We start from the raw sequence: 72089 nt of genomic DNA on the forward strand, positions 1-72089 counted from the left end.
CCAAACAAGACTCATAACATTTATCACTCCACGCAGACACAGAGTTTTGTCCCCAGTCAACCCTTGGATTGTGTAACTCCAGCCAAGGGTGACCGAGGACAATGGGAGCCAAAGGGGAGTCCCGGATGAAAAATGAAATGCGTTCAGTGTGGTTGCCGGAAGTGATCAGTGTGAGTGGTTCAGTGGTGAATGAAATGTCAGGGAGAACTTGTCCGTTAAGTGCGTTGACAGAAATGGTGTTCTTGAGTGCAATGGTGGTTATGTTGAGTTTATGAACCAGGGCAGAGTCAATGAAGTTACCTTCCGCTCCCGAGTCGAGAAGGGCAAGGCTGGAATAATCCTGAGCTGCCCACAGCAATCTCACCGGGAGGAGAGTGGAGGATGAGGTCTTTTCCACGGAGATCCCGCCCGACAGTAGCCTTCTTTTTACCGCCGGGCGTGGTCTTTTACCGGGCAGGAGTCTAGCAGGTGTCCGTTCCCGCCGCAGTACAGGCAAAGACCACGGGATCTCCGTCTCGCCTTCTCCTCCCGGGAGAGCCGAGCTCGACCCACCTGCATGGGCTCCGGGTCGAAGGTGTGGCTGACCGCATCCGTAGTGCTGGCCTGAGGGCATTCGACGCTCCCAAGCTGAGGCTCCATCCTGGACCTCAGCCGACTCAGACGAGCGTCCACCCTCAACGCAATATCGATGAGACCGTCAATCTTCTCCGGAAGGTCGATGGTAAAGATCTCCTTCTGGATGCGGTCAGCCAGCCCATGCAGGAACATGTCCCACTGTGCCTCCTCGTTCCACTTGCACTCGGCGGCCAGGGTGCGGAACTCGATGGAATAATCCGAGACCGAGCGGTTACCTTGACGGAGCTCTGCGAGTTGACGTGCCGCTTCTCTTCCGGTCACCGCTCGGTCAAACACCCTTCTCATCTCCGCCGCCAGCGTCTGGAACGAGGAGCAGCAAGGATGTTGATTCTCCCACACCGCCGTTCCCCAAAGTGCGGCTCGTCCGGAGAGCAGGGTGAGGACGAATGCCACCTTGGATCTCTCCGTGTTGAAAGTCTGCGGTTGAAGAGCGAAAAACAAGGAACACTTGGTAAGGAAGGCTCTGCAAAAATTGCTCTCACCGGCATAACTCTCGGGGGTAGGCAGACGTGGTTCCGGTTGCCGCGATGCGGATGGTGTGTGGGGAATCGGCGGTGGGTCGGGCACAGTGGGACCGACGAGTTGTTGCATCTGTTGGGTCAGCTCGGCCACCCGTGCCACCAAGGTGTGTACTGCCTTTCCTGTGGCAGTTAAGTTCGCCTCCTGCTGGTCCAGTCTCTCGTTGCTGCTGGTCAGTAGGGCGTTGATACTCGCTGAATCCATGGTTGGTCAGAGCGTTCTGTAACGGATTCACAGAGGCAGGATTCAATTGCAAGTAACTAGTTTATTGACAGAAGTGTCACAGAAGCCAAAACTCAGAACACAGAAGAAGTCCGGATAAGACGGAGCAGTGAGAGAGACTCTGTTGGCGACATGGGCAGGCTGTGAGCAGCAGTGACTCGGGAGCGCGGTTGAGGTAATCCGGGAAGGGATCCAGCGTTTCACGGAAGGGGGAAACGACAACCAACACGGAGACACAAGGGGAAACATCCAACAACGCTCTGACAAAGACAAGAGAGAAACAGAGAGACTAAATAGGGTGAAGGTGATGAGTTGCAGCTGGTGCAGGTGATCAGCCACAGGTGTGTGATGAGCCAATCCCAGGCTCCGCCCTCACCTACATTCAACACGCACCCAAGAGTGAGACAGGGAATCCATGAACCGTGACAACCTCTTGATGGAAATAACATCACAACATTTATTTATATTATGAAGTTCATCAATTTTGTGTAAAGATCTTGTATCGCCAATGCAAGAGTCAAGAAATCCGAAGTCTACTCCAGCACATTCCAAAAGCTTTCAATGTATCTAAGGTCTGGACTTTAATGGAAAGCTCTGCCAATTCATATCTAAAAAAAAAGATTATGGATGCTCCCTCTCAACTATTCTTTCACAATTTGAGCCTGATGAATCGACATGTCATCCTGGAATGATTTGTCTTTCTACATGGTTGTTTAAGAAGTTAGGTTAGAAGAACTGTTCCCAAACATACAGTTTAAGACGCTAGAAACATAATAATCACTGCAATAATGATTCAATCTTAAACTACGTTCAAACTTTCAGACCAGATCAGATTTTTGTGCATATCCGACTGAAATACGATCAGATTTAGCAAGTGTGAACGGCAAAAAAAGTCACATGAAATCCGTTTTGAGCTACATTCATATACGGTTTGAAGTCCTATTCAAATGACATTTCTAGAAATCGAATCACCTGCACGTCACACCGGTCTCGAATCCTCTCACGGAGGAGCTCGGAAGTATAAAAGAAGGAGCAGCGACAGTCAAGGAAGAGGAAGGACCAGGCCTGGACTTTATATTTTATTTTGTATAAATGTTATTATGTGTGTGCATTTTTAACATTCAGTCCGTGTTTATTTTGGATTAAAGTGTTCGCTGGCTCCTGCCTCCTTCTTCCCTAAACAAAGAACTGTATTATTCAGTCTGACCACAGCGAATATAGCTCGAAATAGATTTGCACTTCATGTGATTATTGGCCGTTCACACTTGCTAAATCTGATTAGATTCAAATTGGATCTGCAAATAATTGTATTTTGACTGACAGTGTGAATGTAGTAGACTCTTAAGCATTGCCTCCAACTTTTATTAAACCCTTTAAACATCTAAACACTTGTACCCATTTTTTCTCTTATTTTTTTAAATTCAATTTACATGTAAGAGTAAATCACGGAATATGTTAAGATTAAATGTGTATATCTAATGTACAGATTAAAAAAGATTTAAGATTAGTGAATGTAAACAGATGAGTCAAAAACAAATATTGAATCTGTGAATAAAACCTTACAGATACAGCTTAAGAGACATCTTTTCCAAAAATCCAGAAATATTGCAATGCAAATTTAAAGCACCCTGGCAATTTGGTAATGAATTGTGAGTATAAAGTAAAAGAACAAATATGACTGTTTACCTAATAAGCATTAAAACAAATCCAGCATGCAAGCTGATGCAACAGAAGGTAAACTCTACGGCTGAAACTGCCTCCTCATACCCTGTAATTCCAGAGCTTTCCACAGAAACTTCTGCTCCCCCTACAGCCATGATTAGTTTGCTGGGCTAACCACCAAGATCACAGTCCAGTCAGTTCCTCACAAACGTAGCCCGTGCTCAAACATCAGGCTGATGTCATAAGAAGCAACGTCCTCTCAAGCAGAGAATGGTCTATGAGCATTTCGATCCATTGTAGCACATCAATTTTGAAATTTGAGCCCAGAAAAACAGAACACTGTTGAAATTTAATTTTCCAGCATTTCATGCTGTTCAAACGCTGAATGCTGTAATCCTGTAGTGGTGCAGTGTAAAATGAATTTTATACGTGCAGTGTAAAATTAATCTAATATTCCTTCCCTCTGTCCAGCACCTTTCAAAAAGATCTGGTTGATAAAAAAATAAAATAAAAAAATAAAAAAATAAATTATATATATATATATATATATATATATATATATATATATATATATATATATATATATATATATATATATATATATATATATATAAATATATTCATGAATAAAGTTAAAGGTGCGATAGGTGGGAAATGCTAACTTTCGCATGCTAGCATTGAAGCACATGATCCCACCCTCCCTGCAACCGTCCAAAGCCACACCTTCTCCAAAACACATACCAGAAGCGAGACAGTCAGAGACAACGTTATTGGATTACACCAAATTGAGTTAAAACTTTACAGTACAGTGAGAAACAGTACTACAATAACAAAAGCAAACAACCGTTTGCTTGCCATTCTCGCTCTCTCTGCACAGCGTATGTGAACACGCTGATGACCTATGATGCCTGCGTGAACAGGCCCCGCGGTGGTATGCAAACACACGTTAACTGACAGGGAACACGTGCTATCATTTCATTTGGACCGAATGCAATGCTTGAACAATGCTACGCCTTCCACAGAAATATATCAAAATACATTTAGACTGCTTAACATGGAGATTGCTGTCGTATGAGGAGACTTTCAACCAGCATAAAAATATTTTCTGTAGAAAATCACCTGGATCTTTAAAATCAGCATGAAAAAGAAGTTGTGATGGTTTTTGCTTCCCTGTTAATGTGTAAGTGGCCCTGTACCAAATGGCACACTTCGTAAGCACTTGTGGATTGACTGTAAACTTGAATAAGTTGACAAAAAAAAAAATTGTAGGCAATCAGTTACATACATTATTTAAGTTAAGAAATGTAAAGTTTAAGTATGCAGAACTTGCAGATTTTTATTTTGTACTCATTCATTTTAATTGCTCTTAAAGGGATATAGTTAACTCAAAAATGAAAATTAGCCCATGATTTACTCACCCTCAAGTCTTCCTAGGTGTATATGACATTCTTCTTTCAGACTAATACCATCAGAGTGTTATTAAAACATTCCTGGCTAATCCAAGCTTTATAATGGCAGGGATTGTAGCTCTGTTTTTGAAGTCCATAAAATGCACCTGTCCATCAAATAACACGGCTCTGGGAGGTTAATAAAGGCCTTCTGAAACAAATTGTTGCGTTTGTGTAAGAAAAATATCCATATTTAAAACTTTTTAAATTCAATTCCAGCCAATCACCTTTAGTGGAAAAGTATTGAAAGTGCCTTCTCAGAGTTCAAGATGCGTACACGACGGAAGGCGATCGGCCGAAACGCTACTTTATAAAGTTTTAAATCTGGATATTTTTCTTACACAAATGCATTTATTCCCTTCTAAAGGCATTTATTAACCTCCCAGAGCCATATGGAGCACATATTTGACAGATGCAATTTTATGGAGTTCATAAACAGAGCAACAATCCCAACCATTATAAAGCTTGGATTAGCCAGGATTTTTTAAAATTAAACTCAACTTTTAAAGTTGTTAACTTTATTATTATGTTAACGATTGTGAACTTTTATTCGTCCAAAAGAAGAATGTCATATACACCTATGACTAGAGGGTTAGTAAATCATGAGCTAATTTTTATTTCTGGGTGAAGTATCCCTTTAACTTCAAATATTTGAGTAAGCTAATTCATACATTTGGCTAGCTTTAACTAGCTAATTCAATAAATGCTTTGCCAATTTTTGACACACTGCATTGACAGCATTAGCATAGCATAGCATTTGCTGATTGAGTAGCCTACAGCAATAGAGAACATTTAACAATCTGTATATCTGTTCTCAAACTAACCTAATGCTCCACTCGTCACCGTGATGGTAACCATTAAAAACCAACATAACAGAAACTCTTCTAAACCAACGTAGCAAAACATTAAACACTACTAAATCTCCTACTTAACATTAATCTTGCACAAAAAAACAACATTATAAATCGTAAAACCCACAAGACTGTAGGGTGTCCCATTTCTTATTTTAGGTTTCAGAAGTGTGCTTGCGAGCACCCCCTTTGCGGATGTTATACGCCCTCGAGGATGTTGCGGATGTTATGCGCCTGCCGAGCCCCCATTGAGACTCCACACAGACTTCTAACCGAAAGTCAAAGCAGCTCATGGACTTATTGGAAGACTGTGAGGATTCAGGCTGCCATTTGGGAGAGGGCCAGTGAAACAGCTTTTTAAACAAGAAAAACTGCAGGCCGGGACTTGATTTTGTTCTTCGGCAAGTGATTGCATGGTTGTGGTTTGCCATGTGATTGACAGGTGCCGCTGTAAGAGGGAAGGGAAGTTATTCTGATTAAAGATTATGTTTTTTTTTTTTTTTTTATTTTTTTTTTATAATGTGGTGCACAGATAAACCATTTATAATAAATACTGCAATATTCCATAAAAAAAAAAAAAAAGGATTGTCAATTTTGATTTCATGATGACTTTAATTCTAGGATTTGCTGAGAAATAGTTGGGTTATGATTTATGTACAATAACTTAGATTTAACATTGGCTGTGTCTAAAATCCCCCCCCCCCCATACTGTCATTCCCTATTCCCTACATTACTCCACTATAGTCCACATGAAGGAGTAATTGAAAAAGAGTAAGTCAGTTCGGCTGTCACTTTTGCGTAGTTGGTTCCTGCTGTTTTATACCTGTATGATTTATGCTGTATCCACATTAGACCAGCGGTTCGAAAAATGAATGGATGAATGATTCAGCAGCGGGTGCCATCTTCTGGTCAGACGTATGAATTCATATGGCATGAACCTCACAGTGCATTATGGGTATTCTCTAGCTGTTGAGTGTACATTGGTTGTACACTCGTAAGTGCAGTGCATTGTGGGACTGAATGAGCGCACTGAATAATGTCCACTATTTTTTTGGACACCACTACAAATGGATTATCCCTCAAATAGCGCCCTATTGAAGGGTGTAGGGGCAATTTTGGACACAGCATTTATCTGGAGGCTGTAAATGTGTTTGAGGTTTCTTATGCCGGCTGGTATTCTGGAGTTAATAATGTCAACATTCATTCAAAAGGGATCGCATTCCCTTTCTGAATATATATTTCTTGTCATATTTTAAAGGGGTGTTGCATGCCATTTCACTTTTTTAACTTTAGTTAGTGTGTAATGTTGCTGCTTGAGCATAAACAGTATCTGCAAAGTTACAGCGCTGAAAGTTCAATGCTAATGGAGATATTGTCTTTTAAAGGTGCACTATGCAACTTTCCATCCACTAGAGGGCGCCTATTCAAAACAAATGCGTGGTTTGATGACGCAAAGTTTGAGCGAAATATATTGGGACGTGTGGTCTTCACATCCCAGCCAGTGGAAAATAGGACTCGGGCAGAAATCATGTTCATGGATGCGGTTATTAACGTTACTGTAGTGTAAAGGAGAGCAGGACCGAGTGTTGTGGAGCTGAGCACGGTCGCTGGAGAGATTGTTAAACAAATACCTGCCTCGCAAATACCGGGACTTTTATTATGACGGGATGGGACACATTCGCCGGGCGCCTGCACTGATCCGCTCTTCCGGTTATGATTATGAGGTAATGGAGCTCTGTTTATCATATTAGATACTATTAGACAGGGTGCGAACTACGGGGGAGCTAGGGGCAGCTCGGCTCCCCTGAATAAGACATGGGCTCCACTGAAAACGTGATTTGAGAAATTTTGGGGGGTCTCAAAATTATTGACACTGTGCTATTTTGAGGTGCAATTTCAGTTTTCTGTAATGTGATCATCGTGGATTATTATATGTAAAATTGCTAAAAATATATAATTAATTCATGCATGACGGCAATTGAAATCTAATTCACTTCAATAAAGATAACTATACATGCTGTTCTTGTCATGACCATCAAAGTTTGGTGGCGCTGCGGTGCAAATTGCACTCATGTTTAGTACATGTCAACGCAAAGATTCGTAGAAAAAACAAAAACGAATATTCACTTCTTGATCTTGGATTTCTGGAAGAACAGCAAAGGAAGCTGACCCTAAGCCTCTGTGGTCGATTCTGTGTTAAGGCATGTTATTCCTAATTATGTGTTGCGGCTGGGTTGATATAGGTCTGCGCAACTATCGATGTCCTAATAAGACTAACGTTAGTTGAACGGAGGAATTATGGTATTCTTCTGTAGCCTGACGAGTAACTTCAGCCGTTCATGTGAACTCAAAGACAGCCGGATGCTTTGTTTATAGACTATTTGTGGCCTTTTTGACCTATCAATTCTTGTTTTTTTTCTTCCTTCATTAAAATCAAAGATGTTCTTGTAAATTGTATATTAAGAGTCTCCGCAATGCATTAAGCAATAGATTGACCCGTTCGTCTGTGTGTGAAGGAATATACACGTCTCTTCCACGGGCACCCCCGCCCCCCCCGTCCGAAAAGTGGGCTCCCCAAAGGCACGGTATAGTTCGAACACTGCTATTAGATATCATATTTTGATTCCGATCGCGGTTGTTTCCCTGTTGAGGGTGGTGGTGGTAGGTTTCTCTTGCCAAGGGCTTCGGCCATCCTTCCGCTCTCTTCCCTGAACTGAAATAAGGTAGTGGGCTGTACTTTCCACACGATTGATATCAGGTTCAAGTACGCCCACAAGCCATGCCAGTTATTCGTGTATCGCGGGTTGGCTGGTGGTTATGTTGCCCGCATACCGCCTCCCATGGCCGAGACTGGTATTACGACACCTGTCGGGCAGGGGCTAGTAATGCTACTGCTAATTAAAGTTGCTATCTCTGCAGCACTATAACTTGACATTTTTTTAATGACATCATCACCCTTATTTCTTCTCGTTCTTTTGATGCGTGTAGGTCATTTTTTGAATATTTTTACCTCAATTTTTACACATGGCACCTTTAAAGTTATGACAGTTTATTGCCTACAAAAACGGCCGATTTGGACTACAACAAGCTTTTTTTCCGGGTTTATGACATCATAAACCCTTGCTAGTCACAGCAGATGTTACTTCTGCCCGTAATGGTAAGAGCCGTGGCGTTTCCGGACAACCTGTGCTTGGCACTTCAGCCAATAAAAATACATGAATATGGCCATTTAACCAATCTAAGACCATTGCGTTTTTCGGAGGGAAGCAGGAAGCAAACGAGCCGTACAAAGGATAGTGGAGACAGCGGTGTGGAATAAAAATAAAATATAAGAAAGAAAAAAAGTATTAAGACATGTTATACTGCGCCCCATAAACACAACCAAGCCCAGAACCCCCCCCCCCCCCCCCAAAAAAAAAAAACACGGAACCACCCCTTTAAGACATTCACGCTAGTCCAGAAAAATGGTATACCACATAATCTTGCATACTGCTTCTGAAAACTTTCATTTTCGGCTGTTGTCACTTTCAACACTCCCAACACTCCAACAAGCATTCATAGAGAGACTTTATGACTTTTTACAATCTAATAAACTCTTACGGTAGGAACATTCCATATTATAAAATTTGCATATGGATGCAATAAGCAGGATTGTGTAAATTTTTAATTGCATTACTTTTTTATTAGACCTTTTTTAGAATTAATCACACTAAATGATCAAATTCAAATCACTAGCTCAAGCTTGACATTTCCATATATTTTTGGTTGGACATCTTGACTGGAAATGTGTACACTTTAAACAAGCCGTATATTTGATTTGTAGATTAAACAAATGCTAAGTACCCACAGACGTAACCAGACAGTAGCTTTAATTTCAGTCAAGACTGGATGAGAGCAGAAACAAAACTGGCGAATATAGAGATCAATGTTCTGCTTGGTATTCATTGCCCTCAGGACCGCGACTCCCTGTCCTCGCCTGTGAAACCCCTCTGATAGTTATCCACAAAGTGTCACCGAGGACAAAAAAAGAAGACATTTAATAATTAACAAGAGTATACAAGAACAGCAAAGAAAATAAATGATAGCGGTGAAAAGGAGGACAATGAGTCGACATTAACAATCAGGTCTGCGGGTGACTAACGAGCCAGCCCCACAACGTTTTAATTAGCAGCCTACTGGACGGCAGAGTGATTAATGAACACAATTTTATTTAAGCTTTGCTCTGAATTAATACCAAATTGACATTTAATGAAAATTACTTACCACCATCAGAATTAAAGCTGTTTTCAGCCTTGAAAACAATACCCTGCGAGGTAAACGATCTCGCCATCATTAAAACGGGTAAAGAAATATACTAATGCATGTTAACCATGACAAACGTTTTCCGGCTGCTTCTTATTCACGTTACCTAGCTTTTTGTTATTAGAGCTATTTTTTTTTCCCCTCGCTGCTAATGCATATGCATGATGTTTGAGATATGTAAATGCCTAGTAAATGCCTGCATAATTTTAATTGACATTGCACACATTTTGTTGCATGTGGTTCATAGAGTAATCACACTGCAATTTCAGAGAGGTAGGACAGACTAGAATGAGATTTAGATATTCAGATGGTGCCGTCGTGTCCTGCTTTTCCCGTTTCATCTTGCGCTTATTATTCATACTAGAGACCGTTTGAAGATAAAACACTTGATTTGTCTTGGTGGGGGTGCTGGCGCCCCACAGCGCGTGCGGGGCCGAGCTATACTTCAACACACCTGGGCCACCTGTTGCTTTCACTGCACTCTCAGGGAATTTTCCCTGCAGTTCTGAGGGTCCATACGAACTGATGCCTTACGGCCCATGCTTATTATGAATCACATTCTCTAGGGTTTTGCTCTAATCAGTAGCTTGATTACTCTTCCTAACTGTAGTGTTAAAACTGCTGTGTGCAATTTTTGGATGTTAAAATATGTTCTTCTATCCCATCTTAATATGCAGAGACAACTATAAGTAAGCCACCCGTAGGCTGATTTCCCAGAAGAATCTAACACTCTGCCTCTGTGGCACTGACAAAAATATTGCTGTTTGTTTGCAATATCAAAAATATTGAGTCAGACCTCCCTAACCTCCTCAATCCAAGCCTTTTCATTTTCTTTTACAACTATATATATATATATATATATATATATATATATATATATATATATATATATATATATTTATATATATATATATATATATATATATATATATATATATATATATATATATATATATATATAGCCAAAAGTATTGGGACACCCCTTCAAATCACTGAATCCAATCACTTTCATGGCCAAAGGTGAATAAAATCAAACACCTAGGCATACAGACTGCTTCTATAAACATTTGTGAAAGAATGGGTCACTCTCAGGAGCTCAGTGAATTCAAGCATGGTACCATGATAGGTTGCCACCTGTGCAGTTAGTTCATTCGTGAAATTTCCTCACTACTGAATATTCCACAGTCAACTGTTATAACAAAGTGGAAGCAATTGGGAACAGCAACTCAGCCATGAAGTGGAAGGCCACGTAAAATCACAGAGCGGGGTCAGCGCATGCTGAGGCACACAGTGCGCAGGAGTCGCCAACTTTTTTGCAGAGTTAATAGCTACAGACCTCCAAACTTTGTGCAGCCTTCAGATTAGCTCAAGAACAGTGCGTGGGGAGCTTCATGGAGTGGGTTTCCATGGCCAAGCAGCTGCATCCAAGCCTTACATCACCAAATGCAATGGAAAGCATTGGATGCAGTGGTGTAAAGCACACCGCCACTGGACTCTAGAGCAGTAGAGACGTGTTCTCTGGAGTGATGAATCACACTTCTCTTTTTGGCAATCTCATGGACAAGTCTGGGTTTGGCAGTTGCCAGGAGAGCAGATCATGGTGCGGGGTTGTTTTTCAGGGTTTGGGCATTGCCCCTTCCTGTTTCAACATGACTGTGCACCAGAGCACAAAGCAAGGTCCATAAGGACATGGATGAGTGAGTTTGGTATAAAGGAACTTGCATGGCCTGGACAGAGTCCTGACCTCAACCCGATAGAACACCTTTGGGATGAATTAGAGCGGAGACTGTGAGCTAGGCCTTCTCGTCCAACATCAGTGCCTTACTTCACAAATGCGATTCTAGAAGAATGGTCAAAAATTCCCATAAACACACTCCTGACCCTTGTGAAAAGCCTTCCCAGAAGAGTTGAAGCTGTTATAGCTGCAATGGGTGGACCAACTCCATATTAAACCCTACAGATTAAGAATGAGGTCCATGTGGATGTAAAGGCAGATGTGCCAAAAGTTTTTGGCAATATAGTGTACATATAGGTGATTGTATAATTGCAAGTACATTTAGTGTTAGTCATATTATTTTCAAATGGTAATATTTTAAAATATTTTAATAATTTCGTACCCATTGTCTTGGATAACAAGATGTTACAGGCCATAACAATGTAACATTTTCTGTAAAAAGAACTTTTTACAGAAATGTATTTTATTTATAAAAAAAATATTTTATTTATACATTTATTTTATTTATAAAAGCCCTAAATAGTAATTTGCCTAACTCTACAACATAATTCAAAAAAACAACAACTTTTAACTTATAAAGATGCGTGTCCATAAATATTGCATCAAGTATGTTACTGTACCATACCTTGTCTTTAAATTTGTGAAATTATCTCCTATATCTATGTAAGATACAGGAAATTATGTCACTTTCCTTCACTGATAAGATCTGAAGCCCTAAAAGGTATGTGTGCGCTCTCTGGGAAAACATTCCCCCCCCCACTTTATATTAGGTGGCCTTAAGTACTATGTACTTACATCAAAAAAATAAGTACAGTGTACTTACTGGGTTCAAATTGTATTGCAATTGTAAAAACACCTTTGCTGATATTGAGGTGGGATACGGGTAGAGTTAGGGACAGGTGTGGTGGTAAGAGTAAGTTTATGGGTAGGGTTATGTGTAAGGGAAATGCCAACTGTGTAATAGTAAATGTAACTACAGGAATGAATTACAGACGTAATTACATGCAGGTATTTAAAAAAAAAAAAAGTACAATAAAAACATGTATGTACACAGTAAGTGAATTGTATCGAATGATTCATTAAAATGTTTCTACATAGTAGTTAAGGCCACTTAATATAAAGTGGGTCCAATATTTTAATCCAAAAGTTCTTATACCAAGTTATTTTGTAAAACGATTATTACCACAATATTAAAAGGAAAACAGAATTTACCACAGATCACACAATGAAGGTTTTTTTATTTTTATTTTTAAAGTCTTCTAATAGTGACTGAGTAATTCAGTCATTATATTGAAATGACTTAATATTTTTAATGTGCTCCTAGCATTTATGCTAACAAGTTGAGTTTTTGGCAAAAAAAGAGTTTAAAATGATCAATCCTGTTGCCGTCAAACTCTTTTACCAATGTTATTTCTACACATTGCCTAATTTGTCTGTAACAGAGTTGACAAACAATACTATAAAGAAATTACTTTTTTTTTTAAAGTAAAAAAAGGAAGTAACTTGTGTTGGATGAGCACTGAATTATTAATGTATTATGTTTTTGAATACTAAAAATAATTTCTGTTAGTGGACAGTTTTTTCCCCTTAACTTTTTGAAATGCAATGTATCTCTTATTACAGAATCACACATTAATGTCTAAAGTAACTGCTCTGAAAAACCAACTAAATGCCTTGAAACACTTGATAGCGGGAATTTCATTATGTACCCATTAAAATCAAACTTGCACTGAGGTCTTTTTCTCTCTTATTCTGATAAGGCAGTTTAAACATTTCAGACAGTTTCTTGTTGTTAAATCTCCCCAAACTGTCCTGTCAGTAGTGCAGAAAGAGTGAATATTTTAGTGTGGGTTTAACCATCCTGTTTATGACCACATTACACCCATTACACGCCGATGACAACACCAGGAGCACCACTTAGCCCTCACATGTGCTTATCACTGCTCTCTCTGTAATCAATAGAGAACTGTGGGGCAGAGTGGATGGAGGGAGAGGGCATCAAGTGATGGAAGCAACAAATCACGAGTATTTATTCAGCTGCTATTGTATGTGTGAGTGTGTGCATGTGATAAAGCCTCTTGAGATGGCCGTTGATGACTGTGACCACTGGGTCATCCACACGCTCGGCTAAAGGATTGAAGGATTGTAAACGCTCATCATATTTGTGCTGGGAACTCTATTTGTGAGACTGACTGACAATATGAGCACATCAAGCACCGGCTGGCTCATGATTTGGTTTCACACATTTTAGACATAATAAGCTTGAGGTTATAAACCAACATTAAGATGATACATATAATATAATATATACACACACACACACACACACACCCTCCCTGTAAACAACATATTTATTGTGTGTGTGTGTGTGTGTGTGTGTGTGTGTGTGTGTGAGTGAGTGAGTGTGTGTGTGTGTGTGTGTGTGTGTGTGTGCGTGCGTGCGTGCGTGCGTGCGTGCGTGCGTGTGTGTGTGTGTGTGTTTACTTATGTAAATGTTCTTGATCACTAAGGTGAACTTTAAAATATACCTTATGAATATACGGAATACACAGCGGCAATGCATCTCGAACCTGCATAAGGCCTGGGTCTGTGGTTGCTCTCTAGCCTTTGGAAAGGCAAACCGGTTCTTAAAAGGCTCGTCAGTCAAACCCACTCCACTGGCTCTGAACTAGCACCCGGTTCATGCTGGTGAAAGGGGTAGTCTCCTGGTTTAGTCGGGGAAAGGATTAAAAAAGCACATTAAAATACAGTGTATTTCCCGAGAATAACATAACTTGTTGAATATACTTAAAAAGCAACATCAAGTGGTTCCACTCAACTATATAGAGTAATTTTTACAAATAATTTATCTATATGCACAAAAGAAATTCAAGCATTTCCAATCAAATTAAATAACAAACATATTTTTTGAAACAAAATGCAAAAATAACTCATTGGACAAACTCAACTTGATTGAGGGTGGGAATTCCGTCCAATAAATATGTGTATGAGTGCCCAGACCCTGAACACAGGCACCACCCTTCTGCTTAATGGTAACCACAAAATTACAGAAACTCCTCTAAATGTTCAACATAACCGAGCATTAAACACTAACATAAACTAACAACATTTTTCCCTTTACTGAAAAACACATAAAATAACACTTTAATCTCTAAATTTATTCTCCCAGTCCCTTGCAAAGCATGCTGGGAGATCCACTACCCAGTTTGTTCGTTTTACTCAGCGATATTAAAGCTACACTGTGTAATATTTCCCCCCATCTAGCGGTGTAAAGGTATATGACCATCCAGTGAATATTAGTTTCAGTTCCTCTCAATTCCGATTTCGTTTTAACTCCTACAGTGGCCGATTTAGTCCAAGATTAACATGGCTTCCAGTTCGACTTCGTTCATGACTGCAATCGAGTGTTAAAATGCGAAAAGCGAAGCTTGAATTTATGGGTATGTCCCTCTTAGCTAATGTACTTTCAAGATGGAGGGGCAACATGGCGACCGGCATTTGAACCCCTCACCCGTATGTATTTTCAATGGCATATTATAAACTTACGAGAATACTTTATTACTTGAAAGAAGTAAATATACATTAATTGTCACATATATTTTTGAAAGAACTAAGTGTTTTTACCTAAGAATAAACTAAAAAAAAGTTACACAGTGTAGCTTTAAGTTTATTGAACAAACACTTGTTAAGTAAAGCTGTCAAAACTAATTTTTAGTAGAAACAGCTCAGTCAATTTAAGTTCATGTAGTTATATGAGTTTTTTAAGTAATGTGAACAAGGATGATTTGAGTGCAACTAACAACAGTGAAAGTTATTTTTTTAGGTGTATAAAAATTGTGTGTATACATATATTGCAAGCTTTTAAAAACTAAAAAAAATAAACCTTCTAATTAAAAAAAACAAAACTCTAAGAAACAAACAAACTGGTCACTGAAGAATAATAAACAATTAAATGTTTGCAATTTATTTGCTGGCACGTGACCCTCCTGAAGTACGCAACCTGCTTGCTGCCATTTATTTAATTGTTTTTATTCCAGGAGATTAACGAAACTGCTACTCCAGGGGGAACTCATTATGGTTTGCTAAAAAAAAAAAAAAAAAAAAAAAAAAAAAATCTTCAAAAGGTTGAGAAAAGGAAGTAGCAGTAGCTATAACCAAAGTGTATCCAGACTTGAGCTCCACCATTACAAAATGTTCCAGTCGAGTAATTTCACTGAACCTATTTAGGCTCCAAGCTATTCTTTTTATTCCTTAATAAAAACACAAACAAAGGCTTTAATTAATTCCCAGTGAGGAAATGAAAAAGAGAGGACAGCTGGGATGCTACCTACTCCCGTAAAATATCTTGAGACGTGATGACTCGAAGTTAGCATGTTGAATGTAGCTCTCTTCCTGCCTGTCAAACCGAACCGCCTTCCTTTGAACTACAAATCTCTCTATTTTTATTAATCACTGGTGTCTTTTCGTCTCACATTGTAAGCTTCACCACTTCCACTGTCATTTGTGACAAAGCCTTGCTACTTTTTTTTTGCGATATGCCATTTACCAATCAGGCCGCCATATGCAAAAGCGCCACTATCAGCAGTGGCCCTGGGGAGAGATGTTCCACAGAATAACAAATTAGCCATTGAAATAAGACAACTCAATAATACCACAGACTAATTGCATACGCCGGGCAATGCCCATTAATTCCCTCACTGTAGAATCTTTAGCTTCATTGATCATCTCCTCCATTTGTTTAAATAAATGTGAATGGAAACTGAGAAGCGATGGTGGCTAGGCATTAGGCTAGGCTAGCGCTGCCGCATACAAATCAGTGGAAATGAGATAAACTACTGTGCAACAGCCTATGTTGAATTCGTGCTTTTACAGAGAGTAACAGCTGAATTATGCAAGCCATGTCTGATCAATATGGGCAGAGTTTACACGTGTTAATCGTGATCCACGTATGTGTACATCCATAAAATCAGATACTTAATTAGAATCTGTACCACTAGAAGGAGAGTCATGCTATATAAAGAAATCTAACTGGCTCAGAGCAAATTAAGCTTTGTTCGTGCTGTCTACACAGGCAGCACCCTAACCAGTAATGTACCACAAATCATTAACCACAGAACAAGTGATTTAGAACACTCTACATAGGCAGAAAATATATAAATGTGACAGTTTTCCACAATAGGCATACAAATAAACATGAGCAAAGTATATTTTTCATTGCACTGAACTACTTTTAATCGATACTTATTATGAAATCTAATACATAAGTGACAGATCTTGAACACAAAAAGCCATACAAAAGTTCTCTACACCAGAAGCACCTGAGAATTGCTTTCACTATAGACGTTGATGATACGCAAATGCTACTAAACTCAAATAGGCAACTCAGAAATAAGTATAATAATTTTTTCATTACACTAAACTATTTTCTAATCAATACCTATCAGTACTGAATGAAATATAATTAAAAGGTAAATGATTTTGAACACACTATATAGGCATTAACATTAATAATACACAAATATGGTCCACATGAGAAACGCATGTCACAACTGATTTCAATAGAGTTTGATTTCAAATTTGAGCTTTGTACATATAAAGAGCAACTGTGTGTGCCACACAAATAGTATAATATGCGATACTCTAATATGCATACAAATTAGAAAAACTGAGTAGAAAAATCCATTTTTCATTACACTAAAATATTTTCAAATCAATGCTTCTAATTTGCATCTGTGCATTTGGCAGAAGTTGCATTCAGGAATACATGTTATTATTAAGGTGTAATTAAGGTGTACTTTTGAATTGGACCCATAACCCCGGCATAGCTAGCGCTATGCTGTACTGTTTGAGCGATCAGCATGAAATGAAATAATTCATAAGTGAATGATTTCGAATGCACTACACTGGCAGCATATCTACACAAATAGACTCCACATGAGCGACATACCTCATGACTGATTTCAAAAGAATTTGACGGTACAAAGTGAATGATTCTGAGCTTACAAAGATGGCAACCATGCATGCCACACAAATAGTGCTAGAAAAAGACGGGCCTCACAGTTCATTGAATAGTTTGATGATGGTATGTTGCACTAAGCATAAGAAAATCCATTACTCAAACAAATAATGAGTAGAATAATCAATTTTTCACTTGAATAAGCAGCGTTTTTAACATATTAGTATTGACTGAAATATGTATAGGTTGAAATATACAGAAACAATTTGTTGTAATTTGCACTATTTGTAGTGAATTCTGTGCTCAGAAAAATGGGCAAAACCAATTATGGGATTGTCTTTTTCAGTTTGGGTAAAAGAGTTTATCTGAAATTATTTTTAATCAATGCCATTTCAAAAATGAAGGTTCCAAAAGGGGGTTTTCACAGAGATGCTGTCACAATTCCAGTTTCGTTTCCCCTGTTAACTTTCAGTCGGTCACGTTCGACGTACGTCAGAACTAGACCGACGAATGGGGATTCCCATTCGTCGGTCTAGTTCTGACGTACGTCTCCGTTCCCTCCTTCAGGGAACGAGGGTTACCATACGTAACAGAGACGTTCCCTTTCAGTCGGTCACGTTCGACGGAGGTCAGAACTAGACCGACGAATGGGGATCTCCATTCGTCGGTCTAGTTCTGACGTGCGTCTCTGTTTCCTCCTTCAGGGAACGAGGGTTTCCATACGTAACCGAGACGTTTTGTGTTCAAGGACTCTTATTTTAAAATGTATTTTCTTTTTCTATTTTTCTGCCATTTCACTTTAAAGATACTTGAAAGCAAGCCTGCAATCGTAGCCAAAAAAGTAGGGAAGGAGAGTTTTTTTTTTATGGATATGTCAACGGAGGAGAGGCTTCACTACGTAGAATACACTAGTGATGGCGAAGTGAAGCTTTCAGCACAATTGAATCAGAAAAAGGTTCATTACTCGAAGCTTTTCAAATCAGAACTCGAATTAGGACCTCTTCTGTTGAAAGTGAGGGAAAGTGCTGTGTCGCAAAATGTTTTGAAATCATTGTCTTATAAGTAAAAATAAAATAAAAAATTAATGAATAGATGTATAAATGAATTAATCAATATGTTAAATACATGACAACAATGTGTTTCATTGCATACTCCAAAAATCAAAATTTTGTAAAACTTGAAACTTGAATAAAGCAAGCAGACTAACACACACACACACACACACACACACACACACACACACACACACACACACACACACACACACACACACACACACACACAATTAACTAGCACAATACAAGTTCTAACCACCTGTGTCGCGCTTTTTGAATCTGAGTACGAAGCAGTCATGTTCGGACGTCATAGGTCATGTGATTTTGATAGAACGAATCAAGCATCGATACAAAGCTTCAGTGAAAATCGTTTCATTTTTTTGACACAAGCTTCGGAGCTTTGGTATCACTGTTAACATCACTAGAATACACTGCTTTTGTGAGGAAATAGCTTACCATTTAATGAATCAACAGCTCATCGGCTAAACTTCAACATGTGAGTTCTTAAACATTAGTTTTAGGTCCAGCATTTTTGACTGTCTATTTCAAAAAATCCTTTTATAAAAGAAGTCACGGACAGTTGCTCGACAAGTATAATTCAGTTTATGGCATTTCTATTTCCGCAAACAGTGACTGCATGCCACACAACACTAGATTTCAAGGCTTTAATGTGATTGGTTATCCAGGCACACATGATCCAAGTGAGCCGTTACACTTTCCCTAATGGTAGATACATGGACTATCTTCTAATAATAAGACAATGGCCTTGTCCCAAATGGCACTCTAAACCCTTACGGTCTTCCTACGAGTCTGCACATTCATGACGTACCAGCGTTTTTACTGTCGGGGAGAAGTCTGCCATCAGTGCGCATATCGACTGACAATAGGGGCGCTCGCGAGCACCCTTCTGAAACAAATAGGACAACCTAAGGACTTGTGTACTTAAGACACGTGCAGCCATTGTAAGTCCACAAGACCGAAAGTGCATAAGAAGTGTGCCATTTGGGACAGGGACCATCTCTCTTGTTCACTTCTTGTGTTAAGTTCCATTTTGCCTTATGCTGCATCCCAATTCGCCTACTTGTACTACGTCCTAAAAGTATGTACTCTTTTTGTGAAGAAAAAGTACATACTTTTGAGTGTGTCGCAGACAAGTATGCAAGCTTCGGGACATAGACCTTCGTCATCTTTAACAGACTCTGTCGCTTAGTTACGTGTATCCCGTCACCATTTAACTGCCGTCAATCATCGTCACAGTTCAAATCCTCCACGTTCAGATTAATTCCCTACCGTATCGGAGAGAAATATAGCCGCATGTTGATCTGCCATTCGTGGGTCTTTAATTTAAAGACTCTCCTCGTGTGTTTGCAGTTTAAATATAATGAAGCATTTAAAAGTGAATAGCCAAACGTGTCATTACCAAAGTTCACAATGCTGCTGCAGGTGAAATATAATGTGGATAGCACTGAATAAATATATTTTTGTCAGGTTAAATACTGATAGTTGGTCACTCAAACCCCTTTATCTAAACCTCTCATCTTAACCGTCGGACTCGCACATTCGTGATTGTAATACAGTTCGTAGATGGGAAGGAAGGAGGCGGGAATCGGCGAACGTTTCAAACACATTTATTCAAAATAAATAAACAAAATGAAAGTAAAACCGCGGACAGCCCCTCACGGACGACTGCCCGCAAACACACAAAATAAAACGTGGGCAGCCCCTCACGGACTGCCCACTAACACATAAACAAAACTAAACATAAAATCCAGGCCTGGTCCTCTCTCGTCTTCCGCTGCCATGTTCCTCCTCTTATGCTCCCGTCACATGGCCGCGAGACGAGACCGGTGTGCCACGCAGCTGGCACTCGTTGACATTAATCACCGGCCCGCTCTCGCAGTCCCTCGCCCCGCTGCTTGCCACACCACAGTGATGTTTGTAGTTTTTAACGCTTTTTATCCAGGTTTGTAGTTCTAAACGAATCCTCGTCCAACTCGCAATGGGCAGTGGGCAACATCAGGCGTAAGAGTGCGCATCGAACCGCACTTCGAATTCTGACCGGAAATAGTAAACCATCCGGGTATCTTTGGAATACTCTTTTCAACATACTACGATTTGGGACATATTAATTCTATTTTCGAGTTCTATTTAGTATGGATAGTATGCGAATTGGGACGCATGGGTTTCCATTGCTGCCTTATTTGTTGCCATAGCGATTCATTACTGACACCTGTGCCTTGTTTAGCCTCTTGTTATCCTGTGTACGGTGCATTCATGCCATTTTGTGATTACCGCGAGATTTCAATTTTTACAAAGTGTTCACTCGTAATTACAGTTTGTAAGATAGGAGTTTTCTGAGAGCTCCTGCTTGTACCATGTGACCACTGTACAACATGACTGCCACAAATTAATTTAGGCATTGATATAGATCGATATAATTGCTATAGAAATGCATAATTCCCAATCCGAGAAGTGAACAGTTATGAGTTGTCATCTCGAGACTATGGTACTTATGACATGATGTGAACGCAGAATATATATTATTAGTGTGAAGAAGATTTTTAAAAATGTAAAGACATTTTTAGACTATAAAGAACCTTCTGTGTTATGTAAAGGCTCCATGGATGTTAAACGTTTCTACTAGGAACCATAGAGAACTTTTGTTTTTAAGAATGTATTGAACAAATTAAGGTTTATTTTTTTCACTTTTTCTCCCATCTTTAGTATTTGCACCATGGTAATGTCTTATTTAATTTGCTCAAAAATTGTTTAATTATAACGTTTTATCCTAAATTTATTTAATTTAATTTTCAGTATTAAATGAATTAGCGACATTGAGCATATAATTAACATTTCTCTGCACTGGATAGCCCCGCCCACAAGTAAATCCCAATGGCCCAAAGTCCCACTTCGCATAGCTGTACACTGAACATCAAATATCTTCTGATTGGCTGTGAATATGTCGCATCGCATAGCCGATTCGCTTTCAGAGTGAGAAACAAATTGCTTGTCGCCGGAACAGTCGCATCATGCCTGGTTAGGACACGGTGAAAGTCTGCTGCATTTTGTGTACATGAGTGAGAGAGAGAGAGCGAGAGGGGGAGAGAGCAACACCTCTGACAGTAATTTATTTGGAGCGAGATCTGCCAGCGGCAGTAACGCCCCCCTCTGCATGCCTGGCATCTGTGCTGCCACCCAAAATGTCAGCACACAGAAGCGGGCACTCACGGGTCATTAGGGAAAGCTGTCACAGCCCACTGTCACCCCGTCCCTGCAGAGAGACAGAGAGAGCCACACTTGTTAGAGCAAGCAGCGCCCAAAACAGCCTCCTTCACCTCAACTACTCATAATGGAAACAAACTCAGGGGAAACTGCGCCTACTAAACGCATACTTGTCATAAAACATAAGATGTGCTCAAAGTGAAACTTGCATGGTGTTTTTTTTTGCCTGCTGAGATCAATTCAGATAATGTATATATTTTAAGATGATTTCAGTACTTAAAGTAACTGTATGTAACAAATGTATTTGAATTAATCATAAAATGGCTCTGATATGTCGCTAGACATTAAAGGGGAGGTTCCGTGTTTTTTTTTTTTTTCTTGGCTTGGTTGTGTTTATGGGGCGCAGTATAAAATGTCTTAATACTTTTTTTTTTAAACGCCGTATTTTTCTTATATTTTACCTTTATTCCACACCGCTGTCTCCACTGTCCTTTGAACGGCTCGTTTGCTTCCTGCTTCTCTGAAGCCCATCCCTCTGAAAAACGCAATGGTCTTAGATTGCCAAATGTAGTTTCATGTGTTTTTATTGGCTGAAGTGCTAAGCACAGGTTGTCCGGAAACGCCACGGCCCTTACCATTACGGGCAGAAGTCACATCTGGGGCAGTGTTTATGTTAATAGCAAGGGTTTATGATGTCACCAACCCGAGAAGAAGCTCATTGTAGTCCAAACCGGCCGTTTTTGTATAGGCAATAATCTGCCATAACTTTAAAAGACAATATCTCTGTTTGAATTGAACTTTCAGCGCTGTAACTTTGCAGATACTGTTTATGCTCAAGCAGCAACATTACACACTAGCTAAAGTTAAAAAAGTAAAATCGCATTTAACACCCCGTTAAGAAATCATGTTAATTTCAAATACTTGTATCACTGACAACAGTAGTCCAGCCAGGATATTGTCATTTAAAAGTTGTTTTTGCAGCCCTCAACTGATGTTGATGTTGACATGTTGTGTTTTGGCCTGAAGCTCCACCCTCCACCTATCTACCAATCATGAAGTCAGTAGTGTTTCGGCATTCGGGTTGCCAGATCTGCTCTAGTTACCGCAGCTGCAACTACAAATGTTCCTGTGGATCGTGCAGACTATCTGGCAACCTCGAGTCAGGGGGAGGGGGAGAGGGGATACACCGCTCTACAGTCATTTGAAAGTGATTGCAGTACCAGTTTTGGCCACAATCTTACAGACACTTCCTGCAAGCATACTCTGAATTCTTGGTTTAAATGTTTTTTTTTACACTTTATTACACTTTATTACACTTAGTGTAATACAGTTTATTACACTTTTTGATCACTGATTTTCATTAAATTAAAGTGAAATTTAAATGTTTGATTTATTGATTTATTTTATTGTTGGACTGCATGGGATTTTCAGTCTATAAAAAGTATGTATTTATTGTGACATCATATTGTGGGTCTGCCCTCTTCAATTTGGCAATATTAAATAAAAACAATAACAAGAATGGCAAAATAACTTTTAAATTGTATGAAACTTCTAGGAAACTGTAGGAAACTTTTCTTTAACGATACACTTGAGTAATTTTGTAATCAACATTTATATCGTATTGTCCACTTTTATTAATTGAGAGTGCACTATGATTGTCTTCTTCGATTTGGCCAAAATACATTTTTGGTTAAAATAGCGTAATTATATATATTGTATAAAATTAATTTAGGATATTTACATACAATCAACCATTCATTGTTGCAGTGCATTGTGAGATTTTCTTCCTCAAGTTGGCCAACTGAACTTTTGGGTAAAATAGTTTGTAATCAATACTATTTGAATACTCAACGAATTGAGGATTTGTTTGTTCTCTCGCATTGTCCACCATATCAGATTTATTTATTAATTGTTGCAGTGCATTATGAGCTAGTTTTCTGCAATTTGGCTACAAGGATACATCTCAGGAATAATAATAATTAGCATGCAACCTTTTGAAACAGCCATCACGTAATGAGCATGCCAATGCATTAAAATGTTGCCTAAAGAGACAGCTCAGTTGGGTTTTGGAATAGAGCTTATGTGCTTTTTTTTTTTTTTTTTTGTGAATCCATGTGAAAACGCAGATAAAGATATACAGTACCAGAGGTAGAGAGAACATCTGCAGAGCACGAGAGAGAGAGAGAGAGAGAGAGAGAGAGAGAGAGAGAGAGAGAGAGAGAGAGAGAGAGAGAGAGAGAGAGAGAGAGAGAGAGAGAGAGAGAGAGAGAGCGCTATGGTGCCTGCCTGGTATCCGACATGCGTGCTGACGGCCGATTTGTCGCTTCAAACGCATAGGGCTGACCTGGGGGCGGAGACACACACAGCGCACAGTGAGACAGCAACTGAGTCTGAAAAGCTGTGACACTTCAAAGAGAAACTCTCACACGCACGCACATACACCCACAAACAAGCTGTCATCTCCTGAGAAAAGATACACACCACGCTAACCTGTTTACTGTGTGTGAGAGAAGGAGGCAAACAACACATAGGTGCTATGCTAAGGGTGCAACAGAAATCAAACTCTATCAAATCACCCAGGTGAAACGTGAATGCGCGGCCTAAAATCTTTCAGCTTGCACACACTCACAGTTACTGCTGCGAAAATGTTTGTGCTTCAATATCAATTAACGCGTCACTTGCTCAACCTCCACAGTTGGTTGAATTGCACATGCAAGTCTAGTTTTAAAGGGATAGTTCACTTTGAAATTAATTTTTGATATGTTTTAGCTTACTTCATGTGGAGTATTAGTAGTTTCAATTTTGATCATTTTAGGTCAAACCTTTCTTGTCTGTGCCTCACATGTTGCAGGTCTATGGTCACCACCTCAAAGAGCATACACAGAGAAGTCCAAATTAAACAATCCTCCATCGTAAGTACACACTGATGGCTAAAAAGCCAGACTAAAGCCAGAACGCGCGAATGTCACAACAGGAAACACACATGCGCGCCCTCGGATCAGTCGGACGTAGTGGTGTACAAGAGGTAAAAACGATATAAATACTGTTCGTTTTCTCACACAAACCGCTTGTTTTGTGTCTTAGGCCATCAGTGTGTACTTAAGATGGAGGATTGTTTAATTTGGACTTCTCTGTGTATGCTCTTTGAGGTGGTGACCATAGACCTGCATTATGTGAGGCACAGACAAGAACGGTTTGACCTAAAATTATCAAAATTGAAACTACTGGGGAAACGAATACTCCTACATCTCGGATGCCCATGAGGTAAGCTAAAACATATCTAAATTTAATTTCAAAGTGAACTATCCCTTTAACCCCTCCTGTTCGAACCGCCGGCTCCAAGCGGGACTCGAACCGAGGTCCGCCGGCATGAGAGTCGAAAGCTCTAACAAGGAGGCTAAAGGCTGCAACCTCTAGCGTCAGTCACTAGAGCATCTCTTGAGGTCAGAGGAGTGAGGTTTTCTCGCACAGTGACTACTAGCTGGCCTCTGTTATGCCTGCATGCATCAAAAATCGCATACTTCTCTGTATCCAAAACTGGGTTATTACTTACAAATTGTAATTGGTTATTTATTACAAATTACATGACAAAAGTTGTAGCAAGTGACCTTATCCATTATATTACATTACATATTTAAGGTATCTGACTACTTTTGGATTACTTTTGACCTATTTTGTTTATCCTATTGATTTGAGTAGAATAATCTTGCACCATTTTGATATGAAAATACAAAGAGGAAGAAAACATATGCCATTTCTTTGTTATCAACAACATGAAGTAAATTAAATATTGTGACAAGATTTTGTAATGGAACTACAGGGGTTTGTGAGTTTAATGAAAAACTATTAAGTAATTCAATCATAAAATAGATTTTTAAAAAGATTTAAACAAATATGTTATTCGTTGCCTGCATGTCATGTGACCATTAACTGACATCAGAGAACCGTAAGCGTAATCATTTTATTTAATATTATTGACAATTTTATTATTGACCTAACTTGCAAACTAAAAAATTAGGTCAAAGAAATTCCAGCTGACAAAGTAAAAAATAATCAAACCCTACATTGCATGTAAATATGAGATGACAAAATGAACATTTTATTGTGTTTGAAAGATAAAAGCCTTCCAAAGACATGGTTGGTTAAGCAACTTACTGAAACTGAGTGATAATTCAAATAATAATTAATGTGTTAATCAGAAGTTGATTAGATATGCAATGATTAGATATGCAATGTTGATAAAACACTTGTGACATGATATCTATAAATCTAGTAATGAAATGCTGTTTTGCTCAATTTGCAGTGAAAAGGCTCATGACTAGTGGCTGCTCTCTGTGTGCAATTCCATAAACCCAAGACCCTCTGAATGTATACAGTCAGTAGGTGTTTTTAGAAATGAAAATGTAAAAGATAAAAAAAATTATTAGTGGGGGGAATCTATGAATTATGAATATTTGACTGTCATTGTTATAATATCATTATCATGCAATCAATAAAAAAGTAAATTTGGTCTGAATACAAGTATTTAAAAATGTAATATAATATAATAATAATATAATATGTACTTAATTTTTGGAATCTTATTACATAAGAATCCAGATTGCATGTTATCAGTTACCCAGCTCTGAACATATAGTAAGCAAAAACAAAGTCCAAATTCATATTCATTAAAGTGGATGACCTACTTCCAACGAGATTCTTAAGTGCACATCCAGTGGACACTTTACTATCCCATGAGGCCACCGGAGAGGTTTTGTGAATAGCAGTGAAGTGACACAGTCACATGATAATGACAACATACACCAATCAGGCATAACATTATGACTTATATTGTGTTGGTCCCTCTTTTGCTGCCAAAACACTCCTGCCCCGTAGAGTCATGGACTCCACTAGACCCCTGAAGGTGTGCTGTGGTATCTGCCACCAAAATGTTAGCAGCAGATCCTTTAAGTCCTTTAAGTTGCAAAGTGGGGCCTCCATTGATCAGACTTGTTTGTTCAGCACATCCCACAGATGCTTGATTGGATTGAGATTTGGTGAATTTGGAGGCCAAGTCAACACCTCAAACTCGTTGTTGTTCTCCTTAAACCATTCCTGCATCATTTTTGCTTTGTGGCAGGGCGCATTATCCTGCTGAAGGGGCCACAGCCACCAGGGAATACCGTTTCCATGGAAAGGCTGTACTTTGGTCTGCAACAATGCTTAGGTTGGTGGTATGTGTCAAAGTGACATTCATGGATGGCAGGTTTCCCAGCAGAACATTGCCCAAAGCATCACACTGCCCCTGCCGGCTTGTCTTCTTACTATAGTGCATCCTGGTGCCATGTGTTCCCTAGGTAAGTGACACACATGCAACCAGCCATCTATGTTATGTAAAAGAAAACATGATTCATCAGTTTGGCCTACCTTCTTCCATTGCCCTGTGGTCCAGTTCTGATGCTCAAGTGGCCACTGTTAGTGCTTTCGGTGCTGGACAGGGGTCAGCATGCGTACCTTACTGGTCTGCAGCTATGCAGCTCCATACGTAACAAACTGCAATGCACTATATATTCTGACACAGTGCTTTCAGCTTTTTATCAGAACCAGCATTAACTTCTTGAGCAATTTGAGCAACAGTAGCTAGTCTGTTTGATGGGACCACACAGGCCAGCCTTCGCTCCCCATGTGCATCAATGAGCCTTGGCCACCTATGACCCTGTCTCCGGTTCACCCCTGTTCCTTCCTTGGACCACTTTTGATAGATACTGACCACTGCAGACCGGGAACAACCGACAAGAGCTGCAGTTTAGGAGATGCTCTGACCCAGTTTTCCTCGTTAACATGCAGACCAGTAAACTGACAGCGTAAGTAAACCGCGTTTACATGACTTTATTAATAAACTGGGTTTTTCCATATAGTGACGTCAAAAACTATAATTTCCGCACCTAACTCAGAGTATTCCAAATGTTGTGTCAGTTGTGATGTTAAATAAAGCTTGCAACGTGTCAGCGGGAAATTTCTCGACTTATATTATCCCTCATGCAGTTCCAGATGCAGTGTTTTGACTGAACCTCTTCTACTTCTGCTGCATGAGAAGTGAACACATCTTTACAATTTTCTGGGTCTTAAAGTAGTCTGCATTTGTGATATATTTACTTATTTCATGCAAAACACTTGCTGGATGCATTTAAATCTGCTCGAAGTATGCGTTTTTTTGTCAACTATCACAGATGCATACCTCAATGAGCCGACAGAAAGCAGGTTTACATGCCACACAAAATCGGGGTAAGAGGAAAAAAACTACCTGTTCCGGCTGGTTTATGCTTAAGCCATTCATGACCTTACTCTGATAAAAGAAAACGGGTTACCGCGTTTACATGACCATGTTCGTTGTCGGTTTATTGGGCATAATCGGCTTAAGAATGTGCATGTAAACACACTCATTGTTATTCACTTCATCGGTCATAATGATATGCCTGATTGGTGTATACGTCATTTATTTTTATTTTTTTCTTGTATATTTATTCATTTACACTAGAGAATTGTTTACATTTTTTATAAAATAGTTTGATAATTTGTCATCTTTTTTATATGATTTTTATGTCTCTTTTTTTAATTGGGCCAAATGAAACTGAAGGTAAAATATTTCATATTAAACTATTTGGATCAAAACAATTTCACGTTAAGTAGGAACAGGATTTATTCATACATTGTAACTGCATTGTGTGACTGCCCTCTTCAATTTGTCAACAAAAATGTATAAATAAAAACTAATGGGAGAAAGTGAAATGCCCAACATGGCAAATAAGCTCCGCCTACTAAATCAAAGAGCCAATCGTTGATTAGTAAAGTCATTTTGTCACTGCAGCTGCCATTAAATGCTCTGGTTGCTATAGAAATAGACAGCACAGGGCTACACTTGCAAGTCTGAGAGGTGTTTCAAAGATGGCCGCCGAGTGAAATCATGCACTCTCTTAAAGAGACTTTGACTATTATCTCTGTCTCCATAGATAACTGAGTTTAGAAAACACCACTAATCCTGTTTAAACTTCCGTCCTCCAAATGAGAGCCACAGCTCAACGCGTCAGAAAATATGAAACTTCTAGGCCACAGCTCCAACACGAATTAGCGATAAAGATTCTGTTCTTCCACTGCTGGGATTTAATGGCACTGTTGAACACTGCATGTAACATTTAGACATGCTTCTTTGAATGTGACCCTTCTTGGGGTGTGTGTGTGTGTGTGTGTGTGTGTGTGTGTGTGTGTGTGTGTGTGTGTGTGTGTGTGTGTGTGTGTGTGTGTGTGTGTGTGTGTGTGTGTGTGTGTGTGTGTGTGTGTGTGTGTGTGTGTGTGTGTGTGTGTGTGTGTGTGTGTGTGTGTGTGTGTGTGTGTGTGTGTGTGTGTGTGAGGTCAGCGTTATGTTCCACTAGCGTCTCCATTGCCTCAGGGCTTACCTGTGACTCAGTCTACTGCTGTAATCACGCTGCTCGCTGCCTGCTTTCTTAACTTGATTTCCAGATTGCCTGTGTGTATATGTGTGTGTGTGTGTGTGTGTGTGTGTTTCCTGGACTAATGTCAGCTGATTGATGGAGTTTGTTTGGGTTTAATTACACTGTAGGTGACTGACTATGCCTGTGCACTTCACTGAAGCAGAAAACTCAACTTGGTTAGGCCAGAAATTGGATTTCCGAAAAAGAAACAACATCGAATGGGAGGTTCTCTGGACAATATCAATGTCTCTCTCCCCATAGTTCCGCAATGAAAACAGACTTGTAACATAATTACTATGATATAATGATCAATTCCCACCATAGAACAAAAGATGTGCTCGACCGAAAAGACGGAATCTATATTGTTGAGACAATAATTGTGATGCGCTCATCTTCCACATGATAAGAGAAAGATGATAACAAGTCATCTACCCTTCCTCTATAGATTTGGGTATCGATGTCACGCAGACTCAATAAAACAGCCAACAATGCATGCAAATGTATTGCCGTTCCAATACGCCCTCTTTGTAGGTGTCAATCATTAATATGAGCAAAATAACCAGAACCGGAATAAAAATGAAATTTAGAGCACTTAACATCCGAGAAAGACTTGGAGAGTAAGATATATATATGTGAGGGTCAGTTCTGTGGAGAGGTTTAATAATACAGGGCAAATTCTGCAGGGAATAAGCGTTCAATTGAAGCACGCGGCTGCTGGACTGCTGGAGTTCTCTCATCTGTCAGCTTTCCTAAATCAATTTAATTTCTTTGCCTATTTCCACAGGGGAAAATTGCAGTGCTTAATGTACACAGTGTCCACAACTTCAAGAGTCATCGAAGATCGGCCTTTAACACTGCAGGGTTTTTTGCATATACGGTATATCACTAGTGGTCGGTGCTATACTGGTTAAACCGATAAACCTGTAAAAATTTGTCAATTGGAATAAAACATTGCGTGGTAGATAATGGGCATTCCAATCATTTTATATTGAGCCAACACACATAAAAGAGGAAGAAGGCGGAGCAAATACAGTATAAGTAACCTTCCTCTCGTCTAAGCTATAACTCCAGTCGTTACATGTGCTGATTCTTTAGAGCTTTCACATTAATGCTTTGTTTTGTTGCCAGAAAACTACAGAGAAAATGTTCCAATTTAACTAATCATGTCAGAAATTACTTAATATTTCCAGGATCAAGGAAATCATTATGGGAGAAAACCAGGAACATTGTCCTGAATAGATACTCAAAAAAATGCACACAAATTAACGGAGGAATGCCTGTCAATCATGGGCGTCGGAAGCAAATAAAAAGTGGGTGGGTCAGTAGCGGATAAGGCAATTGATTTTATAGATGTGATTTCCTGCATGGTGCGTTTTAGGCCATATCCCCCTATACCAAAAAAGACCTCAAACCAGTCAATACCAATAGTCTAATAAAAAGGCTATATTCATTTAACTGCCATAGAAATCAACAGTTTCACAGATAAATGATAATGAATAAGTTGCATGTTTTTTATGCTTCGTGTACAGACAGAAAACTGCCGTTTACTAAACGATTGATTGGGCCAGACAAAACTACAGAAATCACTTAATTATTTACCATGGCTATAGAGTAGGGGTAAGACGCATGGCACTAAATTTGGACGCATGTCGCAAGCATAGGTTTGAATCCGCCTTTTGCCACACTCGCTCTACTCCCTTTCCCCATCACATATCAGATCGGAAAGGTATTTATTTTCAATAAAAAAATAGAAAATATTAGAAAAGGGGAAATAAAGCGTTTAACATGTGTTTCTTAATACGTTTCTCGGTTAAGGGGTAGTCAATGTAAGCAGACGTGCTGAATTAGAGACGATAAAAGTGAGTGGGTCCAATATCATTGGTATTAAAAAGTTGGTGGGTCTTGTCCCACCCACACACAATGGTTCTGACGCCCATGCTGTCAATAACGCATTGGACATCTGATTTGGTAATAACAAAACACAACAAACAAAACAAACAAAATAGTAAGTTTCATGGTCAAAAACTATTAAATAAAATAATTTTTAAATTAAATGTTAAAATTAGATTAGTTAAACTGTTCAGAATAACAATTGCCTATATCCAAAAGAAATTACAAAACAATGAAATTTAAGACATATTTCACTGTCCAAATGTGTCAAAATACATTGCACTACAAAATACTACCTTCTGCCTGCCTGCTTGCCAGAGTAAGTAAGTAAGAATTCAAAAATAAAATAAATAATTGCAAATACAATAAAGAAAATAAATACTTATGGTTCTACATGGCACCATTTGACAAAAGTTCTGCATAGCCCCTTTAAAGATAGGGGCTATAGCACTTAAAGTGTTTCCCCTACAAGCCGATTAACCACTTTTAGTGCTATTTAATGCCAGTTTTATTAAACATTTTTTTTGTAATTATTATTATTTAACTATAAAAAAAAAACAAAAAAAACTGTAAAGAATGTAAAACAAAAAGAAAATATTAAAGGGTTACTTCAGTGATTTGGCATTAAGCTTTGTATTTACACTGGGTCATTAATGTAGTAGAAATGTGAAATTATTTTTGAATTTGGTGCCTTCTAGACTGAGAAAAGACAGAACATGTATTTTTGTCTCATGGGGATGAAAGACTACAATTCCCAGAATGCTTCGCTGCCCTACGAGGCCACTCCCAAAGCCACCGCTACTGAATTACTGGATCACTTTCATTTTCCCACCGCAACCGCGTTCATTTTCATAAAATCAGTTCAGTTAGAGAACAATTAAAAACTGAACGATTAAAAAGTAAAAACTAAACCACAATTAAAAACTGAATGTGTCTGTTCTGTAACGTGTGAGTGAGCCGAACGAGAGTCACGGCCAGGACTGGACTGGTAATCTGGCATACCGGGCATTTTCCCGGTGGGCCGACGCACTTTGGGGCCGATATATAGTTATATATATATATATTTTTTTTTTTGTGCCACTGACAACATGCAGTGACAGCGGCCCATTGGTTTGTCTTCTGAATTTACAGGCCAAAACGAGAGAGACCTCCCCTTCATATTAAGCGCTTTTTCTATGTATTTATTTATTATTTGAGCACATGGCGCAGCCGCTGATGAACGTACGCTGCGTTTAAATACTGCTCTATGAGAGGCACTTTGACTTATTTTGTTTTATACAATTGTGCGATATGGGAACATTACAGATTCTTTGGTGAATCAGCTAAAAAACAGCCGCAAGCATGTATTCATGACGAGGTAAAGTGGAAAACGGCAATACACACAAACGTTTCAATTTACCACAACCACAATTTACAGTTTTTACAGTCTATGTTTTTTACCCTGTGACTACCATGATCTTACATTTAAATGAAACTGGCCTACGGTTAAACTACAGTCTATAAAACAGCTTTAAAGTCTAGATCTCATTAATTAAAGACAAAGCTTTTTTCCTCTTTTAAAGTTTTATTAACTTTTTTAATAGATCTAATGAAATTTAATTAAATTATATTTCAATGATAGCCTTGTGAAAGATAGATATCATACTTACGAAAAATATGATTGTTTTTAAAGGGGTAGTTCAACCCAAAAATGTGATAATCTACTCACCCTAATGTCATTCCAAACCTAAATTAATTTATTTCTGTGTAGCATAAAATAAAATAATTTGAGTCTGGTTTTTTTATTCATACAATATTCAAATGGTAGCCTAACCAAAATGGCTTGGTTGAACATTCTTCAAAATATCTAGGCCTATTTTTGTGTTTCACGGAAGTCATGCAGGTTTGGAATGACACGAGAGTGAGTAAATGATGACAGCATTTAAAAGCAGCAAAATTTACTTTACTGCATCCCAGCTCAAAATCATCAGTGCTTTACTGTCATGTGCATTAGTCTGTGACAAAAAAAAAGCAATATTATGCTTATCTGCATTTGCAGCAAATTCGATAATATCTATCATTATTTGTCCTTGTTTTATTTATTTACTCCAATTTAAGCCCCCAACCCCAGCAAAAACATTCACAGGGAACTCATGGGCTGGTTGGGCTGGGTTTGCCAGGGCCGAATATTAGCCCCAGTCCAGCCCTGGTCACGGCACAAACGCTGCAGGAGTCCAATTACGATCAGGAGAGCTGAGGTAATCGCGACCGCGGCATACATTCACAGCCCGTGTTCATTCTGCCGCGTTTTCAGTTTATGCCTTTGAAAGCTTAACTTTCATAGGAATTAATTTGTAAAGCTGAAACCCTCACTTTGCTCCGCAGACCGCTGCCCCGTTTACACGAATGCCCGAGCCGAGTGCTGTGAGTGCGTTCCCCCCGCCCACGAGCGTGTTGAAAACATGCGGAAATAGCTTTTTCCAGAAATAAAATACATAAATCTCTCGTCTCAGGGGGATATGAGGGAGGTAGGCACGATCATTTGAATATACTACTGGGTTTCTACTGATACAAAGCCATATGCTAAATCGCTAAAGCAACCTTTTAAGATTCGTCACTATTTCTTGGTCACAAATCAAAATATCAAATTTTGTTACACTAATCGTGTACAAATGTTAAAATGTTCTTGCTTCTTCTGAAGCAGAAATAATGCTGGAAAACACAATCATCGGGTTTTAGATGGTTTGTGTAAGTTCATGCAGCTTGAGTGCGCTCTAACTGTCATGCAGATACAGGAAAACTATCATTTGTAATGAAAGAAAACCCATTAAATTAGAAAAATGCAAAGTAGTTATGCAAGATTTTTGGATCCCACTGTAAGCCTGTCTGCCAAAATGGAGAATATTGCGATTGAGAAAATTTCTGCTTGTATCACCCACCCCATGTCACTCATTAGCTGTAGATTGTGAGTGTTCAGCTCTTGTACTGGGTGGGCGAATTATTGCAGTTGTGTCTCCATGGCAGGGCTGGACTTTATGGAGTGCTGAGACGTGCCAGTCTGCTGGCGTGGTATAGTGTGGTGCGGTCCGATGCGGGGGAGGTGATGAGCTCTGCAGAAAGGAAACAGGCTTTTCCAGATGGCAGGACTGTGATGATCAGCTCAACTGCCACAGAACTGGTCCAGCTACAGCATTAGTCCGGCCCGCCAACCTGTCATTACCTTATCTCTGCCTCTCTGCTATGCCATCCCTGACCCACCCGCTGTCTCTGGACTCATCTCCCGCTCTCTTTCTCTCTGTCTCATTCCCTCACTTTCTCTGCTTGCCAAACCCATCTTTCTGTATTCAGTTACCCACTCCTCTGCTTACAAGAATACTATGGGGGTACTTTGTTACCATGACAATGTATTGTTACCGTATTCATTTACCATAGTTACATCTGGATTATGTCCCATTCAAAACTGAAAAAGGAATGCTTTTTTATTCCTACACTGTATTTTTTTGTTGGTTTAACTTAAACAAGTAAGTAACCTGGTTGTCTTAATTTTTAGTTTGTTGAAATTAAAAATGAGAATTGATACAATCAAGGAAATTGGTTTAATACATAGAAACTCAAAATATTATTGTATCTGAACCACATAAAACTTTTGATAAATCATGAAAATAGCACAATGTGGCATGTTTTACTGTCATCACAAATAAAACACAATTACCCAATATGCTTACACAATCTTTTAATATTTGAATAAAGGTTGTCAATATTTAAAAATGTTCATTGTATTAACTTAGATATTTATTTTCAATGAACTAAAAAATTGAAGGTAACCAGGTAACTTATTTTTTATGCAGTGTATATACTTAATGTAAAGGATATCAAAATAATTTAATCAATATATTCTATAATCAGTTAATTTAGAAAATATAATGTATTTGTCTATTTTGTAATTCAAATCCAATCCAATCAAAATATCATCCAATTCAAATTCTCAGGAACTGAAAGAGAGCTGAATGTAAAATTCGAATAGCACCCGTCTCCGGAAAACATCGTAACAGGATGGTACTTTTTGTAAGCCAGTCTCCACCACTCTTTCACATCACCGATCCTTTTCTCACCTCTCTTTCTCACTTTCTCTTTCTTTCCAGATCTACATTTCCTTGGGTCAGCGATAGAGACTGTAAATGAATTCTGAAGCCGTGTCCAGCTGACTGGCTTTGCTGTGCAGTGAGAGGTGTTGGGAAGGGGGGAGCTGCCAATACAAGTGACAGCCCTTAATGCTTACCCTGCCTGGTGTGCTTCATTATGTCCTAGCCGCTGGATCCAGCCTTTCCCCAGCACTCCGGCACTTCTCTCTCTCTCTCTCCCTCTCGTCACCTCCATCCTCCCCTGCCACCCGTGTCGAGACAGCCCCTGCCGCTGATGCATTTACCTCATTCGGTGGGTTTTACCCTGAGCAAAGACAGTCAGGCCAGATTTCTCTAGCTCCTATCAAACCCACATTTCTTTGTCAGCTTTCTTCCCTCAGCCTGTGGCATGTTTGGGGAGGTAAACTACTTGATGAAATTTAAAAGTATAAATGTGGATGTGAATTATCACACCTCTGCTGGGCTTGGGCTGCCACTTCGGCTGGCTTGTGATTTTCTGTGTCCCGGGGTGGGAGTGAGCAACGGGCGTCCATTATTGATGACATCCATCAGGTTGAAGGGGCATCTAGAGAGGGCCGGGGTGGACAGGGGGGGCTTCTGCCATGTGACCGTACTGCCTGTAGTAGAAGAGCAGAGTCAAATGGGTTATAGTCATTTAGCACCAACTAAATACATGCCTACTGTGTCAGTGACCGATGCTAAGTGAATGCTGGGATGTACCCAGGGGCATAGCTATGGCATGAAAAGTTGGGGTGTTGGGGTATTATAAATCTTATTATCAGCTCTTCGACATATGACATGCCTAGTTGCTATGAATACACTATCTGATGATGATGATACAATTATTTGGAAACTACATCGTTAAAAAACCACAGTTGTTTTACAGTTATAAATGGTTTAATACAATTAAACATGACATTTGCTCAAAAGTGGACCTGGTGTGCGTTTTAGACGTTGTGGGCTACGGTTTACTATTTGAACATTCACACAGCCCACTGCTGACAGTAAGCTGGTCTTAAAGGGTACGAAGCGGTTTCAAGTTCTTCGAGAAACCCAACAGTATGCGTGTTATTTTATTTTATTTTTTTACCTCATAGGGTTATCCCAATGCCATTACTTCCGTCATTAAGACCAAAAACCCAGCGCGATCATATATATATATATATATATATATATATATATATATATATATATATATATATATATATATATATATATATATATATATATATATATATATATATATATATATATATATATACTGTAAAAAATTATTTTGTAAGCATACTAGGTATTATGTGTGTTTTATTTTTGATGATGCAGTGAAACATGCAAAATAGTGTTATTTTTATGATTTATTAAATTTTTATATGGTTCAGATACAAAAATATTTTAAGTTTCTATTTATTAAACAAATTTCCTTCATTGTATCAACTCAAATTTTTTATTTCAATAAACTCTCACTCCTGAGAGTAAATAAATTTTAAGGCAACCAGGTTACTTACTTTTTAAGTTAAACCAACAAAAACCAACACAAATTTTTTACAGTGTACACATAGATGCATCATTCGACCGATCCACACCATCTGTGCAGGCACTAAGGCACTAATGAGGAATATTTGTATATATATATATATATATATATATATATATATATATATATATATATATATATATATATATATATATATATATATATTCACGCAGAAACCGATCGTTCTGTGTCTTAAGACTTCAATGTGTTGCTACGAGCCGCAGGGTTTAATATGGATTCGTGTGTCTGTGTGTTTTTTACTCTCATAGAAAGCACCCCATTAACATGCATTATTCGGCAACGGTTGGAGTTAAACATCTTCATTTGTGTTCTTCTGAAGAAACGGACACACCTACATCTTGGATTCCCTGGGGGTAAGCAGATAAATATCACATTTTTATTTTTGTTTGAACTATCCCTTTAAGACAGTCATCATTAGTACACTGAAACTAGTGTGGCCATAATGTCTGCTTGAGTGAGAGAACAGGATCCAGCTAGATAATCCAGATATCAGAAAATAGCTTTAGATGGGATCAAGGAACCAACAAAACAGAAGATGGATGGATGGATGGATGGATGGATGGATGGATGGATGGATGGATGGATGGATGGATGGATGGATGGATGGATGGATGGATGGATGGATGGATGGATGGATGGACAGACGGACAGCTAAATGGGTGGATAGACAGACGGCTAGATAGATGGATAGACAGACAATGCATGAATGATAGAATGGTAGTTCTGTAAAGACAATGCTCTTGTCTTTTTGGCATGGTAATGGATATAACCATGTTTATAATTGGCCATGGCAGAATAGATCTACAGTCCTACTGCTGCTGCAGAGTACAAGACTTGCCACTGCCAATACATACAAGAAACACTGCTGTGAGAAAATAAGACATGCTGCAGCTGTAAAATAACATACATTAATTACCCTTAGCAGATCTATACAGGTGGAGCTGGGGAAGGTGGAGGGTTTCTGAAAGCGCACTGGACTACTAAGGACTACTGAATGCTGACCAAGTACTTGAAAGTTGAGCAGTGATCTCCGTGGCAACTGATTCAGCTGTGCCCTATAGACAATGTTGTGATTGCAAGCAGATTGAGTTATGACCGTTGTCAAACAAAATAAACCTTTTAAAATGCAACAGTTATATAAATGTAAACATATATTTCCATTAATAGAAATCATAATCTGAAATAAAGTTGTAATTGTTTTGAGTACATGCTTGCTGAGCATGTTATCCAGTCTGTTGTGCACAAAAGTTGAGTTTAGCAGCGATTAATCAGTGTCTTTCAAATTGTGAGTGATCAATGCTCGACATTTGTGATCACTTTCTCTCTGTCCCTCCTGCGTCTTTTGGGAATCACGCTGAGTAAACAACACACTCTCAATGATGTTTGATTTATCTTCATTTACACCACTGACAGCTGCTCATCCTTTTCAATTGTTACGCACACACACGCACGTCATGCGTGTCACAGCATGAGCGGAGACATAGCAGCATGGTGCAAGAGCACACAAAAACAAATACACGAGCGCACACGCACTGGCAGTGCTGGAATGATCATGTCTAATTTTTATTAGTGAGTTGATGATCAACCAAAGCAATGTTTTCACATTTAACGGCAGGAGTCGGGTGGCAAGGGATATGTTCACTGTCTCCTGGGTGTTGGAGGAAAGAGAAGGAGGGAGAAAGAGAGAGACACGGAGGCTGGGGTGGTAAGGGTGCCAGGAAATCAATGGCAACACAGTGAAAGATGCGGGCTGGAGGGTAATTATTGGTCATTCTGTGTCTTCAGCACGGGATAGCAGAAATTGTGACAGATAATTAGGAGGTGGTGATATCAGAGTAAGAAAAGCAAGCTCCCGCTACCGGCTACACGCTCAATGGACAGGATAAATAAATCAATGACATAAACAAAGCAGACATGCATGGAGTGCATATGCAGAGCTGAAATGTGGCCCGCACGGAATTGCAGGCGTGCTGAAATGGTTGGCTTCTCTAATCTACATACATGAAAGAGAGAAAAAAAAGAGCTACAGACAAGCCAGTTTCACACTGATCTTCCGGATGCATGGGGTTGGGGGTCTTAATCTTATATAGACAGACATAAATAGCACAATTGTAGCTTATTCTGGCCAAAAAGGTGTGTAGGTATAGGGCTGTTTATTGGAGCCCGATCTCACGAAAATGCGTATTATAGTACAAGTGTGCAATCTCGTGGAATGTATATAGTACTTTATGGCGTATTATACACACGAAATTATGTCGTGCATATGCTACGCGAAAAACTGCGTTGCATATGCACGCCAAAACTCATTTTGATGTATACATTCCACGAGATTGCGTATCAATAGTACGGTGTGCATTCACATGTGATTGTGATTTAAGAATATGGCGATACAATACATATCGCGGTACAGGAACAGCTCCGGGTACGATATATTGCAATGTAGGCAAGGCGGTATATATTGCAATATTTCACTTTTTAGGTAGATGATCTTTTAGAAAAACTGTGATAAATAACAGTGCAGAAATTAATTAAAGATGTAATTACATGCAGGGATTTTTAAGTACAATGTAAAAACATGTACACTGTAAAAAAAAAAAAAAGGCACATTTTGAACTTTTGCAGTACAATCGACTTATGTTAAACTGACTTTAAAAAAATGAGTTACATCTTGTATAACTAATAAAAACAAGTTTAACATTTCTTAACTTATTTTGATGAGTTAAAACTTATTGAACATATAATTGTTTACAGTGTATGTACACAGAAAGTGCATTGTATCAAATGATTAATTCAAATTTTAGAACATAGTAATTAAGGCCACCGAATATAAAGTAGGTCCATCAGCCCTTGTAGCATAATAGCACATGTTTTGTGCTATCTGCATAAAGGAAAAATATTAAAGTGCTTTCAGGTTTCTCTAGGTTAACAGATATAACGCAAACCACAAAAATAAATTTGCATGGAAAAAATATGGTATCTTTTTACCTTTGAATAGAAAATGCTAGAATAAACCAATGAATGGATGGATGGATGGATGGATGGATGGATGGATGGATGGATGGATGGATGGATGGATGGATGGATGGATGGATGGATGGAGGGATGGATGGATGGATGGATGGATCAATCAATCAATCAATCAATCAATCAATCAATCAATCAATCAATCAAATCAATCAAACAATCAAACAATCAAATCAAATCAACAAACGAACCAACCAAACAACCAACCAATCACAGAAAATGTTGTGATTAGAATTTCTGTCTGTTCCAAAAGTAATGAACACAGTAAGTACTGAATATTTTAGAATTAACACAGATGCTCATGGATCTAGAAACTTGTTAATTAACCTGGAAAACTTCTGCGCACGATCACTTCCAGTAAGTGAGGTCAATATGATGTACATTGACCTCACTTACCGGAAATGATCGCGGCTGTTGGACATGCATATAATAAAGACATCAATGAGCCACATGGTTTAATATGGGTTTGTTTTGATGAAATTGAATTCACAGAAATTCAATTTGGCCAACTGAAAAATTTAGATGTGATCAGTCAACAGAACTTCCCTTTCGGGGAACTCGAGCTGCGTCGAAACGCTGTGAGAACGCCTCTGCGTTAATGCGTCATGAAGCGCCTGTAGAACCATTCCATCGGAAAAAAGATCGATCGTCGGCGTGATGACGTCATCGACCGGAAGCTATAAAACGTCCGTGAAAACAAACAGGAACTAGCTTCTGAGCCTTCAGCAAGCGATCTGTGTGAACCTGTCTGTCTATTTGGTGTTTTTGTCTGTCTATTGAAGAGCTTTTCCACCCTTTTTGTTAAATATTTCATATATATTAACAAAACAAAGAGAAAATAAAATAGATAGAGAATTATGGCGAGTGAAAGCAGTTTTAAGAGTTGTGTTCATCCCTGCCCACGTTACATCACGAGTGGGGATACACACTCTCTTTGTGTAGCCTGCTTGGGAGCGCAGCATGCCCAGGCAGCCCTCGAGGGGGCTGCTTGCGAGCACTGTGAGCGTATGCCACTGAGAACGCTGCGCTCCCGCCGGGCACTCTTTGAGGAGGGTGCCTCGGCTCGTGTTCCCCGCGGCTCTGGTCCCGCTGCCGCCGAGGTGGAGCGGAGGCTGCAGTCGTGGGGATCACAATTGGATGTTGCAGAGGGGTTAGAGACGGGCGCTGCCTTATCTCTGCCCTCACCTGCACCATCCAGCGGCTCTTCTCGGGGCATGGAAGCACGCATGGCGGTTTCTTCCCCCCCGAGAGAGTCGCCGGTGCTTCATCTGTCCAGCTCTGAGGAGGTGGACGTTGAAAGCATCGAGACTGAAGACTCGCCACTTCAGTCCCCTGCATGCGAGGAGCTCGTTGAGGTTCTGACGCGAGCGGTGGCCAGGCTTAACATCGACTGGCCAACCGAGAGATACGAGGCAGGAAGTAAACGTGCAAGTAAATTAGACGAGAGATTCCTGCCTTCTCGCGCTTCAGAGCCTCAGCGGCGGGGCTTGCCGTTCTTTCACGACTTGCACACTGAGGTGGCAAGATCGTGGAAGAGACCGGCATCATACCGCGTTTTCAGCCCACAGACTTCGGTCTATAGTAACATCGCTGGGCTGAAACAGTATGGGTATGGGGCGATGCCAAAGGTTGAAGAGACGCTCGCGAGCCATCTCTCGCCTTCCTCGGCATCGTCCCTTAAAGCCCCGTCTTTGCCCACCAGACCTCTAAAAACAACGTCGGCGTTGGTGGGCAAAGCGTACTCGGCAGCGGGTCAGGCGGCTGCATGCCTGCACACTATGGCAATCGTGCAGGCATACCAGGCTGATCTGCTGAGGGATCTGGACAGTAGCGATGCAGTGGGGGGAGATATTATTACGGAACTTCGTTCTTCTGCCGATTTAGCTCTCCGGGCCACCAAGGAGACGGCCAGATGTGTGGGCCGCTCTATGGCAGCCCTGGTGGCCACGGAGAGGCACTTATGGTTGAACCCCACTGATATCAAAGAGAGGGAGAAAGCTTTTCTGCTGGATGCGCCGCTTTCTCCTGGAGGCCTCTTCGGTGACGCAGTCCATACTGTCACCGAGAGGTTCCAGGAGTCCAAAAAGCAAGCTGCGGCGCTCAAGCAGTTTCTCCCTCTCAGGGTCCAGGTCCCTGGGGCTGCTGCTGACATCAAGCAGCCCAAGCCGAGTACGAGCGCCTCGCACAGGGCAAAACAAAAACAGAGCGTCGCCACCCGAACTCCCCCTCAGCGCGGGGACGAGGGGCAGCGCTCTCAGACGAGGCCTTCGGGGGGCAGGGCTGATCTGAGGACAGTCCTGATCGCCAAGAAGGCCTCGTCGAAGCGTTCCTGACGCTAGAAGCGCCAGGACGCTGAGGGTGGTTCCCCCCGTAAGGGAAACGGTGTTTACCCCTGCCTACGGTACCCGTTTTCCCTGCGGCACCCTTTGGGGGCCGCGCTGCCAACCCCGCCGCAATGCCGGGGCGCAGTCGGTCTCCGCGGGCCACCTGAGGGTGGGCCGCCCCCTCCTCGGAGGGCAGGAGAAACAAAAGGACGCTGAGGGTAGTCCCCTCCGAAGGGAAACGGTGTTTACCTCTGCCTACGGTACCCGTTGTCCTGCAGCGCCCTCTGGGGGCCGCGCGGCCAACCCCGCCGCAATGACGGGGCGCAGGCGGTCCCCGCGGGCCACTCAAGGGTGGTCCGCTCCCCCTTCGGGGGGCTCCCGAGCAGTCAAGTCAGTCGTTCCCTGCCGGTCCGCCGCTTCAGGGCACTGTGCTTGTTGCTCAAAGTACACCAGAGGCCAGCCTCGAGAGGCTGGTTCCCTTAGTAGATTCTCTAGACGAGTGGAAACGTCAATCGAATATATCTCATTGGGTCCTGCAGCGGTGTCCTACCTACAGAGGTGGGCCCGGAGCAGGCTCTGGTAATGGTACAGGAAGTACAGACACTCCTGCAAAAAGGGGCTATAGAGAGGGTTTCCCCTCCCAGCAGGGAGTCTGGGTTTTACAGCCGTTACTTCATCGTGCCGAAGAAGGATGGGGCTTAGACCCGACATTAGCTTCCTTTCGGTCTAGCACTGTCACCCCGCACATTTACCAAGTTTGTGGATGCAGAACTGGCGCCGTTGCGTCTACAGGGCATCCGCATACTGAGGTATATCGACGACTGGCTGATTCTAGCGAATACAGAGCAGATGGCGGTTCAGCATCGAGATGCTGTTCTCGCGCATATGTCGAAGTTGGGGTTGAGGCTGAACGCCAAGAAGAGTCGGCTTAGAGAACCACTTTTCTAGGTGTGAACTGGGACTCTGTAATAATGCGGGCGCAATTATCGCCAACACGCATAGCATCGATCCTGGCAGCAGTCAAAGAACAGAAGCTAGGCCGGGCCGTCACTGTGAAACAGTTCCAGAAACTGTTAGGTCTCATGGCAGCAGCGTCCAATGTAATACCTCTTGGCCTACTGTACATGAGGCCACTGCAGTGGTGGCTCAAAACAAAGGGATTCTCCCCGAGAGGAAATCCGCTCCGCACGATCACAGTCACGCGGCGATGCCTACGTGCTCTGGTCATGTGGGAAAACCCGGGGTTTCTATCTCAGGGTCCCGTGTTAGGGGCTCAGGTTCGTCGCGTAACGCTAACGACAGATGCCTCTCTCACGGGCTGGGGGGGCGACCATGAGTGGTCGCTCATCCCAGGGTCTATGGCAGTAACAGCGGCACTGGCACGTAAATCGGCTAGAGATGCTCGCAGTGTTTCTTGCATTGAAACAGTTCCTGCCCGACCTCAGGGGCCACCATGTGCAGACAACACATCGGTGGTCGTCTATATAAATCACCAGGGGGGTCTGAGGTCCCGTCCGTTGGACAAATTGGCACATCGGATCCTCCTGTGGGCCCAAGGGAAATTGCTGTCAGTCAGAGCAGTATATATCCCGGGGGTCCTGAATCAGGAAGCAGACAGCCTGTCGAGGCAGGGGCCGAGGCCCGGGGAATGGAGACTCCACCCAGAAGTGGTGGAGCTCCTATGGAAGGTATATGGGAGCTATTTGCTTCGGCGGAGAGTTCTCACTGCCCGCAGTGGTTTCTCTGACCCATCCAGCCCCGCTGGGGTTGGATGCCATGGTACAGGGGTGGCCGAGGCCACCTCTGTACGCCTTCCCCCCGATTGTCTTGCTTCCAGGAGTTCTGGAGAGGGTACGCCGGGACGGGGCCCAGGTACTTCTAGTGGCTCCGTACTGGCCGACCCGAGTATGGTTTTCGGACCTGATATCTTTCCTGGAAGGCTCTCCGATGGAGATTCCGACCAGGAGGGATCTACTCTCTCAGGCGGGCGGGAGTTTCCTGCACCCACGCCCAGAGATGTGGAAACTGTGGGCCTGGCCTCTGAGGGGGCTAGGCTCATAGAGGAAGGTCTCTCGGCCGAGGTCGTAGAGACCATCCTTCACTCCAGAGCTCCGTCTACGAGGAAACTGTACACTCTGAAAGGGAAACTTTTCTCAGCATGGTGCAGAGAACGCCAGTGGGACCCAGTTAACTGCCCGGTTGGTACAGTGCTGGAGTTTCTGCAGGCAAGGTTCTCGGCAGGGTTGACCCCCTCCACAATAAAGGCGTACGTGGCGGCCTTGGGTGCCTTCCACGTCTCTTTGGGTGGAGTGTCTTGGGAAGACACCCTCTGATTACACGTTTCCTCCGTGGCACTTTAAGGTTGAGGCCTGTTATGCACTCGAGGGTCCCAGCATGGGACTTAGCCTGTGTTTTGCGGGGCTTGTCCGAGCCTCCGTTTGAACCCTTGGAGGAGGTGTCGGATAAGTTCCTCACCTCAGGACTATATTCCTTTTGGCTATTTCATCTCTCAAAAGAATAAGAGATATTCAGTCCCTGTCTGTAGGGCCCTCATGTCTAGAGTTTGCGCCGGGGATTTCTACATCCCAGGCCGGGTTATGTCCCCAAGGTTCCTACGAGCCCACGGGGCCCCATTACTCTTCAAGCATTCTGTCCTCCTCCTTTCACGACGTCAGACCAGGAAGGATTAATCTGCTGTGCCCTGTTAGAGCACTAGATACTATGTCCACAGAGCTGCCCTGTGGAGGAAAACTGATCAGCTGTTTGTCTGTTTCGGGCCCCCTAAGAAGGGGCCCCAGTATCTAAGCAGAGGATGAGCAAGTGGGTGGTCGAGGCCATCTCACTTGCTTATGAGGCGGCCGGGCAGCAGTCTCCACTGGCTGTCCGGGCGCATTCAACCAGGGGTATGGCTGCTTCTAAAGCACTTTTGTCGGGGGCTTCCCTCCACGATATTTGTAACGCGGCCGGATGGTCATCTCCTTTAACCTTCGTCAGGTTCTACGAACTAGACCTGGCATCTACTGTTGGGGCACAGGTACTCTCGTAACCGTGTGCGCTTCGGCTTCACACATACGAGACACTTGGTCCTATGGCGTTGTGGGTATAAGCGTTCCCACAGCGTTTCGACGCAGCTCGAGTTCCCCGAAAGGGAACGTCTCAGGTTACGTATGTAACCCTAGTTCCCTGAGGGAACGAGACGCTGCGTCGCTTTGCCATACTCCCGGCGTGTCCGTGATCACTTACTTCAGGCTTTATCAGAAGTTAGTTCCTGTTTGTTTTCACGGACGTTTTATAGCTTCCGGTCGATGACGTCATCACGCCGACGATCAATCTTTTTTCCGATGGAATGGTTCTACAGGCGCTTCACGACGCATTAAAACTACCCGGTGAGGTCTTCTGCTGCTGTAGCCCATCCGCCTCAAGGTTGTGTGTGTTGTGGCTTCAAAATGCTTTGCTGCATACCTTGGTTGTAACGAGTGATTATTTCAGTTAAAGTTGCTCTTCTATCAGCTTAAATCAGTCAGCCAATTCTCCCATGACCTCTAGCATCAACAAGGCATTTTCGCCCACAGGACTGCCACATACTGGATGTTTCTCCCTTTTCACACCATTCTTTGTGAACCCTAGAAATGACTGTGCGTGAAAATCCCTGTAACTGAGCAGATTGTGAAATACTCAGACCGGCCTGTCTGGCACCAACAACCATGCCACGCTCAACATTGTTTAAAATCAATTTTCTTTCCCATTATGACATTCAGTTTGGAGTTCAGGAGATTGTCTTGACCAGGACCACAGCCATAAATGCATTGAAGCAAATGTCATGTGATTGAGTGATTAGATAATTGCATTAAGCTCTCCTTGCATTAGTGTTCCTAATTATCCTTTAGGTGAGTGTACATTATATGACTGACGTACTGCAATGGTTGGAGTTAAAACTCTTCATTTGTGTTCTACTGAAGAAACAAAGTCACCTATATCTTGGATGCCCTAGGAGTAAACAGATAAACATCAAATTTTCATTTTTGGGTGAACAATCCATTTAACTAAATGTGTTGGAGCACCATAACCTGAAATGGCTGCCTTTTCCAGCAGAGAGTGGAGCAAAAGAGAGTGGATAATAGAGAGAAAGTGGATAAAAGAGAGAGAGAGAGAGAGAGAGAGAGAGAGAGAGAGAGAGAGAGAGAGAGAGAGAGAGAGAGAGAACAGGAATAAGTATTCTCGATTCTCGCCATCTCTATAGGATACTGAAGTTCTGTTAACACTCTAACTCGTATATTTCAGCCCTGCAGACTTGATCTACGCTGTAGTCAGGTTAGCGTCACTCTCGAGACCGGCATAGCCTTGCAGCCTTGGACAGATTTACATAATAATTTACACTTCGTGCATCTCACTTCGCCAGCACGTTCGTAAATTCCGCTTTCTGTGAATGAGGATGGCGCGGTAGATCTTACGGAGGTCATACTGCATTTCCCTACACACCGCGTATGCGGTACTTCCATCAGAATTCTGAACAACATTTTTACACAAGAGAACTAAATCTGACCTGGGGCACGTTTTTCTTTAATAATGTAGTTTGCATGGTTATTGTGTTGGGAATAGGGCTGAATGGTCTGTGGTCCATCTGAAGCGCTCTGTCTCTCATATTTACACGTGCCGCTTCTCTTCCAGGTGATTAAGCGAGAACGGGCTGAGAGAGAAATTGATTTGAAGTGGCCTCCAAGTCAATAAAAGATGGATGTTGGGCGCCGAGCGAACCGCCTCCCCTCATACTCGAGATAAAAAGCAGAGAGATTACTGGACATAGTGAGGAGCGTTAGCATGATGGAGCAGGAGAGGTTAGCAGCTAGCAGGGCAGTCGGCGCGAGACAGGTACCTGAGTGGCTTTAGATAAAGATTTGTGTTATATTTTAGAGTCCATATAGCTGCCTAGTCACACACCTATTAGAGAGAGAAGCTATTACAGCGCTGCTCTGACAGACCCCCAGGAGAGAACCGCACTGTTCATGGGTAATTCCAGGCAAATAGAAAAAGCCAACAGCAAAATTATTTAATGGTTGGGTGGTGGGAAGAAGGGAGACTGAATCAGAGAAAGGAAGTGAGAGAAAGAAAGAGAGAGAGAGACAGACAGGGGATGGGGCTGAAATGCTAACATTGTTGCATATCTCTCAAACCGAGCTAGTTTTATCTTATAACACCGACTTACGGTGTCATTATTTTGTGGTTTTACTTCAGATTCACTGTAAAAAATCCTTAGAGATTTTTTCCCTAACCATGAAAAAAACAACATTAAATATGTGTAAAAGGTCTACTACACTTGTAAATGTAGGTGTGATGAAATGAAAGTAGCTACAGGTCTTCCATATTTGTGACACATCGAGTGTAAAGGATTATTTTATTTTTTTTAAAGTAAGATTTTGGTTCTATACATGGTTATGATGCATGAATAAAAAAAAAAATTATAATAATTAAACATGCACGGAGTGAATTTTCAATAATTTCAAAAGCTGGAATAAATTAATACATTGAAAGAAATACTTGCAAAAACGAAATCTTTACCTATAAATAATACTTAAAGGACACAACAAAGGTCGAACGCATTAGCCATCAACATTTACAAAGGCATGCTAACTTATCACTTATTGAGAGAATCAAACTAAAAATGTTTTCGAGATAACAGTCTTGTAAGGGACAGGAGACGGCTTGGTGCGGCATCTTAAGTGAAAATTAATGAGTGGAAATCACAGCAACACAATTGAGCACAATGCAATCAACCCGTCTTTCTGATGACATTTGAGACAAGCCCAACCTTTTCCTCAGCAGTTTTTACCCTGAATGCGCAAATCATCTTGACTTGTTTGGACTGCCATTTCATAGAAGATATCAAATTAGCCCAGTGGAATTTGACTTGGAAATGAAAGGCAAGGGAATAAATAACAACAGGGGTGATATTTCTTACGAGGTTTTTCTGATTGCTCCAATTTGCATCACGGAAAGTGAAATGGGCGCTGGCTAACTCGTCAGCCTCCTATTCATGTTTGAAATGCGCTTTGCCTCATCTTCCCATTAGCAGGGGGTGGTGGTGGAGGGTGGGGGGGCGGAGGAGAAGTCCTTCATTTTAACTTTGAAGATAATTAAACACATAATGGATATCACTGTCACCGAGAAACTCCATAGCTCGTTTATCGGAAGCAGTATTTTGTATGCTAGCCAAATTAAAAGGCTAGAAATGTGCTTGTTACTAATTCATTCGGCCATTTAAAGGATGGGGAGTGATGCGCTGGAGTGGGTGAGCCAATCTGTTAGACAAAAAGTGCTGCATTTCCTCCCTGATTTATGAGCTCTTTTCTCTTTTTCCTTTCTGAATGAGCAAAGCGACTCCCTCTGTGATTCGGAAAAAGTCAGAGGTGCGCCTTATTCGCTCTCGTCGTCTTTATTCTTACATTGTATATCTTAGGAGAGCTTCAGCTTCATAAACGGTCATCACTTACTATTTTGATAATGGCTAAAAAAAACCTCACTACTATGCTAATATTACGCTAATGTTACGCTAATGCACATGCTAGTGATATCTGCAAATTATTCATTTAAAATCTGCATTCCCACATCCTTACAGCAAAACCCTCCCTCTGTATACTGCATTTATGCTTCAATAATAAATGATGTTGTCCATTTTATAGCTTTTACCACAACGACATTAGCCTGTACTTCATGCTACACATTAGCATGCCCTGTTTTTATTTACATGTCAAAATTCTTATAGCTGATTTGTTTAATGTGCTTTTGAACTTGACAGGACAGACCTCCGACACGGTAATGATCTCCATCATGGACTAGTAAAACTTTACTATCCCCATAACATGCCTTTCAGCAGGAGTAAGATAGTGTTCAGCACAGTGGTCTTAATGGTAGCGTAAAAGCTTCACATTTGTCTGTTGATGTATGGGCTTGCCTCCAACTCTCTTTTACTCTAATTTAATGTGTGAAAACTAATGGAAAAGCAGCCTGTTTTTTTTACCCCCCTGCCACTGGTGAAAAAAAAAAAAAAAAAACTCCTTTCAGACTTAACTCACAATATTTGAATAATGAATCACAAAATGTGGGATTAACTAACCTTAAAAATGCATATACGGAAAGCCACAATATATTTTGACACATAAACCACATTTTAATCATTTTATTCCATTATAAAATATATCAAGTGTTAACCCTTAGGGTTAGGTTAACACACACAAGCAAGTAGCATTTATTTTAAAGGATTTTCCAAGTAAGAATGCAAGCAAGCAGGCCACTAAAAATTGCAATATATATATATATATATATCCAAATAATTGTTCTGGGTCACTGTAAAGTAAAGTAAAGTAAAGTATATATATATATATATATATCCAAATAATTGTTCTGGGTCACTGTAAAGTAAAGTAAAGTAAAGTAAAGTAAAGTAAAGTAAAGTAAAGTAAAGTAAAGTAAAGTAAAGTAAAGTAAAGTAAAGTGTAAAAAACAGGTCAAGTAAAGTAAACTATATAACAATTAATTTAAAACAAAATTGAAGATGCATTTAAAATGCTATAGCTAGAATTATTGCGTTAGAATTATTCAATTCTGTTCACTTTATTAAACATATCTAATTTTGTCACAACTTAATTTAATTGTGTTCAATCAACAGAATCTATTTAAAACTGAAGTTTACTTAATTAATTTGTTTTGAAACTACACAAATTATTCTTGTTGACATAACTAACTGGGCAGTGGATCTGTAGTTCCCAGCATGCTTTGCCAGGTTTGCCAGTGCTATTTTATGTGTTTTTCTTTAAAGGGAAAGATGTTGTGAGTTAATGTAAGTGTGTAATTTTCAGTTATGTTGGACATTAAGAGTAGTTTCTGTAATGTTTTTGAATTTTGTGGTTAAAAAAGAGTGATGTCTGTGTTTGCCACACAGTATAATGTCTTGAGTGACACCAGTCTTTTCTTATATTATCATTATATACATATTGTATGATGATGAATGAAACGGCTTCTAATTGATGGGCAAGTATTAAAAAAGTTACGAGTATATAAATATACTTTAAACTGTATTTGATAAAATTGAGTTAGACCAACTCAATTACATTATATTTCATGAATTATTTTTTTTTTAAGAGTTGGGGCTACATATATTTACTGGATGGAAAACCTGCCCTCAATTAAATTAAGTTCGTCCAATGAGTTTTCATGTTCGTCCAATTTTTTTCAAGGATCTGCATTAAGTCTCTGGAGAGGTGGTGCCAAACCATCAAATACAAAATGGCCATTACATTGTCACATGCCAGTGCATTGTGTAGTTATAGCAATGATGTTCATGTCGTCACGTATCGAAGAGAACAATGTATATCATACAGCTAATGTCAGTTGCTCCACTTACCAATTACATGCTATGGTGGTTCACGTGTTTGACTAATATGCATAGTATAGCAAGTTCTTTGTAGAAGGGTTGAAACATCCCCAACTGCACTCTCTTATACACGGAGCTCCATTTTTAGAAAAAAATTGTGCAGGTGTATCAATAACTGCAATTATGATGCTGCCTGTAATTATTCATAATTATTGTGACAAATTGTTATGCAGGCATTTTTGCAGGATAGTTCTGTCGGACTCCCTCTCCCCGTTGTCCTCTTAATTGCACATTGTCATTTACCCTTGACTTCCTCCATAACGTCTGTGGTGGGGTGAAGACTGCCACATGCCTTATTAGATCTGTATGAAATCATCCACTCTGCGTGGGGAAAAAAAGAAAACCTTGAGAAAATTAGAATGTCGATCCTACTTCAGTCATCTGGGCTTTTTTCTTGAATATTATGGGGGGAAACCTACTGCATGCAATACACGTGCGGAGCATTACCTGTCAAATTTGTCCACACTTTATGAGATTGCACTGTAACTTAACTCTGGATTTACTGAGACAGTTAATAATGTTATCAGGAGATGACATGCAATAACATGTCTATGAAACCCCTGTAAATGGAAGGTTAAGAAATTGACTTCGTCTATGTCCTTTATATGGAAGGGGCTTAACATTTCTAATGGTGAAAAGCTTAGCATATCTAATTAATCAGTGTCTTAGCTCCTTGTCTCACAGAAACAGATCCTACATGGCCTTTTAGGCAAAAGGAGCAACATAATGGAAATGTAATCACATCAATCAACTCATTTTCTTTTCATTTCGGCCCTGTTGTAATGGGATTTAAACATTTACATTTCAAAAGTGTTTATCCCTGCTGTCCTTACCTATATTTTACTCTTCACTCAATGTAAAATGCAGGAAAAGTGCAGTGGTTACCTTAAAAACCAGTGAAGATGTATGACAACCACAGACAAAGGAAAAAAGGGCGGGGCGTAAATTTGAAATAAAAGAAGAATAGAAATTCACTAGGCTTTATTTTTCATCACTGTTGTGATGAACACCATTATTGCTTGTTATAAACTGGTATTTAGAGGCAAATTTTCCAGGAACAAATTTTGATTACATTTTTATTGTATTTAATTTCATTCATTCTTTCATTCGTTCGTTTGTTCATTCATTCATTCATTTAAACACTCACCCCACCTCACTCAATCACTCACTCACTCCCACACACTCACTCACTCCCACCCACCACTGACTGACTCACTCACTCACCCACTCACCCCACCTCACTCACCCCACACTGACTGACTGACTGACTGACTCACTCACCCACTCACTCACTCACCCCACACTGACTGACTGACTGACTGACTGACTCAATCACCCACTCACCCCACACTGACTGACTGACTGACTGACTCACTCACCCACTCACTCACTCACCCCACACTGACTGACTGACTGACTGACTGACTGACTGACTGACTCACTCACTCACTCACTCACTCACTCACTCACTCACTCACTCACTCACTCACTCACTCACTCACTCACTCACTCACCCCACACTGACTGACTGACTGACTCACTCACTCACTCACTCACTCACTCACCCCAAATCACTCACCGCACTCACTCACTCACCCCATACTGACTGACTGACTGACTCACTCGCTCGCTCGCTCGCTCGCTCGCTCACTCACTCACTCACTCACTCACTCACTCACTCACTCACTCACTCACTCCACCTCACTCCACCTCACTCCACCTCACTCCACCTCACTCCACCTCACTCCACCTCACTCCACCTCACTCCCCCACCCAACACTGACTGACTGACTGGCTGACTGACTCACTCACCCCACCTCACTCACCGCACTGACTCACTCACTCCACCTCACTCCCCCACCAAACACTGACTGACTGACTCACCCACTCACCCCACCGCACTCACTCACTGCACTCACTCACTGCACTCACTCACCGCACTCACTCACCGCACTCACTCACCGCACTCACTCACCGCACTCACCGCACTCACCGCACTCACTCACTCACTCACTCACTCACTCACTCACTCACCTCACACTGACTGACTGACTGACTGACTGACTGACTGACTGACTGACTGACTGACTGACTGACTGACTGACTGACTGACTGACTGACTGACTGACTGACTGACTGACTGACTGACTGACTGACTGACTGACTCACTCACTCACTCACTCACTCACTCACTCACTCACTCACTCACTCACTCACTCACTCACTCACTCACTCACTCACTCACTCACTCACTCCACCTCACTCACTCCACCTCACTCACTCCACCTCACTCACTCCACCTCACTCCACCTCACTCCCCCACCCAACACTGACTGACTGACTGGCTGACTGACTCACTCACCCACTCACCCCACCTCACTCACCGCACTGACTCACTCACTCCACCTCACTCCCCCACCAAACACTGACTGACTGACTGGCTGACTGACTCACCCACTCACCCCACCTCACTCACTCACTCACTCACTCACTCACTCACTCACTCACTGCACTCACTCACTGCACTCACTCACTGCACTCACTCACTGCACTCACTCACTCACTCACTCACTCACTCACTCACTCACTCACTCACTCACTCACTCACTCACTCACTCACTCACTCACTCACTCACTCACTCACCGCACTGACTCACTCACTCCACCTCACTCCCCCACCAAACACTGACTGACTGACTGGCTGACTGACTCACCCACTCACCCCACCTCACTCACTCACTCACTCACTCACTCACTGCACTCACTCACTCACTGCACTCACTCACTGCACTCACTCACTCACTCACTCACTCACTCACTCACTCACTCACCTCACACTGACTGACTGACTGACTGACTGACTGACTCACTCACCTCACTCATCCACTCATTCACTCATTCACTCACCCACTCACTCACCCACAATACTGACTGACTGACTGACTGACTCACCCACTCAACCCACTCACCGCACTCACTCGCTCTCCCCACCTCACTCACACCACACTTACTGACTGACTGACTCACCCACTCAACCCACTCAACCCACCCACTCACTCACTCACTCACTCACTCACTCACTCACTCACTCACTCACTCACTCACTCACTCACTCACTCACTCACTCACTCACTCACTCACTCACTCACTCACTCACTCACGTTTAGGGTCAGTAAGATTAAAAATTAATACTTAATACAAAAAATTATACATGGTTCTTGAACACTAAAACATATTAATATAGCTTTGCCAGGTATAAATTACAATTGAAATATTAAAATAGAAACAGCTATTTGTAATAATAATTGACTTTATTACCATTTTTTTATTGATCAAATAAAATGATAAACGATTACAAAAATCATACTAACCCCACACCTTTATACCTATATATGAAAACCCATATATAAATACAAATTAAATAGAAAATGTATGTGTGCCTGTGTGTGCAAAGCGTGTAAACACATTTTCTTTTTCTTCCTATTACTGTACATAATACAAATCTTAGTTGCTCGCTCTGTTATTACATTTGTGACTTGCGTGTTTCGCTTGCGTAGATTTGCTTCAAACGCTGGAGGCGTAAGCGACACAAGCCTGCTGATCCGTTCATCATGGCACCAACTGCCGGCACGGAGCATCCAAAAGGTAAATATTGTTTCAGTGGCTCCGTTTTTAATGTGGAAGAAAAAAATCTTAATTATGCTCTGCTCGGATAGACCTATCAACTTCCCACAAAGCTTTCCTCTTCCTTTTCCTCCTGTCTGGTCATTTCTCTCCCTCTCTCTCCGGTCCCTCTCCTCTGCCCCTCCACGCCTGGAGGAGCAGGGAGATGCGAGCCTCAACGTGTCTGACTGATTACTGTAATTCATACACTTTAATTAGCTGCACAAACCATTAGCCACAATTAGACTATTACAGAATGCTTTGTGGCAGGAGCAAGCCTGAGGAGTACGTTTATCTGCTGGAGGGAGAAAATGGAGAGAGATACAGAGGCAGAGAAAGGAAGAGAGGGGGAGGACGAGCTTTCAGAGGAAATTCACACAAGCGTGAAAATATTAGACCGAGCACTGATGCAGGGGTGCTAGCAAATTCAAAAGAGCTAATCATTTGATGGTGCCTTAAATGCAAACAAAGTGTTGGGACAGCCAATCAATTAGTTTTTTGTCTGTGAAGTGAACTTTATTGTTTAAGACAGAGGCTCTGTTCCAAAGCCTATAGTGAGCTGCCTTGCTGTGTAATAGTCAGACAATTTCTAAGGGGCCGTTTACCAGCGGTGCAAAGAGCACTAAAAAAGTTGTACTTTTGAGTACAATTATTTATACTTAAGAAATAATGGTAACACTTTAGTATTGGAACACATATTATTCACTAATAACTATGAGTTTTGCCTCAATAAACTCCTAATTTAATGCATATAAATAGTTAGTAAGGTAGTTCTTGTAGCGTTTAAGGGATGTATGGCCAGTATGCTCTATGGTCCAGTTCTGATGCTCACGTGCAATTATTGGCACTTTCGGTGGTGGATGGGCAACCTGACTAGTCTATGCAGCCCCATACGCAACAAACTGATGTACTGTGTATTCTGACACCTTCCTATCAGAACCAGCATTAACCTCTTGAGCAATTTGAGCTACCACACGAGCCAGCCTGTAAGGTCCATCCTTTAGCCAAAAAATGTAAGCACTCAAAGGTCGAAGGACTTCTGACTTTTCAGCATTTCTGTTAAATTCACTTAATTTAGTGATATCGAATTTCAAATCTGACTCCATTATTACATTTTATCTGACTCCAATTCTATGTGAATTTGTTCAGTTCATTACGTTTGTAACTTAACAGCTGATCTTCATTTTAGTTGTGATTTAATTTAGATCGTTGATTCCTCTTAGTATCTCTTAACTTCAAATATTCGTTCCTCCATGGTACCAGGAGTCGCTCAGAGATAGTGCTCACGATTAATTGCATCACAGACACAAATTAGTCAGTTCTGTTATTATAGAGGATTGCAGAGTGAACTATTTTACCTTTAAGTGAGTCGCACATGCTTACTCATAAAAAAAAAAAGTGTAATTGGAACAATAATCACGGGAACTGCAACTTATTAATAACAGCGACAGTCAGAAATCATATTGCCCCTCATGCTTAGCGCCATGCTCCAGTTCTTGGGTCCCTCCGTATGAATCTGTCCTGACAGAAAGATTTGCGGAAACTCCTACAAACTCCTCATGTGACACTACTAGAATTAATGATTTCAGACTGATACAAGATGAATCAAGATTGACTTTTATTATGGGCCAGACAGAACTTAAATAACATAATGAATCCATGCTACACAACTGTCAGCATAAAAAATTATAAAATGCAATTACAAAGTGATATGAAAATAGTTTCAAAGAGTCATGATATCAGGCACAATACATACCATGTGTGTGAGTGCCACTAGGACACAACATGACATGGCAAGGGGGTTCTGGCAACCCTTCCTTAAATACTCAGACCAGAACAAAGGATTGCAAATATTTTCAACACATCACCTGGTTTGGGGGAGAGGTTTTATATAATAATAATAATAATAATAATAATAATAATAATAATAATAATAATAATAATAATAATAATAATAATAATAATAATAATAGATTTTATTTATAATGCACGTTTCATTCCGAAGAATCTTAAATATCTTTGAAGAGACCTGAGAAGGAGAACCCCAGAATTCTCAAACGTTTCAACCTTTCATCCTACTAGTGACTATAATGAACTTGAGACGGATTTACCCATCGACCTTTAAAAAGACACTAAACATGAAAGGGAAAAACAATAGATTCACAAAATACATCATCTGTAGGTTTTGCATTCTATGACTTGAATCAGGGGAAGGGGAGAGGGAAAGGGGAGATGCAGTGACACTCTTTCTGTGAGATCTTTTCTCCAGATTAGTGAGTTTTATTGCTTTATTGCAGGGCGTTGGATCTTAACTTTTGTCTTAGTAGTAAAACCCATTCTTACAAGCCTTCGCTCCACACGTGCATCAATGAGCCATGACCCTGTCCCTGGTTGACCATTGTTCCTTCCTTGGACCACTTTTGATCATTACTGACCACTGCAGACCGGGAACATCCCACAAGAGCTGCCGTTTTGGAGATGCTCTGACCCAGTCATCTAGCCATCACAATTTGACCCTTGTAGAAGCATTTTTTCGTGATTCTAACACATCTGCTTTGAGGACAAAATGTTTACTTGCTGCCTAATATATCCCACCCACTAACAGGTGCCGATAATTAGTGTTATTCACTTCACCTGTCAAGTTACAAATTAAAAATCACAGTTTTCTATTTATACAGAATAGATAGATTTAGTACCACGTGGTCCTTCAGAAATAATTCTAATATATGCTGATTTACTGCTCAAGATGCATTTCTTATTAATATCAGTGTTGAAAACAGTTGTGCTACTCGTGTGGAAAGCTTGATGCATTGTTTTTTTTTTTTAGGATTCTTTGATTAATAAATGCTGCTCGTCTTGAACTTTCTAGTTGAAACTATTAATAATGCCCTTAAAGAAGGGGGTGAAATACTCAGTTTCAGGCAATCTCATGTCAATCTTAAGTACCTATAGAGTAGTATTACATCCTTCATATCTCCGAAAAGTCTTTAGTTTTATTATATTTATAAAATAAATATAGGCTGTACCGAGTCTTTCCGGAAAAACCCAAGCGCCTGGAGGCGTATCGTGTGGGCGGAGCTAAATAATGACGAGTGCGCACAAAGTGGTGACGTCCTCAAGCGTGGAGAAGAAAACGGCTATCAATCAGATTCAACTAATACAGATATGATCCAGAATCAGATCTGGAGGCTGAAATAAATTGAACAGGAGAAACAGCAACATCAGGACGTCCGTCTCTGTGGTATGTACTGTATTTAGTGGCCTGCCAAAATTTGTGTGTCTTTACTCGCAGTTTATGAGGACATGATTTGGTTTATGGACTATTGTATGCAACTAAACCTTAGCTGTAGCAAGCAAAACGGTTTTGCACGTCAGACTAGTGTAACGTTATACATAGAACAACAATGGAGTAACCGTTAGCGCATTCGAATGACGAAGCACGCTTCGTGAGAACGCTAGGTTTATGTTTGGGTGGTTTTACAATAGTCAAACTGACACCTATAGTGGTCAGCTAAACAAATGTATTGAAACACACACCATAGAGCGCATGCTCCATTGATAAATTAACTAACGTTATACACAAACAGCATTTCACCCCCCCCCCCTTAAAGTCTCTTTTGATCAGTTTAATGTTGCCCAATAAAAGTATAAACTTATTTTAAAAAACAAACAAAAAGACCAAAATTATACTGACCCAAATGTTTTGAACGGTAGCATATCATGTCTTAAAATGGCAACTCACTAGGTTCTAGAACAAACCCAGTGTGTTTCAATATTGTACTTGTAGGAAAATCTACTTTAGGATCAAAAACAAAACTAATGATTGTTTTAACTAAGAATATTTACACAAGAGTATTCGTTTTCACTATAGCTTCTACTAGCTGTCCCTTTACTCTATGGAAAAACAAAAACAAGAACAAAATTAATATGCAACATTTCAAATTCCTCCCTTGGTTCGCTCAAGATCTTTTCCTCCATCGCTCTCTCTATCATGTCCTATTTATGGCTCTGAGCTCATATATGAGAGGTTGTTTACAGTAGAGATAGTGTTGGACCACAAAGGCTTTTACTCAGACAGATATGAGGGGGAGGGGTTGAAGCACTGGGCATTGCACCGTTGTCACTAATAAGCTTCGGCAAGAGGGAGAGGAACATTGAACAGGCGCAGCGCTGCATTCAGAAATCTGAACCTGAGACACGTGCCCCAGTGCTCTTATAAATTTTAAAAACCGATCGAGACCTTTAAAGGGCAGGGCTTGGCCCACTGCGGAAAGAAGCTTTTTCTCTGTTTCAGCCTTGTCAGAGCTAGTGAACTCAGTCATCAAAAGTACCACCATACGTCACCTCACCGTGAAACTATGAGTTTCCACATGTCTCAGTGTTCTTTACAGGTAAAAGAGTTAGGTGACCTAACTTTGAGGAGAAAAGTTGAAGTAAGGTTACCATCAATCACAGAGTTTGTCCAATAAGTCTGTACCTTCTATTTGCTTATGTTCTGATGATTTTTTTTATATGGACTGTTTTTCAGTTATCCCTAATGAGTTACACAAGGGCAACTATTGATGGTAAGTTTGATTTACTTTAACAAATTGATTGGGTAAAAGTACCAGTATAGAAGTATTGTACTATATACACAACTATTTAAAAGTTTGGAGTCAGTGAGACCAAAAAAAAAAAAAAAAAAGTTTTATTCAGAAAATGACAGGCACAAGCATTAATAATGTTACAAAAACCTTCTATTTAATTATATATATATATATATATATATATATATATATATATATATATATATATATATATATATATATATATATATATATATATATATATATATATATATATATATTGTAAGTTTCTATTCATCAAAAACATCCTGATTCTTCACAATAATATTTATCAGAACAACTGGTTTCAATAAGGATAATAAAATGATTCTGGAGCACTAAATCAGCAATTTAGAATGATTCTAAAGCATCATGTGGAACTGAAGACTGGAGTAATTATGTAAAGGAATACAGGTTTTATATATATAATATTTCATAACTTTAATTTTTGGATCAAATAAATGCAGCCTCACCACAACAAATGTATTATTTTTAAAACACTTAACAAACTCAAACTTTTGAACTGTAATGGTACTTGTGCACTGTATTTCCAAGTCTTCGGAAGATAAAACAAGCTTTAAATGAGGAACGGACTGTAATTTAAGAAAGCTCCATTAATGCATTTTATATTGTCATGACACTTCCTCATGCTGTTTACATTTGAATGCAGATGTTTAGAGCTCATCATGTCAATAACAACGCATGGTTTCAGAATCTATAAAGGTCCTTTTACATCGGACGCGTAACGAAAAAGCGTAACGAATAAGCGAATATTTCGCATGCGAATATTTCGCGTCAAAACCATTCACATCAGCCACGACACGAATTTGCGACGTTTCAGAGCTCCAAGATTCCAAAAACATTCGTGACGACAGCTGAGAAAACGCAGGCACTTCATCATTCAGTGAAGACTAGCTTTTTATTTTATTTAAAGGACCGAGAAGAAGGTTTTGGGTGCAGCCAGTCTTATAGAACAGAGAGTCTGAAGGGGAGGATGCTAATCTTGTACAGGAGCTAAAACTTTATCATGGCCGGTTCTGCACTTACTTTCTAAAGTCTGTGGGACAATTTGAGGATCTCATCCAGAGACGGCAGCGGTATCTGACGAGACAAACCGAGCACTTTGGGGAATCAATCGATCCGAGCAAATTTTTCCAGTCGAGTCACAATGTAAACATTTCAGTGCCACAGACGTAGCCTACTGATGGCAACACGTTCACTTTCCATAATCGCGGACACAATGTTTAGAAAAAAATCAACTATTTTAACTGTACTATAAAAGGTTATAAGTTATTGCTGTCTGTAGCATACAGTGGGCAAACACAGCTGCAGCTGTACAGTTTACAGCAGTAATCTCATGAGAAACGCCATGCCTGGCAAAGGTTAAAGTTGATTGAATAGCTCGTGAAATCAACTGGACATTTCGACACCTTTGTTTCCTTTTATGTGATTGGTTGAAGCCATTTTTGTTGCCGCTAGAGTAAAAAAAAAAAAAAAAAAATCGACATTGAAACGAAAAAAATAAATGTCGTTTTTTCACCTCAGCACATTCGCGTTCGGTGTGGAAGCGCTCATTACACAAACAGCTGATCGAAAGAAAAAAACAAACAACGCCCGAATTATTCACACGTCAAAATCACGTCCAGTGTGAAAGGGCCTTAAAACTTCAAAACAGTCTAAACTTTATAAAAAGGAGTTTACAATCCAACATAAAAAGTTAGTCTTTGAACATGTTGCTTTTCTAAGTTAAACCAATTCTGAATGCAACAAACCCCAGTACAATACCACTCTCGTGTTATTCACAAATAACTTACACATGTATTTTAGAGAATAATGAAAAAATATTTGAGATGGAAACAGACAGAACACTATATAAATCTCTGATCCAGCTCACACTTACTATGTTTAATTTTTCATATCGCAATGTGAGTGATGCCTACATACAAGAACAGTTTGAGCTGAAACAGAAGCCTCAAGGAGAGCAGAGTTAAATATTTCAGCAAGACTGAGGTCTGCGAGATGGTTTTGGTTGGTTATTACAGGCAGCAAAGTCAGTTGGTTGATAGTGTCAGTTACCATTAACATCACAACAGGCTATAGATGAGCTCCAGTCTGTTGTTCAGCAGGAACCTTTAGTGCAATCACTGTCAGGCAGGGGTGTGTGTGCAATGATACCGCAAGTTTGCTTGGCGGTTTTAGCTATATGCTGACCCAGCGAGAGCTCCAGGAGATGCATCACATGTGCGGGTCCACGTCAGCCAACCTTTTACCCTCAGCACATCTACAGTACGGGGAGTGGAAGGAGTGGCCCGATTCTCCAACGCTCCATCAAACAAGCACTTCATTCCCTCCACCCTGAAGGACAGAGCTTTAATAACACAGCTAAAGGGCTGAAGCCTGCTATACAGCACAGCAGATTATATGAACGTAAAGATGCTGACGGACCAAAGAGCTGACACAGAGCCTGAGAAGATAAGTAACGTTATCTGTAAGTAAAGATAAGTAAAGGATGCCGTGGAAAAGAAAAGAAGGGGAATTACGAAAAATGCTTCTTGAGCAGTTTTCTAATCTGGGAGAAAAAGAAGAAAAACATTGTAGCACCAGTTCTGGTTGTAGTAAGTCAACATATCCCGAAGTGCTCCTTAAATGGCTCGACGCTAATAATCATTTGCTCTCAGATGTGAATAGGTCTATCCACTATAAAGATGGTTATTTGCACCCTGACTCCCTCCCTTATTCGACCTTGAGTGATGGTAGACGCCGCGAGTGGGTGTATGCTGTAAAGTCATTTCTTTCTGACTGGCTGGTTGTTAGAGATCTTCTACCTTCAAAGCAGAGGCATCTGCAGCGGTGCTTTCTGGAACAACTTCAGTGGCTGAACGTGACTCCATCTTGCCCCGTTCTCACATGGCTACATTGCAATTGTCTGGTTCACTAGAGCCTGTCGCTGTGTGGGAAAGGTCTGCTTTTTGATGGACAGACACTCTTGTGCATCTGGCTGATCTCCCTCCCTGAAGCCTGCAGATCCAGCCCTCAGTTTATCTGAACTCATGAGGCCATCCGCAGCTCCAGGACTAAGCTTGGGCCTAAAGCCCTAATCTGAGACTTCTGGCTTGCTTCTGTCGACGTCAAGGAAAGAAATGGAGTGCATTTGTTTGAATTCATTTAGATGCAGCGCAAGTTTCAGAGTTGCTGGAGTTGGAGAGGGAGGTCAACAGAGTGGGTGCAAGAACAGAGGAAGCCGCAAAATATACTTTCAAAAAGTGATGGTACAGATCTAACTTTGAATAACTTTCCCATTTGATTTTCTGATATCAAATAGCTTTAATAAGTATTATATATATATAGCTAATATAAACTGCCTTGGCAAAAAAAAAACATTAATATTTCGGACCGGCTTTAACTTGAATTACAGCATGTACCCGGCGTAGCATTGTTTCAATATAATTTTGCAATGTCTCTTTTATTTCAGTCCAGAGTTGTAATCATTTTTCAAAGAGCTCCTGTGTTGAGGATGGGAGAGGCGAATGGCAGTGTAAAGTCTTCTCCAGTATATCCTTCAATATAGTTAAGATCGGGACTCTGTGGTTGCTAATTCATGTGTGAAAGTGATCATGCTCCTTGAACCATTCCTTCACAATTAGAGCCCAATGAATCCTGGCTTTATCGTCTTAAAATATGCCCATGCCATCAGGGAAGGGGTAAAAACCCATTGATGGGGAAGCCTGGTCATTCAGTATATTCAGGTAGTCAGCTGACCTTATTTTAGAGGCACACAATGCTCCTGAACCTAGGCCTAACCAAGTGAAGCAAGCCCAGATGAATGAATGAATGAATGAATGAATGAATGAATGAATGAATGAATGAATGAATGAGGAGTTTATATAGCGCTTTCATATGTACTACTGTACACCCAAAGCGCTTTACACTCATGTCAGGGGTCTCTCCTCAACCACCACCAGTGTGCAGCATCCACTTGGATGATGCGACGGCAGCCACAGTACAACGGCGCCAGTGTGCTTACCACACACCAGCAATAGGTGGAGAGGAGAGAGGGTGATAGAGCCAATTCAGTGGATGGGGATTATTAGGAGGCCATGATTGGTAAGGGCCAATCTTTTACGAGAAGTGCCATGGGATATTTAATGACCACAGAGGATCAGGACCTCGGTTTAACATCTCATCCGAAGGACGGTGCTTTTTGTCAGTATAGTGTCCCCATCACTATACTGGGGTGTTAGGACCCACACAGACCACAGGGTGAGCGCCCCCTGCTGGCCTCACTAACACCTCTACCAGCAGCTACCTGGTTTTCCCAGTTGTTCTCCCATTCAGGTTATGACCAGGCTCAGCCCTGCTTAGCTTCAGTGGGAAACCAGTCTTGAGGTACAGGGTGATATGGCTGCAGATCATAACCCTGCCTCCACAAGCTTGTACGGTAGGGGCTATGCATGACGGGTGCATTGCTTCATGCGCCTCTCTTCTTACCCTGATGTGCCCATCACTCTGGAACAGGGTAATTCTGGACTCATCAGACCACATGACCTTTTTCCATGGCTCCAGAGTCCAATATGTATGCTTCCTCGAGCCTTGAACTAGACCCTTTTTTATGATTAGCCTCACTAACAGGTGGCTTTCTTAAGGTCACGCAGCTGTTCATTCCTAATCTTGTGAGTTCTTGTTGCATTGTGTGTGTGGAAATGCTCTTACTCATAAAAATACTTTCAATGAAAAAAAAAAAGTCTCCAATTGAAATTTTTTTTAGTGGCTACCCCCAGACTGGTTTCCCACTGAAGCTAAGCAGGGCTGAGCCTGGTCAGTACCTGAATGGAGACCAACTGGGAAAACCAGGTAGCTGCTGGTAGAGGTGTTAGTGAGGCCAGCAGGGGATGCTCACCCTTCCGCATTCGTCACCGGAACAAACACTACGTCTACATCCTACATCATACTGGAACGCCAGTCTCTCGTGAACGCACGCACGGCAGTACGCCATTCACTGCTATTATAAAGCCAGGACTTTTTTTTATATAACTCAGATTGTATTCATCTGAAAGAAGAATGTCATATACACCTAGGATGACTTGAGGATGAGTAAATCATGAGCTAATTAAAAATTTTGGTTAAAAATATTAAATATTTTTTTATATTCCTTATAGGGAACCCTATACAACAAAGAAAAATGTCTTAAATATGTTTTACAATTATTTCTAATAAAACATATAATTGTATTAATAATAATAATTAATATGATTATATTTATCATAATCAATATTAATTATAGTAATATTTCTAAATAAACTGATGATTTTATATACATTTGGAACCTTAATTGTGGTGTCTTCTTGCACTTCCCAGATATATTCTCTTTATTTTCTGTAGATTTTTTTGTTTTGTTTTTTTGTTTTTTGCAGAAAGAAAAAAAAAACATAAAATGTGTTTAATGGAGTAATTTGTTGAGCACTACAGCAGGGGTTTCCCCTGTATGGACTCTGGTGGAGCCCAAGTATTTTTCAAGCAAAAGGGGGAAAAAAATATCACACAGTCATGGCTTAAATAAAGCAGTATATTATTGGTTACTTTAAAGACTCCTCTGTTTTTCCAATAATGCATTAAGGCTACACTGTACCATACAAGGTTAAGTTTTCTCCCACTGCTGCCACAATTTCACAACTAACATTATACTGCAACAGAATTCTCTTTGAAATGAAGCTGTTCACACCAGTTCGAGGTAAAACACAACACGGCCAGTTCAACATTTGTTTGTGAGTCATAATTCACCATGTTTACTCTCTTTATTCACCCACCCGCCATCCCAGGAGGCTTGAGAACAAAGTCAGGAATTTCATGAATTATATTTTAGCTCTGGGCACTCTCTCGAAATGCTCTGAGCAAATACGGGTTACTTTAATAGAACAGCAGTGTGCCACCTGCATGGTTTGAAATTCAGCTCCAAACCTTGATGGCTAGAGCAGAAGCCCAGGAAGAACCGAAGCTTCACGTTTCCCAAAAGCGGCCCACAGGTGGCCTCAGGCAAGGACAGGCCACACATCCTCTCCGACCCCCTCTGGAGGTGACCTTGTGACATTACCTGCTGTGTAAAAAAGCTTTATGGGATGCCAAGACGGTGTGTATCAGGGCTTCAAAAAGCAACCCGGGGGGAGAAACGTTTTGAGAAAAGCCCAGGTTTAGAGGGCTCTTTGAAACACAGAGATGGCGGAAAGGGTCTGCATTTTGCCTCACAGCTAACAAGCCACCGCTGATTTAATGCTGCGATCACCTTAAAGAAAGTCAGCATTAAAAGACGCAACCTCTCCGTTGGACTTCAGACTTAAGAGCGGAAAAACATGCTTTAGATTTGAGGGGGAAAAAAGGTGATGTCCTCTCAGCATGGTTATCACTTTCTTTACGAGCACAGAAGAAAACATGAACTCAGGAGCATTTATTTATTTATTTATTTATTTACCAGACTGCAGCTCGGCGGTCATTGAGAAGGGCAGATGCTACTAAGGGGAGGATAATTGGTCATGAGCTGTCTGAAATGTGTAATTAGACAAGATGAGATACTCCCAGTTTTTTTCATCCCTCTCTCTCTCTTTTATCACCCCTCCTTTTCCAGTTGGCAGTCTGAGCGTCTTAGTGTCAGCTTTGATCTCTGTTAAGGTTCTCTGAGCCCTTTCAGATAGGATCAATTTGCTGTTACACACATCACTCTTGGCTCTCTCCCCTGGCTACTTGGTTGTTTGTGACAGGCGTACGTGCATACAAATAATTGCGGATCTCAGCTTCGCTGGATAAAAATAAGATGCACAGATGTGAAGTGCATCCTCCCTTCAAAAGAATACAGACAGCTTACAAGAGAGAACTTTCACTGCATATACCAGAGATTTAGTCACAAAGGTGGAATTCAGATTACCAGTGATCCACAAACTCATTTGGTTAACATTAAGCGCATCTAAAAAAATGCTGGGTAGGTTTCTTGTCACCATGATTTTGCCAAGTAAGGCATATTTTGTTGATCCGAGAACAACATCCTGTGTGAAAATGTTGTCCTAAACCATAACTTGGCCCTAAATTCAGGAAATGATAGGTGAATTATACTGATGTAGAAGCACCTAACCCTCAGCCTGGATGCCAGCCGAACTTAGCCCCACCCACTAATTTTTTAGGTCGGGCAATTCGGTTTGGCCTTGCTCCATCGAGGAGTGATTATCTCCGAACAGAAACTGTTCAGACCAATGAAATCATCAGGGCGGGCTTTAGACGATGACGGACAGATGATCAACAGTAACGTAATCATGCACGTCATCAAAGGGGCTTGGATTATATTTATTCAAATCCTAAACGGAGAGCTTGTTCGTATATGCATTCACCTTCACTATTTCTCTCAGATATGATGATCATGTTGGGTAAGTACTCTGTGTATCATTAAATTCTTGTGTTTTTTTATTCTAGCGTGCGTTCAGTCAGGGTTGCCAAGTTTTTACAACAAAACTGCCAACTACTTGCCCTAAACAATAGCTTCTGTGGGGGTTCTCCGGAAAAAAAATGGTGTTTGGGGGGTAAAATGTGTGTTATATTGGCAAGGTTGCCTGCTAAAATTCGCACTCATGGGTCTATATATCCCATAATAGTCACTTCAACCCGCGGACATAGAAAACAACCCGTGGGGGAAAAAAACACGGACTTGGCAACACAGTGCAGTTGAGCTCTGTTGACGTCGCTTCGTTGCTCTGATTGGTTGTTGGTCTATCCAACTGAGCACTTTCCTGGTTGGGTAAAAAAACACGCCCCATAATCAAAGCACAATGGAGCAGTTTCAGACTAATATTCTGACTAGAATTGAGTATGACCACGTCAGGCTAACTAAGCCTGGTTTTAAGCCTAAACTTGACATAAACTGTAAACATCATGGAAACAACTGTGTCTGATTGGTTAATTGGAATGTTTCCAGGACCAGCAAAGATGTTGATACAGGAACATGTTGCACTTGGTGAAATCACGTTCACCATTTTTCTTACCGCTGCTATAAAAGAGGATATTAAAAATACAGTTTTTTTGTTTGTTTGTTTTTTGCCAGAAACTCAAATAATGAAATTGTCTAGCTGAAAGACCAGGGCTGTGTTTCCCAAAAACATTGTCAAGCAAAGTAAGTTGATTGTAGAGACCATTGGTGGCAATGGCACGATCTACATAATTTATTCCCTCTGGTAGAGTTCTAATGACACGAGTGGTGACCGTTGGTGACAGAATGGAGGCATGTCAAGCAACGTGAGACACGTGAGAAAAGTTCAGAAATGTACACTTTATGCAAACGAGAGGAGTGAGTGAATGTGGAGCTCACGTTACCTTCTCGACTGCAGGCAAGGCAGGACAGAGTTCCAGAGCCATTCCAATGTTTTATGACTGTCCACATATAATAAAATGATGCATGGAAAAGAAACTGTCTGCAGTCAATGAGTTTGATTCATACGCTGATAGTTTGTGTCTGATTAATTATATGATGCAGTGAGCAGTTTGGCACGGCTGCAGTTCATATTACAGTTTCCCCTTATTATTAGAGACAACAACATTGATTATTTGTCACATTCAAATGATGTTTTAGTCATTTCTGGGTGTATAAGTGAGTTCAATTTGATTTGTTGATTGACCGACCATTAATTTGGCTAATGATTTAATGCACTGAGCACTAATGTAGTTTATATCACAACTCTCTCCAACAGCAAAATGCTATTTTTAATTGTTTAATTTTAGAGTATATCACTTGTGATTGCATTTTCTAAAGATATTGCCAGACGTGCAGTCTACTAATATAATATTAGAACGACCTTTACAGACTATAGCAACATGCGCTGGCGGTGCGAACAGGGCTTTAGACTTTTGGGAAACGCAGTCCAGTTCAGTTGAGCATGAACTTCCATTCTCAAAATACAATTACAAAAATAACATTCTGGTGCATGTAAGTCATGTACTGATAAGAAGCACATTTGGCAGTAAAACTTAGCTGGTCAACCAATTCAAGCACCATGGTCAAACATGCTTGACCAAAGAAGGCTTACATGCTTGTAAAATTGTTTATCCCAAACCTATATGACTGACTTTTTGTCTGCGGAACACACAAGAAGATATTTTGAAGAACATATATAACAGAGATCAACTACTAGTCACTGTGCAAGTAAACCTCACTCCTCTGCCCTCAAGAGACACTCTAGCGACTGATGCTAGAGGTTGCAGCCTTTATCCTCCTTGGTAGAGTGTCTGACTATAATGCCGGCGGACTCAGGTTCGAGTCCCACTTGGAGCGAGCGGTTCGAACAGGAGGGGTTGCATTGGTGCCATGACCCGGGTGGGAGTGAGGTTTAAGGGGGTGAGTGTAACAGAGATCAGCTAGTAGACACTGTGAAAGTAAACCTCACTCCCCTGGCCTCAAGAGGCGCTCTAGCGACTGACACTAGAGGTTGCAGCCTAGAGCCTTGTTAGAGCGTCCGACTCACATGCCGGCGGAACCAGGTTCAAGTCCCGCTTGGAGCGGGCGGTTCGAACTGGAGGGGTTACACATATACCTCTGGTTTCACAGACAAGGCTTAAACTTATGGTCCCAGACTAAAATGCATGTTTGAGATGTTTTAACTGAAAACAATTTGCACTAGAATAACTTATGTCAGTGTCATTGTTTTGTCTTAAGATGCACAACATTAATGTTTTGTTTTTCAAAGACACATTCATAAAAGCTACTTAAATGCCCTAATTGAACTGTGGCCTAATCCTGGCTTAGTCTAAGCCCTCTAGCCCTCTGTGAAACAGGGCCATAGGGTCCAAACGACGTAGGACACCATTTTGGGAACCTCAGAAACAGATTAATGCACATCTGCATGAATAAGTTGCCAGTGCCCATTAGGGGCTGGCCTGCAGACAGATAAGACTTCCCTTGGTATCAAAAGTCACAGAGAAAATGATCTAAAGGTCTAGCCAGATTTCAACAAGGTACCGGGATGTGTTTCGGGAAGCTGTAGGGACAGGACTAATGCCAAGGGCTCACTGGAGGGATGCTGCCGGGTTCAATGACAACTCTTTAAAGCATGACTTTTGTGTTTACCAGAGTGCTTGTAAACGCTCTACGAGGCTTTTGTTGCAAATATGTGTTTTTAAAAAGCTTTTAAAGTCGAATGCTGATGGAATTCCAGCTTCTTTACTGTTTAATAAGCTTCTACTCACCTTGTGAATGTCTGAGAGAGAATGGCACCCGATAATGCAGTCCACGCATGATTGGTGCCAAATAACGTTAAATGTTATGTAGCTTTGAAGAGTGTGGCCCTCCAGCACGGGTTCACATCAGCAAACGCACATTTTCCGATCGCCCAAAGTGGTCTGCTCTCTCTCCGTTATGGACACACTGCTCCTGTCATATCTCCTCTCTCTTCCGCTCTCTCTCTTCCCCTGCGGCCTCTATCTCTATACCTCTTCCCTTCCTCCATCTGTTTTCATGCTCAGCACAGTCAGGCCGTGAGCTGGAACAAGTCTATCTGCAAAACCAGACTTGGATGTGGGTCTTATGGCCGGAGAAGCTCTTTCCCTGGTCCAGATAATTCCACTTTTTTCCAGCCCCTGCAACAGAATAATACCCTTTTGTCACGCTAGATGACAATCCAAGCTTTGACTCATCAGCATTTATTTTTGACACTCATATTTCCGCCATTGTGATGCAACTGCAACAATGAACCATCTGAGAACACTCTGGAGGCAGCGACGGAGAGAATTCTGCAGTATGCTTATGGAGCGTATTTGCAACTATTGCTTGATAGTTATGATGCCAATATTAAAACGTATTCTCATTACCCAAAACATCAGAAGAAAGGAGAGGTGAGAGGTCGGATGATTACAAGTCTTTGTGCTGCCAGGCAGTGAACTCAACAAGAAGCTAGCCGTCAATCAAAGATTGTTTGCCATGCATTTTGGTCAGTTCATCATCTGCAGCCTTGACCTTATGCAAATGTGTGAGATGAAATCTATTTATGATGATGTGGAACAACTTATTGAGATGCAGAAAGCAAATGCTGTCTGCCTAAAGAATGGCATCGTTCAGCTTCGCACAGATATATTGAACATGGACATGAGAGACATGAGCTCGCTCAGAATTCCCTAAAGATAAATAAAACAATATATATAAAAAAACCTGTGTAAACATTTACTCGAACCAGTATAATAACTTGAACAATTGCACAATTATTGAATATAATAATAATAGTTTTTAATTATCTCTAAACATTATTTAAAAGAAAAACAATAATGCAAGTCACAGACTTTAATCACAATTTAATGCTTCAGAAACGTCAAAAAAAAAAAAAAAAAAAAAATGCGGATATATCCAACACTTAAAGGTGCACTATGTAGTATTTTTGCAGTAAAATATCCAAAAACCACCAGGCCAGTGTTATTATATTTTGTTCAGTCTAGTTCTTACAATATCCCAAGTTTCCAACTATTTGTAAATTGTGAGAAAATTGCCATTTTAACCAAGGAGCCAGGACGTCTGAGGGAGTCTTCTGTCAATTGCTGCAACGTCATATCTGCGTTTCCGGTTTTATTCTGCAGAAGCGCTTTTCTCTTAGCAGTGTGAAAAGTCACAGCAGCCACTGAGCGAACGCACAGAGTAACGTCATAACATCATTTTAAACACACTTAAATGTATCTAATATGATAAACAGAGCTGCGTTACCTCATACTCATGACCAGAAAAGCGGAAATGGCGCCGGTGTCTGTATCCTGTCATATTAAAGCTTGCAAACAGTTTGTTGTGTTCAATCGGTCCAGTGGCATTGCTCAGGTCCACAACACTCGTTCCTGCTCTGCTTCATACTACAGTAATTTTAATAACCACATCCATGAACTTCATTTCTGCCTGAGTCCTATCCCGATTCTTTTCCACCAGCTGTGAGGTGAAGACCTGTCCCAAGATTCTGAACTCAAACTTGGCATCATCAAACTACACCTTTCTTTTGAAAAGGTGTAGTTCTTTTTTCTCAGAAATGCAGAAAAAAAGGTCAGAATTGTGAGATAAAAATTCGCAAGTAGCCAACCTTTTTTATTCTCTGGCGAAAACAATGAAAACTCGTTTGAGCTTTTAATCTCACAATTCAGATTTCATTTCCTCGCAAGTGTCAGTTAACATCTCACAATTCGGTCTATTTCTCAGAATTGTGAGATATAAATTTGCATATGTGAGATATAAAGTAAGAAAAAGTACATTGCTGTCATTGGGGCAGTACCCTAAGGTACAAAAGTGAAAAGGTACCTTTGTTCCTTACTTACCCCTAAATGATACATATCAGTACTTTAAGAGGTGCATATTACTACCGTAAAGGTACATAGTAGTACCTTTTCAGTTTTTTATAAGGTACCACTCCAGTGACAGATGTGTAACTTTTTATCTGAAAGTGTATAAACTCACAATTCTGAGAAAAAATTTTTTTAAAAAGAATTTCCCGAGTTGGAGATTATATCTCAATTCTGAGAAAAGAAGTCAGAATTGCGAGATATAAACTCACAATTGCAAGAAAAAATATATCACGCAATTCTGACTTTATAACACACGTTCCCTTTATCGAGGGAACTCGCACTGCGTCATCGTAGATGACACATCGGGGAACGCCCTCGGCGTGACGCTACTGAAATCATTTGAAAAAGCCCAATCTTGATTGGTGTTGCGTCATGACGTAACGAGTGACGGCATACCCGGAGGTATAAAGGGACGCCGGCACAAGCATACACAGCTTCTGCTCTTCAGCGGTTGCGCTCTGTGTTGATCGTTTGTCTATTTGGTGTTGTTTGTCCAATAAGATTAGGTGGCAGGCTCGTGAGCCTCTTAGTTCTGTCCCGCGTCTGTTGAGGCAGCACGGCGGCAGATCAGCGGGCTCGCAAATGAACTTGTCAGCGGGTCTGGGGCTGCTGAGGCACTTTCTCAGTCCCTGCTGACAGAGTTCGGATGTTCTCCGTCCCCGCGTGGAAGCCCGCGCTGCGGCCTCTTCCCTCGGGGTGGAGAACCCGGTGCTTGAGCCGTCTGATTCTGAGGAGTTAGATGTGCTCAGCATCGAGGCGGGTGACGTAAGCACCAAGCACGCTGCTTCATTCATAAAATAGGGGCGCTCGGGCAGTCCCCGAGGGGGCTGCCTGTAGTAACCCGGTGTTCTCCGTCCCCGTGCGGAAGCCCGCGATGCGGCTCTTCCCCGGAGTGGAGAACCAGATGCTTGAGCGATCTGATTCCGAGGAATTAGATGTGCTTAGCGTCGACGGAGTGAAGTAGAAGAGAGCTCGCCACCTCTTAATGCAGGCTCGATCGCGCGTTGTCGAGGCAGCGCGTGGATGACGGGTCTGCAACAAAAGTGAACACACGCTATCAAGTGAACACG

Source organism: Pseudorasbora parva, chromosome 18 (genome assembly GCF_024679245.1).
Source record: "Pseudorasbora parva isolate DD20220531a chromosome 18, ASM2467924v1, whole genome shotgun sequence".
NCBI lineage: Eukaryota > Metazoa > Chordata > Actinopteri > Cypriniformes > Gobionidae > Pseudorasbora > Pseudorasbora parva.